Source organism: Lactuca serriola, chromosome 4, assembly GCF_051521515.1.
Source record: "Lactuca serriola cultivar US96UC23 chromosome 4, Lser_US96UC23_V15, whole genome shotgun sequence".
NCBI lineage: Eukaryota > Viridiplantae > Streptophyta > Magnoliopsida > Asterales > Asteraceae > Lactuca > Lactuca serriola.
In genome coordinates, this window is record NC_136411.1 from 178,493,581 (window position 1) to 178,565,669 (window position 72,089).

The following is a 72,089-nucleotide window of genomic DNA, read 5'->3' on the forward strand; positions in this document are numbered from 1 at the left end:
TGCTCCGACCAGCGTCACGAAGTCCACCACTGAATCACCGAAACCAATAATTACCAATAACAACCAAAATACTCCTGGAAGTCAACAGGTCAACTCTTGGTCAAAGTCAAAGTCCTCAGTCAAAGTCAACCCTCCTGGTTGACCCTACTCGCCGAGTCAACCTGTCGACTCGTCGAGTCCCCATGCTCAGAACCTCCCCATACTGCTATTGAACAACCTTAGAAACTAAACGGCCTTTTAAAATACAATACGAATTGCAACATAAAATATCATAAACTGCTTGATTTACAATACAGAAACAAAACAACAAAAAATCATAATATATGTAAAGGCACAAACCATACAAGAGATTCAAATTATCTTAATAAAAAATCACATTCTTTTCTAACCTTTTCATCCTTGTATCTATTTACAAATTGATATAATAACTTCATGTATGTAAGTTGTTTAGGAAGTTAACTACAGAAGCATATTCAAGTTTTTTTTTTGATATAGACGTTCAGTTTCGTTATCACCATCTTCATATGGCCCCTCTTCGGTATCTTGCAGACTTTTGGAGATGATGCCCACCTTTGACTCTGTTACCTCACTTGGGTAGGAATTCAGAAGCTAATTAAATTACAAAGTAATTTTATCAAAAGACATACAATCCATTTAATTAAAAGGTAAATTACACAGGTTAGAAATATTATCAATACAAAGGAAAAAACTTGCCTTGATTCAATTTTTGTAGATAAAAGACATGAGATTGTTTCTTTTTTTAGGTTTTTTCTACCTTTATATCTTCCCCTGCATAGATATGTGCTCTCCTTTGAACGTCACAAGCTTCTTTGCCCAACCCCTTCTTTTTTCCACAACCTAACTTAAGAAATCAGAGTATCAGACATGTAGATTAAGTAATTTTATGAATCAAAATTATAAATCAGAAACATACATGTCATTCTTGACGTTGGGTTAATCGCGATGGACAAAGATGATTATAGTGGAGGTCAACTCCTCAAAGATTATTCAGATTCATCACGTTGTTGACCTGAAGTCGTGAATCAACAACGATAGGAGTGGGGTCGACTGAAATCAGAGATGATGGAGGCTGTGGCAGCCCGAATCAACGATGATGCAGACATGGGTGAGAGGACCCAAGGATGTTGGTGAGGGCGGCAATAGTCGATGATATTAGGGTTTGTGTGGCCAAATGAAATTAGATTAAGGAAATATAAAGGGGAAGAGAAAGGCATCGTGCGGGGAATGAAATTTTGGATGGAGCTTCAACCCGGGAACAAAAATAAAGAGGGAATTCAATCCAAAACCGCATCAAAAAATGCATTTGCTATTACTGTAGTTTTGGAAAATGGCATCAAAAAATACATTTATTAGTGCGATTTTTAAAAGTAGCATCAAAAAATGCATTTATTAGTGCTTTTTAAGAAAATAGCATCAAAAAATACATTTATTATTAGTGCGGTTTTAGAAAACAGCATCAAAAAATATATTTATTAGTGCGATTTTGAAAAACAACATCAAAAAATGCATTTATTAGTGCTTTTAAAGAAAATAGCATCAAAAAATGCATTTGTTAGTGCGGTTCCTTGATTTATTAATGCTAAAGTGTTTTAATGGTGCGGTCGTAGGGTAAAACCGCACAAGGTGCAAAACCTCATCGCACTAAAAAATACGTTTTGTACTAGGCCAAATTTGATATTAGTAAGATCGTTATGGAAATCCATACGTATGATTTTTTAAACTAATTTCTAATCCTTTGTACATAATCTCTCCCTACTCCTCTATCAGACCCTTGATCTCTCACTTTTTCCTTCTCTGTCATTCTCTCTATCTCTTTTATTGAATCTGATTGTGTATATACCAGGTGGATTAACAATGATACGTTAGAATTGGTAGAAGATGATGGATTTTTGACGGGAACATAAAAATTTATTCTTACCTTCCGGTCAAAAGTCAAGACTAAAATGGTATAATAGTATGTAATTATTTATTAAATAACATGATATCTATTTGATTATTATTTTTTTGTTTAAAGCTTTTGATTTTTTTAATATATGCCATTTTAATATTAATTTTTTATTTACTTTGAGCTTGTGTGATTTTATCATAAAAAAAGTATTTAACATTAGTAGTTATATTATGATATGTTTGACTATTTGAATATTAAAAAATTGTTAGTTGAAATCAATTGTATGCTTCTAGAGTTCTTGAGCTCATTTGTTCAAATTGTTTAGATAAATTGATGGTGATGCTATATGTATGCTTAATAAACATGATTCCAAAAGTTTAAACTTGAAACAATGGTTAATTATCGAATTGATGAAGAAGAGCATGAACCCTAAATTTTGAAAAACGTTATACGAGTGAAACTGAATTCATAATTATATGAATTAATGCTTATATGTTATTGAAATGCATGATGTGATTTGATCCACATATTCTTAGTTAATTTTGCTGCTAAAAGTGTTGCTAGAAAAAGATCTATGGTCGGATTTGATGATTTTTTTTGTATGCTATTTGTTTTCGTTTGCTTTGTGCTCATGAGATCATTATAACCAAACACTTTCACACTCACCGCACCCACCCCATCACCATTACCACACCATTTCCACACACATTCATGCCCACACCAACCAGTCCATGGCAACACCAATGTCCACCTCCAATTATACAATGGAACATACACACACCAACAAGCCTACACATGACTTCGACACCGGCTAAGACCTACATCCATACACATACCTACATACCCCTCTCGTACCCGCATCCGCACCCACCCCACACCTACATGCACACTCGTACGCCAAGGTGAACAACCCTACACCAATGTCGATGACCACCCCAACATGTATACGCCCACGCCCACAGTAACAAACCCATAGGCTTCAAGTTTCAAGTAGGTAAGAGTTTAATAAATGAAAATTTTATCATTTTAAAAAATAATAATAAGTTATAAAGAATCAATAAAAGTGTATTTTGGTTATATTATAAAAGTTTTTACTTTTTGATTAATTTGTCAAATCTACAAATCAATCAGAAATAAGATTCCATTATATATTAACTAAACACAATAATATTTAAATTACTTCAAAATCCAATTCACTCATGTTCTAAATATTTTAGAAGATCAATCAATTATTTAATTTCAACCGATGGAAACCTCGAGAAAAAATATTACTTTTGTTTGAATGGAAAATTTAATATATTCTTAAACTACTCTTTTATTTCACTTATTTCATGACCAGACTTAAACAATCAACCTTAAGAATAGAAGATAACACCAGATACTAGGCATGCAAATGAGTCAAGCTACTCATCAGTTACTCGAGATCGTCTCGTTAAAAATCTCGATTCGAAACCGATTTCAATCGAGCTCAAGCCGAGCTTGAGCTTAATTTTAAGCTCATTTATATGACGAGCTCGAGCCTAATTTTAAGCTTGTTGTGGAAAACATGCAATGTACGAGGGTGCGTACATGAGCATTTAGCAAACCACAACACGTTTTTTGGTGCATGATTAACGCGCCTAATCAAGGAAAAAAAGTCATATGTGTTGGTTTAAAATGGGTTTGATTGCTTCTAGGAGATAAGTTTCTTGCAAGCTGATTGTACTTTGTTTTTGCTTTTCCTTTTCAAAGCCAGTCGTCCTCATTTGCTTTCTGGTTTCATGAGTAAAGTCGTGTGCCGTATTTGGATTATTCAATAAGGGTGCATGAAGACATACAATGATACAATATGCTTTTGGGGATATATCGTCGTCAAATTAACTGTTGAAGACGTAGAAAACAAATATAAAGAACGTACTTTTACAATGCTTTTAGTCGCAAACTGCAATATTAAACTTCTTTTTTTTTAACAGTAAACAATGAAATTGAAAGCCTCGCTAACAAGATGCTAGCGGACTAAAAAAAACAGTGTTACCCACACTACTACAAAAAGGCACACTGTATAGAACCTGGTATTTGAAAAAGCGGATTATATTATACAAAGGCCGGGTTTTATAAAGGTAAATGTTATAATAGGCTTGGTTAAAAGTAAGAAACTAGGGTATATGTTCAAATCAAATAATCCGGTTTTATTTAAAAAACCGGGTCTTTTTGCTGAAAAATTATATAACTCAGTTTTCTAATTGTAACCATGTTTCATGACTCAAGGACATAACTTGTTTTTCTAATTGTAACCATGTTTCATGACTCAAGGACATAACTTGTTTTTCAACAAGATTTTTTGACACATGAATTATAGTAAGAGTATTAAGATTTGAGGGTTGAGGCATTGAGTTATAATTGACGAATTTATCCTTACTTATAACTACAATATGCATACCGAAATTAATACACATGCCAAATCTACAAAATAAAGTAAAAAAATTGCAAATCAATCATTTTTCAATTTTTCTTATTTGCCCTTTTTCAATGTTAACACCAAACATGTATTTGACCAGAATAACATTATATTTTTTTAACGCCAACTCTTATTTACCCTGCACCATATTTTCATTGATTCATCTACTAGTCTAATAAAACAGTACATTTTTGCCACGTGGCAATAATTGAGCATGCCCCCTTTGATTATTCCCGCTCAAATCACTATGTCAAATCCCAAAATTGCTCCTCACGCCTTAGCTCCATTAAACAACAGGTGTGAATATTCCAAACGGTTATCTCTACATTTGAAAACCATTACATGTTTGAAAACCAAAATATCAGGGTCACTAAATCAAGATTGTGTTTTCCTTTGACTACCTTTTCAAATTCCTGAAAATTAGGAATTTAAAAAAGACACCTTATAATATCTAATCTATTCTATATTTCAATTGAAGTAATATATGACAAAAAATCAGGTTTAGTATCTTATCTTAATATGTATTCATAACGTCGACCCAATTTGAATGTTTTATATACGACCATATTATATATGACCATTATTCCTTTGGTTAATCATTGTTCAAGGATTGGTATAGTAGCAGAAACTGAAGTTCTCTCGTTGATTCCATTTTCTTCTGCAAAATTTGTATTGATTTCATCCATCAGGCAAGATCTAAATATCGTATTTCAAAACTTGCATCAGAATCAAAAACCTACTCTGTGTTTATGCCTTTCTTTTTCTCTCAGACTTCAATTTTACAATCAGTTTTACAGTCACCATCTGTTGTGAATCATAAACTTTGTGGTTAACCCACAAAGTTCATTATGGTGGTGAAAAATGTTGCTTTTTGAGATTTTCTGTTCAATCTCTTCATATTTTTTTTTTTCTATCAGTAACGAATCAACAACCTACTATCTCTTTCTCGCTTTCTCTTTCTCTCAGATTGCAATTTTACAGTCACTGCTTTTTGTTTGAAAACTTTTTAAAACGAAAATAAACATCTGAAAAATATAAATCAATTCCGGAGTAAATCAGGTACTCATGTCTTCAAATTACATATTTTTCGACAGTACAGGGGCAAAATGGTCATATTTTTGTAATTTTCTTATTTAAGCATAACTTTTGATAGAAAATTTTCTGTTTTACTATAAAAACGACGAGGAGAAAGTCGTAATCACCATCTTCTCTCCTTCTAACAACCACCAGCACCAGACCAAAATTACCGCCTCTTGTCCTCTTACATTTTGTTCAGTAGACCTGGACCTATTTGGTGTAACTTTGTCGCTGTTACTTTTAATCTTCATGATTTAACTTTGTGTCTTTTGTGCAGATCATCTTCGTGTTTTTTTTTTTTTTTTTTTTTTTTTTTTTTTTTTTTTTTGTATTTTGTTATTAACTTCTATAAGTTTGTGATTGTATGGGTTATTGACTGGTTCAAATTTACAATTGTTTTTAGTTAGTTTAATCATTATTAACACTATTAAAAGTCTTGAGGTGTTTACTTTAGGGTTCGTTCACCAATCAATTCCACACCCACGACTTGGCATGCTCACTATTGAAGTTAGTCAAGTAATCTACCATGCTTTTGTATTTTATAAAATACGTTTCCATTTTAAAAACTACAAAACCTATACCAATAAAAAAAATAGAGAATCAGAGAGCCGTACTTATAGGGAATAACAACTTTTAAATAGACATTGAAGTTTGTTTCGGTTTGTAGCTGTAAAGTGATCACACAATGTCGACTAATTAGTTAAAAGTTATTTATTTAAAAAATTTGCTTCCAAATATTTATACTAAAACCATCAGTTCAGGTCTGTTTTAGCTTCAATTTTGGTCTAAGTTGGATATTGTTCAAGTGTTACTTCAGTGTTAGAAATTAACTATACATCTCTTACAAGTGAAAACTTATTAAAAAACATGTGTGGCCTTTTAGTTACTTTTTTGTTTTCTACAGTGCATAGGAGTCCCTAATCTTATGGAAATAAGGTTTTGAAAAACAACATATATGCTTCTCAAGGAAAGAAATATAAATATAATAAGTTGATTGACTAGTTGCTTTGTTTTACTCATGAGTGAATATATGCTTATGATTTCATACTTTTATTTTCCATCTTAACAAACTCGTGACATTTTTTGTAGCATATGGCAAAATAATGTTGTACTGTAGCGTCTCACTTATTGTGGTTTGTGTAGGACAATATACTTAATAAATAGGATTTAACTGTTTTTTGTTACTAGCAATCATTTGATAAGATTGTCCCTGCATTCTTCATTCTTTTGGGAAAGAACCTGATTAATATACTGGTATGTCTTTTGTTAGGCTTCCATTTTTAATGGTGTCCAGTGTAGGTTCACTTCTATTTATTTCGCTTTCTTTTTTTAATATATTTGGTGTAACTTTTTTTCAATTTATATATTGGTTTAGTTATCCAATATACCATCCTATTTCTATTTTCTGTCGATTAGAGTAAATAGTAGTGTGTCACACCCCCAAACCATAACGACGGAAACGTCGGGGGGCGGATGGAGTGACTTCATGTAAAGTATCATAACAATTGAATAGTAATGAAACATAGCAACACAAACATTCATACATTTATATTTCAAGTATTACACTGTTTACAAACACAGTTGTTCTAAAAGTTGAATACAAATAACTAAAAAGTAAGAAAACATGAGACGACGACACCGGCCCACAAGAATGGTTGAGTACCTATCTACTGGTTTCCTAAGAATACAAGTGATTTTGAAAACTGTCAACAATTAAGTTGGTGAGTTCATAAGCATTTAGCATGAAAAAGTTTTGTGACCGTTTCGTGAAAGATGGTTTCCTTTTTTTTTTTTTTTTCCTGAAAATTGGATATTTCCTTTGACATGAACTAAAATTGTAAGTAATTCCTTTGTATCTTTTCCTTGTAAAGTAATAATGTATATTTCTAGAAAATCCAGTATTTTCTTAAAGGTGAACCATAGTCTTAAACCCTAAGACCATGATGGAAGTGAATATCGTACAGAAAATAATATATAGTTTCATTTCTTTTTATAAAAGTAACGAAGTATAAGCTTCCCATAAACCAAATAGTTTGGTTAATCCCTATGTGAGTTCTTATAATCATATTAATATGACTGATATGCCTGAAACGACGTTCTTCAGGGGTCGGTGTTGGCAAGACAATTGTCACCCTAGACTTGTCGGTCTAACTGTAGCGAACAACTGATATGTGGGGTTGTCAATGTCGTATAGATCTATACGCAAAGATCTCGCTCTCTCTCCAGAAGACTCTGGTTATAATGCAGGACTTAAGGTGTATGCTAGGTACGTACGGTGTAGGAAAGTCTCACAAGAGCATTAACCGATTTACGTGAACTATGACTCCTTTTACTTGCAAAATTAAGATAATTATACCTTTAAATAATTATATGTATCTTTGAAAGGTGTGGTTTGTGACTTCCAAACTATACCAATTAAAGTTTATCTTGTTGGTTGAAACTACTTATATAATCTTTTATATAAATTTAGATGTGTAGTCTAGCATGAAAATATGAAATCAAAACATAATATTTTGGGGTTAAAACACACTAGATTAATAAATGACTATAATGTAACCATTATTGTTAGTAAAGTTATCTTTTAGTAAAAGTTCCCAAAAGCCATGTAATTTTACAAATAATAACTTTTCTTATGATTTTATAACATAGATTATGTTTGTTTTAACAATATGTATATCACAAATGTTTATACCAAAATCAGTATAAACCATAACTTATGTAATTAATAATTTATCTCTATCATAAAAATGAAAAACATGAAATTATTTGTGGGATAAAAAAAGTTTTACTTGTATTCCCCCACCCCCCCCCCCCCCCTAAAACATGGGAAAGAACTTGAAAATATGGGGGGAACTCACCTTGGTTTGGTTTGGTGGATGATTTGAAGGGAGAAGGTGGTGATTTTCGAGCCTAGCTTCTTGGTAAGTTCTTGAAGAACTCCCTGGGAGTGTTGGTGTTTTAGGAAAACTGTTGGGTCATGTTTTGTTATGTATTGCGTCGATTGGGCTCGCTAGTTAGTCCAGTTTTGTAACTCCAGTTTGGGCCTGTCCAGCCGTGAGCTTGATAGGGTTTATTATAAATATAGGTGCTTGCATGCATCTTAAAAAAACGACTGAAACGATAGTAACAAAAGAATAGATCGATCAGAGTAGTTTCATTATCGTTCTTGTAACCCTAAATCCTCTACAGCGGAAGTTCTTAGTCGAGCTCTGCTGAGGATTGTTTGAATCAATCATTCGACATATTGTGATTCAACTTTGTTTTGTTTATTGTTTATGTTCTTCATACTACCTGTTACAAAGATCTAATCGATCTTCAAGTTTATTTAATTACTTATCAAAAACTAACACAAGAAAATGTGTGTGAATATGGTGAAATTAACAACATAATGTGTAATAACACTAGAGGTTGTTGAAATTACTTACCTAAACTTCTAGGAAAATGCTTAAAGAATTAAGCCTTTTTAAAGCTTGAAGCTTCATGGAAATTTCATAGTGAGTGGAACGAGATTTGTGGTAAGTGAGCGAGTGTTTTGTGTTTAATAAAAGCATGGTAATGATAAGACATTTACTTGGAAGTATGGAGGGTAAAACATTGTTATTTGATGGATATTCACGTGGGTTACTGTGATTTCATTGGAAATGGAGGTGAAATCACATCCTAAAGTCACATTTTCCTTGTCTTATTCACACTCTAGACCGCAAACCCCATTAAAATAGCCTAGTATGAAGTTGTTTTCGGCAAAGTGTGGTCCACTAAGGGTGTTTACGGTTCTAAGTCTTTTCTCTTAGGGTTTTCGGCCAAAACATGATTCATTAAGGTAGTTTTCGGCCATGATGCTTCGTTTTGGTTTGATTTCGGTCTTGAGGTCCCCCATGGAAAGGGTTTTCGGTCCTAGCTTGTCCCCACAAGGTTGTTTTCGGCCATAGTGGAGTTCTAGGCCATAATTCATAAAGGAAATGCTTATTTTGTGCTATCTTGTTGACTTTTCAAAAATACTTGAAACAATGGTTAATTATCGAATTGATGATGATGAACCCTAAATTTTGAAAAACGTTATACGAGTGAAATTGAATTCTTAACTATATGAATTAATGCTTATATGTGATTGAAATGCATGATATGATTTGATCCACATATTCCTACTTAATTTTGCTGCTAAAAGTGTTGCTAGAAAAAGACCTATGGTGGGATATGATGATTTTTTTTGTATGCTATTTGTTTTTGTTTGCATTTGTGCTCATGAGATCATTATAACCAAACACTTACACACTCACCGCACCCGCTCCATTCCCATTACCACACCATTTCCACATACATTCATGCCTACACCAACAAGTCCATGGCAACACCAATGTCCACCTCCAATTATACATTGGAACATACACACACCAACAAGCCAACACACGACTTCGACACCGGCTAACACCTACATCTATACACATACCTACATACCCCTCTCATACCCACATCCACACCCACCCCACACCTACATGCACACCCGCACGCCAATGCGAACAATCCTACACCAACATCGATGACGACCCCAACATGTATACGCCCACGCCCACAATAACAAACCTACATAGGTTTCAAGTTTCAAGTAGGTAAGAGTTTAATAAATGAAAATTTTATCATTTTTATAAAAAATAATAAGTTATAAAGAGTCAATAAAAGGGTATTTAGGTTATATTATAAAAGTTTTTACTTTCTGATTAATTTGTCAAATCTACAAATCACACAGAAATAAGATTCCATTATATATTAACTAAACACAATAATATTTCAATTACTTCAAAATCCAATTCACTCATATTCTAAATATTTTAGAAGATCAATCAATTATTTAATTTCAACTGATGGAAACCTCAAGAAAAAATTACTTTTGTTTGAACGGAAAATTTAATATATTCTTAAACTACTCTTTTATTTCACTTATTTTCATGACGAGATTTGAACCTCAACCTTAAGAATAGAAGACAACACCGGATACTAGGCGTGCAAACGAGTCAAGCTATTCAAGATCGGCTCGTTAAAATCTCGACTCGAAACCAATTTTAATCGAGCCCAAGCCGAGCTTGAGCTTAATTTTAAGCTCGTTTTTATGACGAGTTCGAGCTTAATTTTATGCTGTTGTGGAAAACATGCAATGTACAAGGGTGCGTACATCAGCATTTAGCAAACCACAACACGTTTTTTTGGTGCATGATTAACGCGCTTAATCAGGGAAAATAAGTCGTGTGTGTTGGTTCGACCAAAATGGGTTTGATTGCTTTTGGGATATACGTTTCTTGCAAACTGATTGTACTTTGTTTTTGCTTTGCCGTTTCAAAGCCGCTCGTCGTCGTTTGCTTTCTGGTTTCGTGAGTAAAGTCGTGTGCCGTCTTTGGATTATTGATTAAGGATGCATGAAAACATACAATGATACAATATGCTTTTGGGGATATATCGTAGTCAAATTAACTGTTGAAGACATAGAAAACAAATATAAAGAATATACTTTTACAATGTTTTTAGTAACAAACTGCAATATTAAACTTCCTTTTTTTTTTAACAGGAAACAATGAAATTGAAAGACCCACTAACGAGATGCTAGTGGACTAAAAAAAAGAGTAAATTACACAAATGATCTTTATGGTTTAAGGTAATTTATATGTTTGGTCCAGTCTCATACTCCTCACCCTACCTTACATACTCCATAATTTTTTTCTATTTAAATAATAGTATTTTTTGGTAAGACATGGACCAAGAGTGTAACAAAAACACACAGTAGGGATCAAGCGCGAAACAAAAACAAATAGTAGGGACCTTCCGAGTTAAAAAAATAAGTTAGGTACCAAACGCGCAAATTACCCTAAAACCGTAGGGACCATTCTTGTAATTTACTAAAAATAAAAAAAACAAAGTCTTACCCACACTACTACAAAAAGGCACACTATATAGAACTCAGTTTTGAAAAACGGGTTATATTATGCAAAGGCCGGGTTTTATAACGGTAAATGTTATAAGGCTCGGTTAAAAGTAAGAAACTAGGGTATACGTTCAAATCAAATAATCCGGTTTTATTTAAAAAAAACCCGGCCTTTTTGCTGGAAAATTATATAACTTAGTTTTCTAATTGTAACTATGTTTCATGACTCAAGAACATAACTTGTTTTTCAACAACAAGATTTTTTGACACACAAATTACAGTCAGAGCATTGAGATTTGACGGTTAAGGCATTCAGTTATAATTTACAAATTTATCCTTACTTATAACTACAATATGCATGCCTAAATTAATACACATGCCAAATGTACTACTAACATAATGTAAAAAAACTGCAAATCAATCATTTTTCAAATTTTCTTATTTGCCCTTTAGTTCAATGCTAACACCAAACATGTATTTGCCCATAATAACATTATATTTTTTAACACAAACTCTTATTTACCCTGCACCATATTTTCATTAATTCATCTACTAGTCTAATAAAACAGTACATTTTTACCACGTGACATTCATTGAGCATCCCCCCTTCGATTATTCCCGCTCAAATCACTATGTCAGATCCCGAAATTGCCCCTCACGCCTCAGCTCCATTAAACTGCAGGTCAGAAAATTCCAAACTGTTATCTCTACATTTGAAAACCGTAACATGTTTGAAAACCCAAAAATCAGGGTCACTAAATCAAGATTGTGTTTTCTTTTGACTACCTTTTCAAATTCCTGAAAATTAGGAATTTAAAAAAGACACCTTATAGTATCCAATCTATTCTATATTTGAATTGCAGTAATATATGGCACAAAATCAGGTTTAGTATGTTATCTTAATACGTATTCATAATGTCGACCCAATTTTAATGTTTTATATACGACCATATTATATATGACCACTATTCCTTTGGTTAATCATTGTTCAAGGATTGGTATGGTAACAGAAGCTGAAATTTTCTCATTGATTCCATTTTCTTTTGCGAAATTTGTCCTGATTTCATCCATCAGGTAAGTTCTAAACATCGTATTTCAGAACTTGCATCAGAATCAAAAACCTACTCTGTGTTTATGCCTTTCTCTTTCTCTCATCTGTTGTGAATCATAAACTTTGTGGTTAACCCACAAAGTTCATTGTTGGTGGTGAGTAATGTTGGTTTCTGAGATCTTCTGTTCAATCTCTTCATATTTTTTTTTTCCATTAGTAACGAATCAATAACCTACTATCTCTTTCTCGCTTGCTCTTTCTATCAGATTGCAATTTTACTGTCACTGCTTTCTGCTTTCTGTTTGAAAACTTTTGAAAACGAAAATAAACATCTGAAAAATATAAATCAATTTCGGAGTAAATCAGGTACTCATGTCTTCAAATTACATATTTTTTGACAGTACAGGGGCAAAATGGTCATATTTTTTTAATTTTCTTATTTAAGCCGTACTTTTGAGAGAAAATTTTATGTTTTACTAAAAAAACAACGAGGAGAAAGTCGTAGTCACCATCTTCTCTCCTTTTGACAACCACCACCAGAGCAAAATTACCGCCGCTTGTCCTCTTACATTTGTTCAGTAGACCTAGACCTATCTGGTGTAACTTTGTCGCTTTTACTTTTAACCTTCATGATTTGACTTTATGTCTTTTATGCAGATCATCTTCGTTGTAGTTTGTTTCGGTTTGTTGCTGTAAAGTGATCACACAATGTCGGCTAATTAGTTAAAATTTATTTATTTAAAAAATTTGCTTCCAAATATTTATACTAAAACCATCAGGTCAGATCTGTTTTAGCTTCAATTTTGGTCTAAGTTGGATATTGTTTAAGTGTTACTTCAGTGTTAGGAATAACTATACATCTCTAACAAGTGAAAACTTATTAAGAAAACATGTGTGGCCTTTTAGTTAGTTTTTTGTTTTCTACAATGCATAGGAGTCCCAAATCTTATGCAAATAAGGTTGTGAAAAAACATCATTTATGCTTCTCAAGGAAAGAAATATAAATATTGTAAGTTTATTGATTAATTGCTTTGTTTTACTCATGAATTAATATTTACTTATGATTTCATACTTTTGTTTTCCGTCTTAACAAACTCGTGACATTTTTTTGCAGCATATGGTAAAATAATGTTGTCGTAGTGTAGCGTCTAACTTATTGTGGTTTATCTAGGACAATATACTTAATAAATAGGATTTAACTGTTTTTTGTTACTAGCAATCATTTGATAAGATTGTCCCTGCATTCTTCATTCTTCTGGGAAAGAACCAGATTAATATATTGGTATGTCTTTTGTTAGGCTTCCATTTTTAATGGTGTCCAGTGTAGCTTCCAACTTCTGTTTATTTCGCTTTATTTTTTTTTCAATATATTTGTTGTAACTTTTTTTCAATTTATATATTGGTTTAGTCATTCAATATACCATCCTATTTCTATTTTTTGTCGATTAGAGTAAATAGTAGTGTGTCACACCCCCAAACCAGAACGGCGGAAACGTTCGGGGGCGGATGGAGTGACTTCATGTAAAGTATCATAACAATTGAATTGTAATGAAACATAGCAACACAAACATTCATACATTTAGGTATCAAGTATTACATTGTTTACAAACACAGTTGATCCAAAAGTTGAATACAAATAACTTAAAAATAGGAAAACATGAGACGACGACACCAGCCCACAAGAAGGGTTGAGTACCTGTCTACTAGTTTCCTGATAATACAAGTGATTTTCAAAAGTGTCAAAAATTAAGTTGGTGAGTTCATAAGCATTTTGCATGAAAAATGTTTGTAACCGTTTTGCGAAAGATGGTTTCGTTTTTTTCCTGAAAATCCGATATTTCCTTTGACATGAACTAAAATTGTAAGTAATTCCTCTGTATCTTTTCCTTGTAAAGTACTAATGTATATTTCTAGAAAATCCAGTATTTTTTAAAGGTGAACCGTAGTCTTAAATCCTAAGACCAAGATGGAAGTGAATATCATACAGAAAATAGTATATAGTTTCATTTCTTTTTATAAAACTAACAAAGTATAAGCTTTCCGTAAACCAAATAGTTTCACTAATCCCTATGTAAGTTCTTATAACCATGCTAATATGACTGATATGCCTGAAACGACGTTCTTCAGGGTCGGAGTCGGTAAGACATTTGTCACCATAGACTTGCTGGTCTAACTGTAGCGAACAATTAAGGTGTGGGGTTGTCAATCATGTATAGATCTATACACAACGATCCCGCTCTCCCTCCAGAAGACTCTGATAATAATGCAAGACTTAAGGTGTACGCTCGGTACGGTGAAGGAAAGTCTCACAATAGCATTAACAGATTTACGTGAACTATGACTACTTTTAATTGGAATATAAGATAATTATACCTTTAAATAATTATATGTATCTTTGAAAGGTGTGGTTTGTGACTTCCAAACTATACCAATTATAGTTTATCTTGTTGGTTCAAACTAATTATATAATCTTTTATATAAATTTAGATGTGTAGTCTAGCATGAAAATATTAAATCAAAACATAATATTTTGGGGTTAAAACCCACTAGATTAATAAATGACTATAATGTAACCATTTTTGTTAATAAAGTTATCTTTTAGTAAAAGTTCCCAAAAACCATGTAATTTTACAAATCATAACTTTTCTTATGATTTTATAACCTAGATTATGTTTGTTTTAACAATATGTCTATCACAAATGTTTATACCGAAATCAATATAAACCATAGCTTATGTAGTTAATATTTTATCTCTATCATAAAAATGAAAAGCATGAAACTATTTATGGGATAAAAAAGTTTTACTTGTATTCCCCCACCTCCCCCCCCCCCCCCCCCCCCCGTGTAAAACTTGGGAAAAAGCTTGAAAATATGGGGGTGTGAACTCACCTTGGTTTGGTTTGGTGGATGATTTGAAGGGAGAAGGTGGTAATTTTCGAGCCTAGTTTCTTGCTAAGAGCTTGATGAACTCCTTGGGAGGGTTGGTGTTCTAGGAAAACTAACACACGAAAATATGTGTGAATATGGTGAAATTAACAACATAATGTGTAAATAACACTAGAGGTTATCGAAATTACATACAAAATGTCTAGGAAAATGCTTGAAGAATTAAGACTTTTTAAAGCTTGAAGCTTGGAGTCTTGAGAGAAAATGGAAATTTCACAGTGAGTGGAACTAGATTTGTGGTAAGTGAGTGGGTGTTTTTTATGGGTTTGAGCCATAAGAACTTTCCTATGTGCACATGCAAACCCTAATTGCTTGGATCTAGGTTTCTCTAATTGAACATGAATGTATCCAAGACTTTCATTCATAGATCTAGTGTAAACTAACAATTCATGACATATGAAAAACAGATCTAGAAGAATACCTTGAGTTGCTTGTTTGATACTTCTTCTTCTTGGAGCTTAGAGTAACAATTGTCACTCCCCTAATGGCTTACAAACACCAACTAGCAAGAAGATGATTTGAGAGAGAGGAAGGAGGGTGAGAAATCGGCCCTAGGGTTTCTTGTCTTGCATGAGTGCCGATTTCCCTCACTCTAGGGGTCTATTTATACTATGGGATACTAGGGTTTCACCTTTAACCCTAATTGAATAACTTAGGCCCTAAGCAATCCAAGATCCTCCTAGATATTAGGCTTGGACGATTTTAAGGTTCCCAAACCCTAAATTTCGTCCACCCCATTATCTATAAGGATACATAGCCCAAAACACAACTATCACACATTTGACAGTTTATGCCCCTTTATTCAATTAACCTCTTTAAGTCATCAAATTAATTCTTAATTAATATATGAATTATATTAATCAAATAATATTATTAATCTTTTAATATATTATTCTCATAATATATTAACAATAATATTTCTTCTCTCTTAACAAATCATCCTGCCAAGTTGCTATGGTGAAGGCAACCCAAAAGGACCATGCTCAACCGGGTCAAGTACTTACCAAATATAGTTACAACCTTAGACACTAATCCAACAGTAGAATAATATATTAACAATAATATTTCTTCTCTCTTAACAAATCATCCTGCCAAGTTGCTATGGTGAAGGCAACCCAAAAGGACCATGCTCAACCGGGTCAAGTACTTACCAAATATAGTTACAACCTTAGACACTAATCCAACAGTCTCCCACTTGGATAAGTCTAGTAACTATATATGCAAACACAAACCAATTAGCAATCGTAGCTCTCAAAGACGCTGTCAACTCTGATCTTATCAATGTACTGTCCTTTAGATAAGGGATCGTACAGTCCTCTGTTTAGATATTATGCTGAAAATTTTATGGAACTTATTGTCCAACATTTGGTTTCTCAATTTCAGATTCATTTGACATAGAACTTAATTAAACACATCAATTCAGTCCTAACCGGGCCCGACACATAAGTCAAATCAAATCATCGAGCGGCCGTGATATCGCTTTTATCCTCTCACAATGAAAGTAACAGATAAACTTCGACTTATATGCATTCACTATTTACTAATCAACTATACACAACAATGCGTTTTATGACATCAATTTACTGATGCGGTTTCGCATTGTCAATGCACAACCAATTAATAAACAATAAACCATATATCTTGGTTTTAAGACCATATGATATTATCATCTTGCGATCACTTGTGTCACATTCCAAAAAGTGATTCCGGCAAGCACGTGTTTTTTCCAATGCTCAAAACTTGTTCATAAGCACTCATGAATGTTGTAGCAAACCTTTGCTATGTCTAATACTTTTTTAGACAATCTACACACCAATTCATGAAAATCTTCATTCATACCTACTTCCAACATATGAACGATTGTGGACCATTCGAATAATTCGATTATTCTTAATAACTTAACTATTCAGGAAGTCAAAACATGCAAAGTGAAACAATAGTTAAACAATTAACATAAGACAGTAACTTTACTTACAAATAATATTGTTTTATTTAATCATCAAATGTCAATTACATGTTTCAAAACTATCTAATCTAAACTAATATCATCTTTCAGCCCAATGCTCCTAGCGTGCTGCAAATGGTTAACCCTACTCAGTCCCTTCGTAAGCGGATCTATTGGGTTATCCTCTGACGATACCCTCTTCACTACGAGGTGTCCTTCTTCTACTCTATGTCTAATAAAGTGATATTTTCTATCGATATGTCGAGATCTACCATGATCCCTCGGTTCCTTGGTCAAGGCAACCGCTCCTTCATTATCATAGAAAATTTCCATAGGCTCTTTTATAGCAGGCACAACTCCAAGGTCACCAATGAAGTTCTTCAACCACATCGCCTCCTTTGACGCTTCGCTCGCTGCAATGTACTCTGATTCGCATGTTGAATCAGCTACGGTCTCTTGTTTGGAACTTTTCCAAGTCACTGTTCCTCCATTAAGGGGAAAGACCCAGCCCGACTGCGAACGGTAGTTGTCCCTGTCGGTCTGGAAGCTGGCGTCATTATACCCTCACACCTTTTAGTCATCACTCCCTCCGAGGACTAAGAACCATTCCTTCGTCCTCCGAAGGTACTTAAGTATATTCTTGAATGCAATCCAATGAGCTCTGCCAGGGTTCCCTTGATATCTACTGACCATGCTCGAAGCAAGGCCACATCAGGGAGAGTACAAGTCATAGCATACATGATTGAGCCAACTGCGGAAGCGTAGGGTACTCGGATCATCTCAGCTATCTTGGCTTTAGTACTCGGACTTTGAGTCTTACTCAACTTGACATTACTTTGTATCAGTAGTTCTCCCTTCTTCGAATTTTCCATACTAAAAGGTTTTATTACTTTATCTAAGTAAGTATTCTGACTAAGTCCTATTAGTCTCTTACTTCTTTCTCTCACTATCCTTATTCCCAAAATATAAGAAGCCTCTCCGAGGTCCTTCATAGCGAAGCACTTCCCGAGCCAGGATTTAACCTCCTGCAAGGTCGGGACGTCGTTTCCTATGAGCAGTATGTCATCCACATACAAAACGAGGAAGCTAACTATACTCCCACTGGCCTTGACATATACACATGATTCATCTTCACTTCGTACAAATCCAAACTCTTTGACTTTCTCATCGAAGCAAAGATTCCATCTGTCACACCTCCAAACCAGCACGGCGGAATCGTTCGGGGGCGGAGGACGTCATATTCAGTATCATAACAGTTCATAGAAAGGAAAGTACACACCACCATAATATAAGTATATTTGAAAAGTTTACATGATTGTAGATGTTACATGTTTGCAAAAGAAATCAAATACAAAATGGTGATCCAAAATATGTTACTAACGCCAGCGCGTTAGTCTTCAGAAGTAGCTGCTACCTGGCTAGCGGTTTCCTGAGAATACAAGTTATTTCAAAGAAAAAGTGTCAACATTTAAGTTGGTGAGTTCATAAGTGGTGTTTTGAGAAGATGTATGCCATTCGAAAGTGTTTGTATGTTTTCCAGAAAAACCCTTATTTTCTTATAAAAGTATGAAATGCATATGAATGTTCGTGATGTAAATTGCAACTAATTGTACCGAGAAAATCCCTTATTTTCCTATTAGTTGTTTGGTTTGTATACGGGAAAACCCTTATTTTCCTGACATAACTGGCAGTCTCTAAGACCGAAAATCGCAAGCAAGCGACGTGCTTGTAAGTTGTGTCATAGTTTTACATAGTAAAGCTATACGAAGATCGCACTTATTAGATGAAGAATAGTTTTAATGACTACTCGTTCATAAAAGCATAATACCATAATAATTGTATATCCGATGAGTTTTATAACCATACTAAACATAATATGCCTGTAGCGACGTTCTTCAGGCGTCGTAGCGTTATGACAACTGTCACCCCAAAAGACGGACTGTAGCTAACAGTCAGGGCGCGGGATCATGACTTCCCGTATAGATCTATACACATTTGACGCGTTCTCCGAACGGGAGACTCTGGTTATAGACAGGACTTGCAGCATTATTTTCTAATAAAGAAAAGTAACGTTTGAAGATATACACGTCTCATGGATTCTCAACTAAGTCTGTATTAAAGTAGTAGTTTGTATGCAAAGTTTAACCTCTTTCACAATGTTTGACAAAGCATAAATCATAAGTTCTTTGAATGCATAAAATGACTTAGTAAAGAATGTTACCCTTAATATGATGTATTTGTATGTAAACGTATAAATAAAACATATTTCTATTTATAAACATATTATATCCCAAGAGGGTAAAGCTGTGTTGTGAGGGGTTTTGTATCATAATAACTTCATAAGATAGTTAAAACAACAGTATGAAAAGTATATCAAAAGGTTGATGTTTCACACGATTTTAGTCGTGTGTTTACTTGTATTCCTCCCCAAAAAGAGTATAAAAGCATTTAAAATGTATTTAAAGAGTGTTCGAAGGGGATATGAACTCACTTGATAGTTTGAAGATAGCGAGATGGAAAACCGGGCAGAGTTTCGTCTCGGGAAACTGATTTTTCTCGGGATTCTCGGGAATCTCGGGAGTAAAATCGACCCTCGGGATTTGAGCAAAAAGACCAGAGCTTCGGGTTTGAACGGGCACGGAAAACGAGGCAAGGTTGTGAGAGAGAGAGAAGAAATGAGCCCTTTTCTTGGAAACCCTCGTATTCTATTTATAGGAAGGCTAGTCTGCCTCGGTACGCGGGGCGTACGCTCGTACGCAGCGCATACGCGTACGTCATGCATGACCGAAGCCTCGACTGCCTCGGCTTCGGATGGGACGGGTTGCTGGGTACGCGGGTCGGATGGGACGGCGGGTCGGACGGGTCGGACGGGTCAGATTCCTCGGATAGTGCGACGTGGACGATCAGAGGCCAATCCTCTCGGTTACGCAGGGCGTACAGGGGTACGCAGCGCGTACCTCGGATGAGGACGCTGACTCCCCTTCGGATAATGTCCGAATTTTGATTTAAATAAATAATTAATTTATTTAATAAACTTCAAAAATTCATATCTTCTTCATACGAACTCCGTTTTCGATGGTCTTTATATCCATGCGTAGGTGAGACTACGCTCTACAACTTTCGTTTAGACTCCGTTGGCAAATTCCAAAATTATTTTTATTATTTATTTTATAACTAATCGTGTTTAAGGAATTTCTTTGAAAATTCATAACTTCTTTATCTGATGTCGGTTTTTGCCAGACTTTTTACTGCTGAAATACCATTGTCGAGACATTCGATTCTCGTTTAGGTCATTCCGGCCAAAAGTCGCTCGATCTTCGATTCGAGTTTTTAGCTGTCTACTGCTATATTCGGATCTTGGAAAAATCATAACTTCCTCATACAAAGTCAGATTTGGACGTTCTTTTTGTGTACGCTCACGGTTTAATGTTATCTATGACTTTCATTTAGATACCTAAGGCTAAATGCTATCGTATTGAAACTTTGCGTTTTCCGTTTAATCGGTGTTGTCGGTTTTGTCGGAAATCTTAGAATGGTCATAGCTTCTTCTCCATAACTCGGATTTTAGTGTTCTTTATATATTTGGAAACCTTTAAGACGATATCTACTACATAGTGTACTCCAAATCAGAGCTTTTGAATAATTCATTTATCGATGATATTCCTATTACATTCCAAAGGGGTTACAAGACTCGGTTTATAATGCCCGGAAATAACGGGTTGTTACACCATCTGCGAGACGCTTGCTTAAGTCCATAAATGGACTTCTGAAGCTTGCACACTCTATTGGGATGCTTCGGATCGGCAAAACCCTCTGGATGAGCCATGTAAACATCCTCGGCTAGCTTCCCATTCAGGAAAGCGGTCTTGACATCCATCTGCCATATCTCGTAATCATGAAATGCAGCAATGGCTAGCATCACCCTAATAGATTTTATCTTAGCGACTGGTGAGAAGGTCTCATCATAGTCAACTCCGGGAGTTTGAGTACAACCCTTCGCCACTAGTCGTGCCTTATACGTGTGCACATTCCCATCCACTTCTTCTTGAAGATCCATTTGCACCCAACCGTCTTACGTCCGGGCACATTGTCAACCAAATTCCAAACTTGGTTGTCATACATGGACTGAATCTCGCTGTCCATCGCCTCTTTCCATTTTACAGACTCTGGGCCTGCCATGGCTTCCTAATAGCTGTTAGGTTCATCTAGATTTATTATTGTACCATCACTAATATACGTATCCCCTTCGGTAGTAATATGAAAGCCATACAACTGGGGTTGAACTCTAACTCTTTCGGAACGTCTAAGAGGTAAGGACTGGTCAATTGGTTCAACTCGAGTTTCCTCCTCGGGTTGAGCGCCAGTGTTAGAGGTTCCTTCATCGCTTGACTCTCGAATCTCTTCAAGATTGATTTGCCTCCCACTATCTCCTTGGCTTATGAGTTCTCGCTCTCGGAAAACCCCTCTCCTCGCAACGAAGACAACATTGTCACTCGGTGTATAGAAGAGATATTCAAAGGATTTCTATGGGTAGCCGATGAAAATACATCGCTCACTTCGAGTTTCGAGCTTGTCGTGAGTCTCTCATCTTACGAAAACTTAACAAACCCAAACCTTGATGTGTGCTAACAAGGGAGCTTTCCCTGTCCACATCTCGTGAGGTGTTTTGGCAACCTTCTTTGTAGGGACTCGGTTAAGGATATGGGCGGCAGTTTCTAAGGCATACCCCTAGAATGAGATAGGTAGTGAAGCACGACTCATGATAGAATGAACCATGCTTAACAGGGTTCGATTATGCCTTTCTGCCACACCATTCAACTGCGGTGTCCTAGGTGGCGTCAATTGCGAAACTATTCCACATTCCTTGAGATAGTCGTTGAATTCAAGACTTAGGTACTCTCCTCCTCGATCGGATCGAAGCATCTTGATTTTCCTGCCCAATTGATTCTCCACTTCATGTTTGAATTCTTTGAACTTTTCAAATGTTTTTGACTTGTGCTTGATTAAGTAGATATACCCATATCTACTATAATCATCGGTAAAAGTCACATAGAATCGGTTCCCATCCTTTGTGGTAGATCTAAAGGGACCACACACATCGGTATCTATGAGATCCAATAAACCCTCACCCCTCTCACAAGTGCCAGTGAAGGGTGACTTGGTCATCTTTCCAAGTAAACAAGATTCGCACATGTCATCTTCCCTAAGGTCGAATGACTCCAACACTCCATCCTTTTGGAGTTGGGCTATGCGCTTCTTGTTGACATGTCCAAGACGACAATGCCACAAGGATGCTCATCCATACTATTGGAAGAATCCATACACAACACATCATTTCCTAGGTTATCTACAACCATAACAGTTTCATAAATTCCATTACAAGGCATTGCTTAAAAATATAAAACACCATTTAGATAAGAATAAATCGAACCATTCTCATTATTAAACGAATATCTAAATCCTTGTTTAAAGAAACCATGAAAAGAAATGATGTTTCTTTCCATATCTGGCGAGTAGCAACAATTATTTAAATCTAAATTCAATCCATTACTACGCACTAAAGAATACACTCCAATCTTGGTAACAGGCGACGATCTTATGTTCCCCATGATTAGATTCATTCTTCCAAGCTCCACATCCCTACTTCTTCCTAGTCCCTGCAAATCTGTTCAAATGTGGTAACCACACCCTGTATCAAGAACCCAAGAAATAGCATGGGATGATCATTAGATTTAATTGTGTATATACCTGCAAAAGATGGCTTGATCTTTCCATCCTTGATGGCTTTCAGATATTCCGGGCAACTTCTCTTCCAATGCCCTATTTTGTGGCAATGATGGCACTCTGCCTCTTTTGGGTTAGGGTTGGGCTTAGCAGGATCAACCTTGGTCCCACTAGAAGAGGAACCATCTTGGGACTTTCCCTTGCGGTGGTTCTTCGAAGAAGTCTTCCTCTTCTTGCCTCTTCCCTGCCCAATAGCCAAAACAAGAGCAACAGACGGATTGGGAGATGGTGCAATAGACTTGTCCTTAAGGATGCTCTTAGCAGTCCTTAGGAGCCCTTGGAGTTTGCTTAGGGTGACCTCTTCCTTGTTCATGTGGTAGGTCATCCTAAATTGGTTGTAGCATGAAGGCAAGGAGTGGAGAACAATGTCAATAGCCAAATCTTCCCCAAAGTTGACATTCAACTTGCGAAGACGATCGACATACCTTTGCATCTTTTGCAAGTGCATGGTAAGAGATTCTCCACTTCCCATTTTAGCAGTGATCATATTCGTTATGATCTCATAGCGCTCTTGCCTCGCGCTTTGGTGGTATCGCTCCATCAAGTCTAGATGCATCTCATAAGGATACATGTCCTCATAGGACTTTTGGAATTCGGAGTTCATGGTGGCTATCATGATGCAATGGTCTTTCGTTGCATCACGCTCATGTGTTTCAAACACAACCATTTCTTCGGGAGTGGCAGTTTCTGGATTGATCTTCTCGAGCTTCTCATCGAGAACATACTCCTTGTCCTCGTAACGTGCGATTGTGCGAATGTATCTTATCCATTCGCTAAAGTTCGATCCATCGAAAGTCACTTTTTGACAAAGGCTCATTAGCGTGAATGAGCTAGCAGCAACGTTGTTTGCGTTAGACATCTACAAATAGAAAGAAAGAATGTTGATTAGAGTTAATTCCCTAATTAACACCCAAAATGGAAATTTAGGGCTAGGACCCAACAACATTATTTTCACATTAGAAAAGGGATACCGTAATCCAATATGCAAATAATTTGGAGGTAAGTGAATGACGATTCACCAATTCTTCACCATGAAAACATAAGCTTTAAGTTATAAATGTATTGAGAATTCCTAGATTTTGAGATTCATTGAACTTTTCAATGGCATGTTTAAATCTCGATATGCCCCTCTAGTTTGTGACTAGGATACCGAGGATCACAAAGCGGATGTGAATAACCATGCATATCTACATAATGCCTTCATTGTTATAATCACCTATTCGATGTGCTGGTAAACCACACACGCTCCACCGAACTATGATAAACAATGAATCACCCTTTGCCACCATTGCTTAGAACCAATTAGTGTGCTGGTTAACCACACGCACTCCACTAACATCTAAACAAGGGTGCAAAATGTAATTTCATGGGATTGCATCAATTCACTTTTCCTAAAGTAACTAAGATTGGGAATTTTATAAAATAGTTTACTTACTTTAAATGGATTCATTATACTTATTAATGAGAAGAGGTTTGCCCTATCCTACCCGTTCGGCTAACGACTCTCCACCAGTCAAGCAAGCGGTGGGTGTGAGTATACACCCATTAAGCGCCATTTTATAGGCAGCAACCTTATACCCACCTTATAGACCGACTTCGTGAATGAGGCCTACTAACGGTAAGACTAGCATATTTTAACTCATACATATGTATATATTAAGCTTGTAATCATATAATAGTATAGGGTTGAATTTTAAACTTGTAAAATTCTAGGGTTTGAAATTTAAATTATTCAAATTAAACTTTTAATCACAAAACTTAAATTTCAAAACTTGAGGACAAGTTTTAAACTTTTGAAAACATAAGGATCAAATAGCAAATAATGTAAATCAACAATTAGATTATCTCAATTTGATCTAATTCATTATTACTTGCAAAACAATTCACCAATTCAATTCAAATAATCAATTATTATCACATAAGGAAATTATTATTCAACTAATTGGTAATTATCTTTTGTTTGGTCAAAATATACTCATATATATAGTTGAAATCGGATTTTAATGACCCAAAACAGTTAAGGCAAGTTTCCTCAAGAAAAACAACAAGAAATCCCGAAACTCCCTCTTTCTAACGCTCGAACTCGCCGAGTTCCCATTATGGACTCGCCGAGTTGGAGCTACTCGCCGAGTCCACAGTGGAACTCGCCGAGTTCATCAGGTAGAAGACCAAAAATCGAATTTTTCAAGCAACAAGCAATTAACCAATGCATCAATTCAATAGAAATCAATCAAAGCTCTGATACCAATGATGGGTTTGAGCCATAAGAACTTTCCTATGTGCACATGCAAACCCTAATTGCTTGGATCTAGGTTTCTCTAAATGAACATGCATGTATCAAAGACTTTCATTCATAGATCTAGTGTAAACTAACAATTCATGACATATGAAAAACAGATCTAGAAGAATACCTTGAGTTGCTTGTTTGATACTTCTTCTTCTTGGAGCTTAAAGTCACAATTGTCACTCCTCTAATGGATTACAAACACCAACTAGCAAGAAGATGATTTGAGAGAGAGGAAGGAGGGTGAGAAATCGGCCCTAGGGTTTCTTGTCTTGCATGAGTGTCGATTTCCCTCACCCTAGGGGTCTATTTATACTATGGGATACTAGGGTTTCACCTTTAACCCTAATTGAATAACTTAGGCCCTAAGCAATCCAAGATCCTCCTAGATATTAGGATTGGACGATTTTAAGGTTCACAAACCCTAAAATTCGTCCACCCCATTATCTATAAGGATACATAGCCCAAAACACAACTATCACACATTTGATAGTTTATGCCCCTTTATTCAATTAACCTCTTTAAGTGATCAAATTAATTCTTAATTAATATATGACTTATATTAATCAAATAATATTATTAATCTTTTAATATATTATTCTCATAATATATTAACAATAATATTTCTTCTCTTTTAACAAATCATCCTGTCAAGTTGCTATGGTGAAGGCAACCAAAAAGGACCATGCTCAACCAGGTCAAGTACTTACCAAATATAGTTACAGCCTTAGACACTAATCCAACAGTTTTCTTATTAATAAAAGCAAGGTAATGATAAGACATTTACTTGGAAGTATGGAGGGTAAAACATTGTTATTTGATGGATATTCACGTGGGTTACTGTGATTGCATTGGAAATGGAGTTGAATTCACATCCTAAAGTCACCTTTTCCTTGTCTTATTCACACTCTAGACCGTAAACCCCATTAAAATAGCCTAGTATGAAGTTGTTTCCGGCGAAAGTGTGGTCCACTAACAGTGTTTACGATTCTAAGTCTTTTCTCCTAGGGTTTTCGGCCAAAACATGATTCATTAAGGTAGTTTTCGGCCATGATGCTTTGTTTTGGTTTGATTACGGTCTTGAGGTCCCCCATGGAAAGGGTTTAAATCCTAGCTTGTCCCCACAAGGGTGTTTTCACCAATAGTGGAGTTCTAGGCCATAATTCATAAAGGACATGCTTATTGTGTGCTGTCTTGTTGACTTGTCAAAAATACTTTTAAACATGGTTCCACAAAGCTTATTTTAACATATTTACATCCATATATGTTGGCTTATAAATCAATGTACTTATGGATTTTAAATGTATTATTGTAAGAAGATTACATTGTGAATTCAGTTGCACATGGTTACATCTAGACCTTGTGTGACCTAAATCTTTCAGGTTGTCACATAGTGTCCAGTGTGGGTTTTGTTTTTCAATATATTTGGCCTATTTTATTCATTTTTATTCATGTGCCATCCTACTTTTCTTTCCAGCCCAATAACTGGTTGTAGAATTAGGATCTTATGAACCTCATGGTCACCATTTTATTGTAGTAAAGGTCGCATGGGAAGTTGGTAGATAGAAATTTAAAAAGGACCCAAAAAGGCATAAAAAAATTGAGGATGCTAGCAGTTGATTCTGACTGCTGATAAGTTGTAAGAATCTGATATGTCCTTGTGTTTTTGTGATTACCAAAGTTATGTTTGAATCTGATAAACATTTGGGGAGTGATGTACCTGCACGTAGGATGATCATGTTTAAGCGCTAAGGGTTGTAATATATATATATATATATATATATATATATATATATATATATATATATATATATATATTTACTTGTGTTTTTGTGTAAAAAGTCATTTTTCATTTGTAGTTATTTACTTAAAGGTTTAAGGACTAAGGGTTGCAACAAACCTGCTTACAAAAATGGGGTTTTTTTTAGCATTTTGTAGTAGTGGTGAATGAGAAATGGTTTGTTGCAAAAATGGGGTCTTTTAGCATGTTGTAGCAGTGGTGAATGAGAATTATGAGTGTGTTCATGCTTAGCATGAAAGGACCCGGTTTTGTTAATAGGAATCGGTAAAATGACTATTTTTAAACGGTAATAACAACCATATTGGTCTAATACGCACAAAAAAAAACCTTAGTGACCTAATACGGACAAACTGAAAACCTTATTACCCTCCTAATTCATAATATGTTCCAACAAAAAAAAAAGGATTAGTTATATTGTTCCAATTTTCGAGCACATATTGGCATGAAGTTAATCATAATTCTTCAACATCGGCAAAAACTTTATTCTTTTAAGCGAGTGTAATAAATGCAACAAGTTTGAAATGTACAGCTGCCTCGCATACACACCTCACAATCACTTGCAAGTTAATGACTCGATCTTTCAATCTCTATCTAAAATATACATGTAAACAGTGTAAGGTATCTGTTAATTCACGATGAGCCAAACGATGAGGCCTTTGCTTTCTGCAGCCTCAAGTCATTATAGAAGCGGCTAATGAACTCCTCCGCCGCCTCATCCACTTTGTTGTCTTGGTCGACACTACTCAACGGAAACGGAGAGTCGGTTACCCTCAGCTGCCTAACCATCGGAGTACTCCCAAAGCCTGGAAGCGCCGGTGAGGAATTGTCGCTGTGAATCATCTCCATGGCTTTAAGCACAGCGTTAACTGCCATCATATCAAGATGATCCTTCGATGGTTTGCTGTTGGAGTGATGTTTCTTGTGGAATGAAAATAGAGAGAAAGGGTGGTTACTAGTGGGCGCAGGGCTGTTACTGCAGCTGAACTCATATTCACCAGGCGGAGGTGAAAGGAAAGAGAGGTGGTGGGAGCGGTGTTTGGCGGTGAAAGACTCCCGGTTGATGTGGTAGTGGTGGAACATCAGGTTCTGTAAGGCTTTTCCGGCGATCTTGCCACGCCTTATCATCATGTTGAGGTCCAGCAACAACTTTCTCTTGGATATGCCTTTTCGCAGCATGAAGTAAACCACACGAACTAAGTTCCAAACTTTCTTCGCTAAAACCGGTAGATTTTGTTCCATTTTTGTAACTAAGAAAGTTATTGGCTGTTGTTTAATAGTATACGAAGAAGATTGCAGAGAAATTGTTGTGAAATGGAGGGACGACGAATGAGAGTACTTATAGGAAACAAACACCGTTTTGTCACTTTGTCCTTTGATGTTAAGTTCTTTTTTTTTTTTTTTTTCACAACATTAATCATACCCATTGGTTTGTCTTTTGATTTTAAAGTTAACCAGACAGTGTGTGGGACCTTCGTAATTTAATAAGTTCACTTAGCTTTTTATATTTCGCTTTACTTTATGTACGCACTACTTGGGTTTTTGTCTTCTACTCTCGATCTTTTCTTTTCCATAAATTATTAGGAAGGGTTTGTGGCAGATTTTGGATTGGATAAGATTATGGCCATGTGTTATTTGCTTAATGTTTAACCTGATCATATACATACATGGTTTCATTAATCTTGTATATGTATAATTGCAAATGTTATGTTTTATTGAGTCAAAATTAACTACTCTTAATCGTGTTAATCATATTTGTGTGTGATTATATTTACATAAAAAGACTACAAAGTTTTTAGTTTAGACTTTATATGCAATATTCCAACTGTTAAATTTCGAAAATCTTTGCGCATGATATAATTAACTATTGATGTAAATATTGGAAGTGCTAGGAACAATATTATTGATTTACTTAGGTTATCAGGAGTGTTTAACACATCAAATATAACCACATCACCAACAACACTATTCCAACAACATTTGGAGATGGTATTCACACGAGGAAGAAAAAGAGAGGAAGAGATAAGTCACTTGAGCCTAATTACACACACCTTCCAATGGTACCCTGCATAGCCTTATCTATAAAACATATATCACTACAAGAAATAAGAGTATTACCGGCGACAATCGTCGCCGCTAAAGGGTCGCCGCAAATGCTTCTTTCGTCGCTGCTAAAGTTGCGTCGCCGTTAATTCTCTTCGTCGCCACTAAAGGTGTCGCTGCTATTAGTATGTATTTCTATTCATACAAATACACATATACATACATAATACACATACAAAATTCATATATACATACGAAAATAGATACACATACATAAGAGCATCCACAATGGTGAGTTCAATGGGAGAGTTGAATGAGGTGGCAAGTCCATGTGTCATTCAATGGATGAAACTCAACCATTGTGAGATGTCACATTGGCATTCAATGGATTTGGAGTTCAATGGTCAATGAACTCTTCAATGGGAAAAATGAAAGTTTTAATTCTTAAATATTTACTATAAATTACATTTTGTAACATTTTATTGAACTTTGTAGAGTTCAATGCATTGTAGAGAAAAATATAATAGAGTTATATGGATTGTAAAATGATGGTGTGGCAATCCATTGAACTCAATGATGTTCAATGCATTGTGGATGCCCTACTACACATATACATACGAAAATACATACACATACATATACATAAAAATACATATATACATAGGATTGCACATAACCTCCCGTAAAGAACACATAATTAAAACAGCCTGCCTAGTAAGGCTGTACAAGGGGAAGGGCTTTGATAAGAAAGAGTTTGGGGGTGTCCCGCTTAGTTAACAAACATCGAGTTTAAATTAAATTCGAGGTAGCATGGATACGAGACTCTTTAAGTGAAGTTTGGAAAAATTATGGTTTTCTATCTTCATATTTCAAAATGGGAGAATCACCAAGGCCTTTCTGGGATTCGGTGCCCCCCCCCCCCCCCCAAGCTAGCCGCTTAACCTACCTGGCCTAGATAGAATGAGTTTTCCTAGCCCTAGTCTTACTAAGAGGTTGAATTTCTCTATAGGATAGTAGGTGAATGAATCGCATTAGTGCGATTTGGCTCGCTGAATCGCCCAACAAACAAATAACCTCCTTGCTTTCTTAAAAAAAAAATAGTAGACCCGCACAAATCGCGTCTTCGATCTTGCATATAAATAAATGAAAAAAAAACTTTATTTATTTATCAACCAAGTCAACTGACGGCAGCATCAGCACTACGAAAACTCAATTTCCTTAGTCCTTTTTCTGTGAAACAAAGCCAAGCCTTTTCCGCCTTCCATCATGCATGCGTTTCCCTGCTTGAGACTCTTTTTCTTAGCCCAGTCATGAACCACCTGGTTCGAGCCATTTTCAACCCAACAGTGCGTCATATCCTCCTTGGTCTTTGTCTAAGATTGGATTAAAGGTACCAAAGAAGGCTGACTTTTTTCTTGTTTTTCTTTTGTCTAAGAAGCCAATAGGTTGTACGCCAGCCATACGTAGCTGGAACTGTGATGGCTACAATGCTTAGCTATTGTCGATCCCCAAGATGCCTTTGGTTGAATGTCCACACCTGATCCACCGTCTGCACTTCCTACGTTCACTCCCGGAAATTGAAACAGGAAAACAAGAATTGCAACCTCCCGGTCTTCTGTAGTCAGCCTCATGGTGTGCCTGACTGGCGAGTCTGCCGTCTCCACTATCGATAGATAGCAGGTTTCTTCCAAGCTCAAACCATTTGAAACGGATCGATGTCCTTCCTGACATGACTTTCTCACATTAAAACTTCATTAGTACAGATCTGTAGCAAGTTCTAGGTTTTTAACCGAAACTGGGACTAGGCATGGAAAAACTCGATCGATGTCCTTCTTTTTGTATTACTTTGCCCTCTTATATATATATATATATATATATATATATATATATATATATATATATATATATATATATATATATATATATATATATTGAAACATAAGTGACCCTCTTGAACTAAGATACCACAACGATCTATCTACCGCAACGGTTCACCATCAGCGATCATCTCAGCACCCGGAGTCAGTTCTTCTTCAGCATCCGTAGTCCATTGTTATGTTTTTCTTATCTTTATGTAATGTACTCTATTATCCAACATGCCTTGACGACTGCTTATAGAGTAGTTGCTTATTTCTGAGACACTATAAATAGAGACTCTTTCTGATGTATTCATATAACTTCTTACTACACAAGATTTCTTCTTCAACCATCTCTCTTATTACTTGATGACTTATGAATTATTCTGAATATATTTCTCCAAGTTATCTTCTTCATTTCTCTATCTTATTACTCTTCACACTTTAAATTGCTACTGAAACATATCAAACTATAACCTCTCTTCGGAGCAAGTCTTTTAGACTTAATCACTAAACTTGATCTTCCTTATTAACTCGGAATGAATGCATTCCTTGTTATGAATCAGTTTAAGTGTATTCTTGATATAACAATTGCTGTCATTTATATTTCTTTACTTTCCGCAACTAACTATCTAACTATCTAACTATATTATTGTTGAGCTTTTAGATCATTTGAGATTAACTATTCCGCAATATACTTGCTCTAACGTTTGTTCAAGTGTGTCTCCAAGTTTTTCTCTCAACAATATATATATATATATATATATATATATATATATATATATATATATATATATATATATATATATCTTTACTATCTTATAAAACAAATCTCATTATTTCTAAAAATAGATTGAATATAATAATATTATTTTTTTAAGACGTTCAAATCATTAAGCTAATAGTACAAGTAGTCATCAATAAAATAATATTAAATTTTAACTTGTGTTTTGAATCCTTATATTTCTCAACAAATTCTATCTCCTTCCCTGAATTTCGGATAATTCAAAATTTGAAATCATCAGAAAATACATGTTGATTCAAATATCCCTCCTGCAGATTGCTTTTTCTTAACTGGTTTTTATTTTAATCCTTACTTGTAATTGATTTCATCATTTTTAACTTTTTGTATTTTTATATTATAAATATATTGGGTGACGGCTTTATTATATCAGGTTTGTTCCTAAAAATGTTTTTTACTATGTTTCTTTAATGTGTTGGCTTTGCAAGTTCAAAGAACTCAACCAAGAGTCCCAGTTAGAGTATTGTATTATCATTAGTTTGTATATTTTGGCATCTTACTTTTGCAATAAAGAACGGTTAAACACAGATTTGACATGATTAAGGTAGTTTGTATATTTTTCATCTTGTTTAGTCTAAAAATGAAATCTTTTTCATCATTGGTCCTTATAATATCAAGTTTCATCACATGGACTTCCTGATTACGGTGATTATTGTCCTTATTATAAGGTTCTATATAGATTTTGTTCAATATTTTAAGGTTTCGAGAACCTAAATCAATATGAATCCTTGAATTACATACCATCGTTGAAAATGTTTTAATTTGTGACCAAACTTGGTTTAAAATCACAATGAACAAGTTGACACCTGAGTATTTTGGCCTTCTCAAAGGTCTATTTATCGACTTTTGAATCACAACACCTGATATTATAAAAGTTTATTTTTATAAACTATTATTTATATATTTTAGCATTTTACTTAGTAGGACATTAAATTAATAAATGAATTAAGGAAAACGAAAAAAAAGAGGACGATAAACAGTACAAGTGGTTTGAGTATGAATAAATGGAAGTAATAACCATTTAGGGGGTGTTTGGCAAAAAAAACTTATTGCTTATTAGTTTATTAGCTTATAAGTTAATAAATAAGTGTAGGGTAACTTATGAAAAAATGGTGTATTAGAGGTTCCCCACCGGAATAAGTTATTTTAATCCAAACACTTTTTTAACTTATAATGATGTGGAACCTAATAAGTTGTTTTAAAAAAGCTTAGCCAAACACCCATTTAATATGGTATGGTAATGCTCTTGAAAAATAGATGTCATTTAATATTCATTTCTCGAAGTGAACGCAAAATGGTTTTAACTCTAAAGAGATCAAATTATTCGCCGCCCGCCGCTTTGCGCGGGTAGACGGCTAGTGTGTGTGTGTGTGTGTATATATATATATATATATATATATATATATATATATATATATATATATGTATATATTGATATTGCTAGTTTCCTACTTTATATATAGAATAGATTTTTGATTCGATTTAGAAATAATGAATTACCTCTTTGGTTGCAACCCATCTTAAAAACTATAAAAAAAAGCCTACGAGCATGAAAAGTAAGGATGAAAGTGAGTTGGTATGCTAACTCCTCATCCGTAGAACAATTAGGCAATATTCAAGTCCCTAAAAGGGCCAGTTATATCTGAGTCATTATGTTGGACTTAAGTCGTATAGCTTCGCATTTGTTATGGCTTGGCCCTTTTATGGAAGATATTGGGGCACAAAATCATTTCTTATATATTTTTCAAGAAAGAGAATTGATATATGACCTATTCGAAGCTGTCACCAGTATGCGAATGATGCACACTTTTTTCGTATTGGTGGAATCGCTGTTGATTTACCTCATGGGTGGATAGATCAATGTTTGGATTTTTGCGTTTATCTTTTAACAGGAATTGCTGAATATCAGAACCTTATTACACGGAATCCCATTTTTTAGAACGAGTTGATAGAGTAGGCATTATTGGTGGAGAGGAAGCAATAAGTTGGGGTTTGTCGGGACCCATGCTACGAGCTTCCGGAATACAATGGGATCTTCGTAAAGTTGATCATTATGAGTGTTACGACGAGTTTGATTGGGAAGTCCAATGGGAAAAAGAAGGGGATTCATTAGCTCGTTATTTAGTACGAATCAGTGAAATGACAAAATCCATAAAAATAATTCAACAGGCCCTAGAAGGAATTTCGGGAGGGCCCTATGAAAATTTAGAAATCCGCCGCTTTGATCAAGTAAAAGATGTTGTATGGAATGAGTTTGACTATCGATGCATTAGTAAAACAACCTCCTCCGACTTTTGAATTGTCGAAGCAAGAACTTATGCGAGAGTCGAAGCACCAAAGGGAGAATTGGGAATTTTCTGATAGGAGATAAGGGTGTTTTTCCTTGGCGCTACAACTCCTAGGAAAGCCATTCTTCACTGTTTTTCCCTTACCTTATCTGTTTTCCCCTTACCTTTGCCTGTCTTGAAAGCTTCTGGTCGGGGAGATGCGGAACATTCTTTGCCTCATCTTTCATGCCTACCTACCATGCTAATCAAGATGGAAGATCTCATTTCGAATTTGAGTTTGGAAACTTCCCTAGTTGAAATGGGTAACGTGTTCCGCTGCTTGGACTGACTCTTGCTATTGGAAACATATGCTCCTTAACGGTTTGGGCCCATATACATACATAAAATACATTCAGAATACACATATACATACAATGCACATAAAAATACATATGCATATCTACAAAACACAAAATACACTTATAAATACACATCAAGCTAGAAATTTAGTAAGGAGAAGTGAAAAGGAAAAAGAAAAGGAAAAAATTGAGCAGATATGGGTGAAATTGTGAAGTTTTTTGTGAAATTCCGATAAGGTCGACAGCAATGGTCATAGAAAACTGGAGCAGAGAGGGGTTTTATTGTCGACGGCCTTTAGCGGCGACACGTACTCATTGACGGCGACACATGGGAGGGAAAAAAACGCGGGGTTTTCTACGTCGTTGGATCATCCTTTAAATCGACGGATGAGATTTAAATGACACGGATCGCCAAAATAAGCCTTTAGCGGTGATGCACACTCTTTAGCAGCGACACACCGGAGGGAAAACAACGTGAGATTTCTTATGTCATCCTAGCTAGTCGTAGGATCATCTCTTAAATCGACGGATGGGATTGAATGATGCGGATCGCCAAAATAAGCCTTTAGTGGTAATGCCTTTAGCGGCAACGAGGTGAGAATCTGAAATGGACCGTACCGACTCTTGGACCGGACCGACTTTATAGAAATTGATGGACTTTTGACCGGACCTATTGAGGCTTATCAGGTCGTCCAGGTCCAGGTCCAGATCCAAGTCCAGGTCTCGTTCCCAAATCTTGGATGTAAAAGTAAGCATTTGGACTAGACCGGCACTCGAACCGGTCATGTTTTGCAAAAGTTAGTGGATCTTCAATCGGACCTATTGATGGTTAGCAACTCCAGATCTAGATCCGGTTTCGATCCGATCCGAAGGACCAATTATTTACCCAAGGTTGCAACTAACAATTTATTACAGTAATTGAGTTTCAAAAGACATTTTACTTTTTTAATTTATGACTTTAATGAATAAGTAACCTTTTACACATGTAAGAAGGATACACAACCTTCGAATTCCATGCTGTCGCTATAACCAAAAGTAGTCCCCCATTAGGTGGTTTAAACTTGTAGTGGTAGAGGGGAAAGAGAAAAGTAATTACTTAGCGTTAGAGGTTTGGAGTCCACTGCCCCTTCACCACGTTGCAACTGCCACCTCATTATAAACGCAGTTTTCCAAGAAACCTCCGACCATAGCTCCAATTATAGGTGTCTGTATTTTATAGGGGTTGGCTAAAAATACACCTTAATTTTCTATTTAGACACCCTAATTTTCCATTTTATATACTACCCTTGATAATTTTGCTTCATTTAATTTAACATTAGTGATTATATGTATATATGACAGGTAAGTGACGACATACTATGTGTATTCTATGATACATTTGCATTATTAAGGGTGATTCAATGTAATTAAGTAATTCCGTGGATTTTTTAAGAGAAATTTATTCCTTCAACTATTAACTGTAAAGTTTGTGGTTCACTTTATCTTTTCTCACCTCATAAACACAGGTAAATTTTAAGTAGCCGTGGACCAAAATGTAAAAAAGCAAAACAACGAAAATCTTTAGTTGTGGAAAACATGCAATGTATGAGGGTGCGGAAATCAGCATTTAGCAAACCACAACACGTTTTTTTGGTGCATGATTAACGCGCCTAATTAGGGAAAAAAAAGTTGTGTTTGTTGGTTCCACCAAAATGGGTTTGATTGCTTTTGGGAGATACGTTTCTTGCAAACTAATTGTACTTGTTTTTTGCTTTTCCTTTTCAAAGCCGGTCGTCCTGGTTTGCTTTCTGGTTTTGAGAGTAAAGTCGTGTGCCGTATTTGGATTATTGATTAAGGGTGCATGAACACATACAATGATACAATATGCCTTTGGGGATATAGGTATGTATCGTAGTCAAATTAACTGTTGAAGACATAGAAAACAAATATAGATAACGTACTTTTACAATAATATTAGTCACAAACTGCAATATTAAACTTCCTTTTATTTTAACAGCAAACAATGAAATTGAAAGACCCACTAACGAGATGCTAGTGGACTAAAAATAAAACAAAGTCTTACCTACACTACTACAAAAAGGCACACTATATAGAACCCGGTTTTCGAAAAAAGCGGGTTATAGTATGCAAAAGCCGGGTTTTTATAAAGGTAAATGTTATAAGGCTCGGTTAAAAGTAAGAAACCAGGGTATATGTTCAAATCAAATAATCCGGTTTTATTTAAGAAACCGTCCGGGTCTTATTGCTGGAAAATTATATAACCCAGTTTTCTAATTCTAACCATGTTTTATGACTCAAGGATATAACTTGTTTTTCAACAAGATTTTTTGACAAATGAATTACGGTAAGAGTATTGAGATTTGAGGGTTGAGGCATTGAGTTATAATTGACTAATTTTATCCTTACTTATAACTACAATATGCATGCCTAAATTAATACACATGCCAAATCCACTACCAAAATCATGTAAAAAAAGTTGCAAATCGATCATTTTTCAAATTTTCCTATTTTCCCTTTAGTTCAATGCTAATACCAAACATGTATTTGACGAGAATAACATTGTATATTTTTTTAACACCAACTCTTATTTACCCTGCACCATATTTTCATTGATTCATCTACTAGTCTAATAAAACAGTATATTTTTGCCACGTGACATTCATTGAACATCCCCCCTTCGATTATTACCGCTCAAATCACTATGTCAAATTCCAAAATTGCCCCTCACGCCTCAGCTCCATTAAACTGCAGGTCAGAAAATTCCAAACTGTTATCTCTACATTTGAAAACCATTACATGTTTAGAAACCAAAAAATCAGGGTCCCTAAATCAAGATTGTGTTTTCCTTTGACTACCTTTTCAAATTCCTGAAAATTAGGAATTTAAAAAAGACACCTTATAATATCCAATCTTTTCTATATTTGAATTGCAGAAATATATGGCAAAAAATCAGGTTTACTATCTTATCTTAATATGTATTCATAACGTCGACCCAATTTGAATGTTTTATATACGACCATATTATATATGACCACTATTCCTTTGGCTAATCATTGTTCAAGGATTGGTATACAGAAACTGAAGTTCTCTCGTTGATTCCATTTTCTTCTGCGAAATTTGTCTTGATTTCATCCATCAGGTAATTTCTAAACATCGTATTTCAGAACTTGCATCAGAATCAAAAACCTACTCTGTGTTTATCCCTTTCTCTTTCTCTCAGACTTCAATTTTTACAGTCACCATCTGTTGTGAATCATAAACTTTGTAGTTAACCCACAAAGCTCATTGTTGGTGGTGAATCATGTTGCTTTTTGAGATCTCTTGTTCAATCTCTTCATATTTTTTTTCTATCAGTAACGAATCAACAACCTGCTATCTCTTTCTCTTAGATTGCAATTTTACAGTCACTGCTTTCTCTCGACTGTTTTCTATTTGAAAACTTTTGAAAACAAAAATAGACATCTGAAAAATATAAATAAATTCCGGAGTAAATCAGACACTCATGTCTTCAAATTACATATTTTTCGATAGTACAGGGGCAAAATGGTCATATTTTTGTAATTTTCTTATTTAAGCCATACTTTTGATAGAAAATTTAAGCAATAATTTTCGATGAGGAGAAAGTCGTAGTTACCATCTTCTCTCCTTTTGACAACCACCACCAGAGCAAAATTACCGCCGCTTGTCCTCTTACATTTGTTCAGTAGACCTAGACCTATCTGGTGTAACTTTGTCGTTTTTACTTTTAATCTTCATGATTTGACTTTATGTCTTTTATCCAGATCATCTTCGTGTTGTTTTTGGTATTTTGTTATTAACTTCTATAAGTTTGTGATCGTATGGGTTATTGACTGCTTCAAATTTACAATTGTTTTTAGTTAGTTTAATCTTTATCAACACTATTAAAATTCTTGAGGTATTTACTTTAGGGTTCTTTCACCAATCAATTCCACACCCACGGGTAGGCATGCTCACTATTGAAGTTAGTCAAGTAATCTACCATGCTTTTTGCATTTTATAAAATATGTTTCCATTTTAAAAATTACAAAACCTACGCCAATACAAAAAAATAAAGAATCAGAGAGCGATACTTATAGGGAATAACAACTTTTAAATAGACATTGTAGTTTGTTTCTGTTTGTTGCTGTAAAATGATCACATAATGTCGGCTAATTAGTTAAAAGTTATTTATTTAAAATATTTGCTTCCAAATATTTATACTAAAACCATCAAGGCAGGTCTGTTTTAGCTTTTATTTTGGTCTAAGTTGGATATTGTTAAAGTGTTACTTTAGTGTTAGGAATGAACTGTAGATATCTAACATGTGAAAACTTATAAAAAAAACATGTGTGGCCATTTAGTTAGTTTTTTGTTTTCTACAATGCATAGGAGTCTCAAATCTTATGGAAATAAGGTTGTGAAAAACATCATGTATGCTTCTCAAGGAAAGAAATATAAATATTGTAAGTTGATTGATTAATTGCTTTATTTTACTCATGAATTAATATTTGCTTATGATTTCATACTTTTATTTTCCGTCTTAACAAACTCGTGACATTTTTTTGCAGCATATGGCAAAATAATGTTGTCGCAGTAGTGTCTCACTTACTATGGTTTGTGTAGGACAATATACTTAATAAATATGATTTAACTGTTTTTGTTACTAGCAATCCTTTAGTAAGATTGTCCCTGCATTCTTCATTCTTCTGGGAAAGAACCGGATTAATATAATGGTATGTCTTTTGTTAGGCTTCCAATTTTAATGGTGTCCAGTGTAGCTACTCACTTCTATTTATTTTGCTTTTTTTTTTTCAATATATTTGTTGTAACTGTTTTTCAATTTCTATATTGGTTTAGTTATTCAATATACCATCCTATTTCTATTTTCTGTCGATTAGAGTAAATATTAGTGTGTCACACCCCCAAACCAGAACAGCAGAAACGTTTGGGGGCGGATGCAGTGACTTCATATAAAGTATCATAACATCTGAATAGTAATGAAACATAACAACACAAACATTCATACATTTAGATTATAAGTATTACATTGTTTACAAACACAGTTGTTCCAAAAGTTGAATACAAATAACTAAAAAGTAGGAAAACATGAGACGATGACCCCGACCCACAAGAAGGTTGAGTACTTGTCAACTTGTTTCCTGAGAATACAAGTGATTTTGAAAAATGTCAACATTTAAGTTGGTGAGTTCATAAACATTTTGCGTGAAAAAGGTTTGTAACCGTTTCGTGAAAGATGGTTTCGTTTTTTTCCTAAAAATCCGATATTTCCTTTGACATGAACTAAAATTGTAAGTAATTCCTTTGTATCTTTTCCTTGTAAAGTAATAATGTATATTTCCCGAAAATCTAGTATTTTCTTAAAGGTGAATCGTAGTCTTAAACCCAAAGACCAAGATGGAAGTGAATATCGTACAAAAAATAATATATAGTTTCTTTTCTTTTTATAAAACTAACGAAGTATAAGCTTCCCGTAAACCATGTAGTTGCGCTAATTCCTATGTGAGTTCTTATAACCATGCTAATATGACTGATATGCCGGAGACGACATTCTTCAGGGGTCGGAGTCGGTAAGACATTTGTCATCCTATACTTTCCGGTCTAACTGTAGAGAACAACTGAGACTCTGGTTATAATGTAGGACTTAAGGTGTATCCTACGTAGGTACGATGAAGGAAAGTCTCCCAAGAGCATTAGCAGATTTACGTGAACTATGACTCATTTTACTTGCAAAATAAGATAATTATATGTTTAAATAATTATATGTATCTTTGAAATGTGTGGTTTGTGACTTCCAAACTATACCAATGTAACCATTTTTGGGGTTAAAACCCACTAGATTAATAAATGAGTATAATGTAACCATTTTTATTAGTAAAGTTATCTTTTAGTAAAAGTTCCCAAAAGCCATGCAATTTGAAAAAATCATAACTTTTCTTATGATTTTATAACATAGATTATGTTTATTTTAACAATATGTATATCACAAATGTTTATAACAAAATCAATATAAACCAAAACTTATGTAATTAATATTTTATCTCTATCATAAAAGTGAAATACATGAAATTATTTGTGGATAAAAAAAAATTTACTTGTGTTCCCACTCTAGACCGCAAACCCCACTAAAATAGCCTAGTATGAAGTTGTTTTCGGCCAAAGTGTGGTCCACTAAGGGTGTTTACGGTTCTAAGTCTTTTCTCTTAGGGTTTTCGGATAAAACATGATTCATTAAGGTAGTTTTCGACCATGATGCTTCGTTTTGGTTTGATTTCGGTCTTGAGGTCCCCCATGGAAAGGATTTCCAGTCATAGCTTGTACCCACAAGGGTGTTTTCGGCCGTAGTGGAGTTCTACGCCATAATTTATAAAGGAAAAGCTTATTGTGTGCTATCTCGTTGACTTGTCAAAAATACTTTTAAACATGATTCCACAAAGCTTATTTTCACATATTTATATCCATATATGTTATCTTATAAATCAATGTACTTATGGATTTTAATTGTTTTATTGTAACAAGGTTACATTGTGACTTTAATTGCACATGGTTACAACCTCGACCTTGCGTGACCCAAATCTTTCATGTTGTCACATAATGTCCAATGTTTGTTTCGTTTTTCAATATATTTGGCCTATTTTATTCATTTTTATTTATGTACCATCCTACTTTTCTTTTCATCCCAATAAGTGGTTGCAGAAATAGAATCTTATGAACAGCATGGTCTCCATTTTATTGCAGTAAAGGTCGCATGGGAAGTTGGTAGATGGAAATTTAAAAAGAACCCAAAAAGGATTAAAAATATTGAGGACGCTAGTATTTGAGTATGAGTTGCTGATAAGTTGTAAGAATCTGATATGTCCTTGTGTTTTTGTGATTACCAAAACTATGTTTGAATTTGATAAACATTTGGGGAGTGATGTACCTGCACGTAGGATGATCATGTTTAAGTGCTAAGGGTTGTAATGTATATATTTTTTTATACTCGTGTTTTTGTGTAAAAAAGTCATTTTTCATTTGTAGTTATTTACTTAAAGGTTTAAGGACTAAGGGTTGCGACGAACCTGGTTGCAAAAATGAGGTCTTTTAGCATTTTGTAGTAGTGGTGAATGAGAATTGGTTTGTTGCAAAAATGGGGTCTTTTAGCATTTCTTAGTAGTGGTGAATGAGAATTATGAGAGCGATAATAACATAAAAGTGATTATGTTTGTAGTAGTAAATCATAGCCATAATGTACTAGGATTACGAATTTAATAAAAAACACTAAAAAATTTAAAATCAGAGAATAGAATTGGTTGTATGCTAGAGAAATGGGCTACATGATCACACAAAAGTGATCTTGTTTAGCATGAAAGGAACCGGTTTTGTTGATAGGAATCGGGATATATCACGCTAATAAGACCCGATTATAAAACAATGTTTTTTTTTTCTTCTTTCACATATGAATCGCCCATAACAAACCCGGGTGAAAGCCGGTTTCTTTTAAGGTTTTAATTGTGTTCTTTTAACCATTTGTAGAGGTGCCTTATGGTTTAGGGTTTACGCACTTCTCCCAAACTAGATCCTTACAATATTTAGATCTACAATTAAACAAGATTAACCTTCCCTAATGTGATATTTATGTTAGTGTCATCTTAAAGGTACTACTTGATTGAACGAAATAATTTTCGAAAAGAAGCCATTCCAATATTTAGAACTACAATTAAACAAGATTAACCTTCCCTAATGTGATATTTATGTTTGTGTCATCTTAAAGGTAGTACTAGATTGAATGAAATAATTTTCGAAAAGAAGCATTGTATTATGTGTGTTTGTGTGTGTTTCTATATATATATATATATATATATATATATATATATATATACACACACACACTACATTATTATGTAAATCTTAGACTTCTCAAATATATTGAATATAATAATATTATTTTTTAAGTCGTCCAACCATTGAGCTAATAATGTATGTAACAACCAATAAAATAATAATATTTTTCAAGTCATACAAAAAAGTGAAGAATGAAGTACGATTAATATATATATATATATATATATATATATATATATATATATATATATATATATATATACCTATTTCTGTCGTAGGACTTTTGACCCGACCATCCCTTATATTTTCCATGCTGATCGGCCAATTACTTATATTCTTTAATTTTGAATTCCAGCTTCAATAATCTCGCTCCTATCTCTATAATTTCACATCCCTTCTCTTTACCAACCTTACACTCCCCCGTTCTCCACAAACCCTACTCCACCACCACCACCGTTCAATCATGTAATTATCATGCATGTCGACGCTTCGTAACCTGCATTGCCTTTGTTGTTCGGTTCACTTCCAAACTACAATTTCAAGTAAGCATCATGTCTATATCTTCTTTTTGACATTTTGATAAAAAGTTCAGATTTTTTGGATAGTATAAGATGCCACGATCTTAGTTCATGGAGATTATAGAGGTGGTGGTACGCGATGGGTTATCTATGATGGTGGTGGTAAGTGGTTCGATGGTAGTGCGTTTTCTAGTAGGGATGAAGGGTGTTTGACAACATTCATATTTCTGAGTATCGGTTGTAGAAACCTTCCCTATGATTTAGTTTTTATTTCGATTTTCTTTTTTCCCTAATTCTTGATTTCGATTTACCTATGATTTTTTATTTTGACGAAGGTTTAATTTTGGAGATAATTTTCTTATGTGGTTACTAATGAAAAGTCTTAATGATCATCTCAGTGCAAATCCCTTCTGCAATTGTTACAATGCGTGATTAATATCATCTAAGTGGCACTTATGTTGCATTCTTATTTATTGCAGCAAATCCACTCTCTTATCATATCTCTTAACTATACAAGAATTGAAATCAAGATAGTGCATCCCTTTGAATATTAGGACACTGGTGTCCTTGTATTAGTTTCAGGTTCAGTGCATTAAAAGTATTTTATTCAAAGGGGGAATTTTATGCATACAGTTTTCCTTGAAACATAGGAGAAATACTACTTTGAACACAACAATATCTTTCACTTCATTGAAGATAAGCCAATTCATCATTATCACCATGTTGCCTATTTGACTCAAACCATCCTCTTTCTAAATTAAATGCATCAAATGCTCTTCAAGGACAAGGTATTGTAGATTTTTTTCATTACCCATGAATCATTTACATGGCATTTTTTCATTACCCTTGGCTTATTTACATAGAATTCCCTTCCATGGAATGAAAATTGTACAACTTACAAATGAAAATTTCATGTTTTGAATACTAAATGGGCAATAACTTCGTGGCTCGTATTGAATACAATCTATCAAGTGAGAATCTTCATGTTGGATCCTCACCCTCATTGTCATCTCCTAGGGGTGGATGTGGTGATCACCAGGGAAACTTTAACCGCCGAGGTGGTGGCCGGAATAACCACAATCACTGGCAACAGCAAACGCCGATAGCTACAGATCACCAACATCGTAACACCTAATATGAATGGGTGTTCATTCCTCCACCGCCTTCTATTAACGCTTCGTGGATACAAAGTTAGACCCCATCTTTTGGCTTAATTCTCACGTGTATCCTCAGCAGGCCCAACGTCAGCAACACCCAAATTGGATTAAGACTACATCGAATAACCCATGAATCCTTGGAAACGGTTCATCAACTTCCACTGGACCTCCTCAAGCCCCCATGTAGCCTTCAGATCTAATACAACCCCCATGGGCTAGGCTTGGAAGTGATCAACCTGCCTCCTTACCAGCTTTGTTTAACACAATGACATTAAATGACCCCAGGAATGGTGGTTGGGTCATGGTTAGTGGAGCAACCGATCATGTTCACAACGAGGCAGGTATACTTAAATATGTCTTTAATAAACATTATCCTCATTCTATCTATATCGGTAACGGTTCTACAATACCTGTTATGACATCGGGACATTCCACTTTTCCGACTCCAAATATTTATCGCACCCTTAATTTACGAAATGTCCTCATTACTCCAAACATTATGAAAAATCTTATATTTGTTCACAAGTTTACAGATCATAACAATTGCTCTATTGATTTTGATCCTTATGGTTTTACTTTTCTTGATTATCAGACTCGTCGTCCTCTCATCCATTGTGATAGCTTCAGGCCTCTCTACCCAGTTACCAGCTCATCAATCCATGCCTTCATCTCCACCTTTTCCGATGTTTGGCACCAAAGACTTGGTCATCCCAGTGATCAAGTCTTGAAGCATTTATTGTCTAGTAGTTCTATTTCTTGTCGTTTATCTGAAACAAATGCTACTTGTCAAGCTTGTCAACTTGGCAAACACACTAGAATTTTGTTTTATTTATTTGATTCTATTCTTTATGCACCATTTGAAACGATTCATTATGATGTATGGACATCTGCTATTTCTAATAACGGTAGTTTACAATAATATGTTTCGTTTCTTGATCACTACACTCACTTTCTTTGGGTGTACCCTATTAAACACAAATCCGAGGTCTTTCAAAAATTCTTACACCTCTCTAATATCATAAATAATCAATTTAAGGGTTCCATTAGAAAACTTCAATGTGAAAATGGAAGGGAGTACAACAATAATTTCTTCCATGACCATTTTGCCTCTAGTGGTATTTCCTTTTCTTTTTCTTGTACTCATACATCCGAACAAAACGGAAGATCCGAGGGCATGATTCGCACTGTTAATAATATGATGCAAACTCTTTTTATAACATCCGGGATTTCGATTATGATAGTTCGTGTTTCAATTTTGTGGATATAGGAGGGAATCAACGAGCCGAAAGTCTGACTCAGCGAGTCACGTCGAGCTACTCACATGGATTTAATGAGCGGACTCGACGAGTCCAAGTATGGACTCGCCGAGTAGGTACTGGGCAAAGAAAACTCTAAGTTCCGGGGTTGGAGCGTATTTAAAGGAACGTATGACCTTAGATGCGCCCCATATCTTCTGTGAGAAACACTAAATCGCCATTGGAGCCATAGGAGAGCTCTTATGATGTAATCAAGTAATTTGGTGGGTTTTATAGAAGGGAAAGAGCATGATTCAAGCAAGGAATGACATGGGGTCTGTGGATCTAACATTTCTTCGCTTGGGACTGCTGTAAGAGGTATGATCTTGCAACCTTTTCACCTATTTCTAGTTAGACCTCAAGACCTTGGGAGTTTTAGGGTTTAACTCCCCATATTTTGTGTTTATGAGCTAAGTGAGACATGATCTGAGGTGGGAAACCTCAGATCTGAACCTTGAGAGGTCCAGGGAGTCCCACTCTTTCAACTTTATTCTGTTCCATTGGAGTTGTGAACCTAGGTTGCAGTTTTAGAAGCTATTTCACCAAATAAGACCCTATGAGTGGTGCATGAGCTTAAAGATTGGACCTTTACATGATTATTGAGCATTAGAAGGTTAGATCTACAAGTTAGAGAAACAAATCTGACCTCAAAATATCGTTTGAGTGTTGCCATGGAGGAAACTTGCCAAGTCCATAAAAGGACTCGATTAGTCGAGTCGCGTTGCCCCGCAATTTATGTCCAGTGGTGACGCGTCGAGTGAAAGGCTAACTCGACGAGTCGAGTGAGGCTTTAGGAGGATTCTGAGAACATGCATGGACTCGCCGAGTCACCCGAGTGCACTCGACGAGTCTGGTCAAAGTTCGACCGTTGATTAGAGTTGACTTTAGTTGACCTTGGGGTTTTGGTCAAGCTGATTCATGAGAGGTCAGGGAAGGGTAGAATGGTCTTCTACCCATTCTTTAGAGATAAGGACAAGAGAAAGTATTGATTTGAGATGTTATCATTTTGATAGGAGGAGGCTAGGTCGGGATATCGAGCATGAGAGGGTATCCGACATCATGCGAGATTAGTCTTCTCACTATACTTTACCTTGAGTGGTAGTTATGTGTGACCGGAAGGTCTTATGTGATTACATTGAGCATTATGTTATCCTGTTATATGTGACATGCTATGCATTATGTCTTTGTTATTTATGCTATGCGGAGTTTATAGACCGGACCGGAGGGTCCAACGATTTATGAGGCCGGAAGGCTCAAGCAGACCGGACCGGAGGCTCCAACGACCTTAGGACCGGAAGGTCCACAGAGTTAGGGCCAGAGGGTCCACAGAGTTAGGACCAGAGGGTCCACAGAGTTAGAGCCTCGAGTGGCTAAGATTTGTTGTATGTGGTATTTTAGGGAACTCACTAAGCTTTGTGCTTACCGTGTATGTGTTACAGGTTTCTCAGGATCGCGGGACGACACCGAGTTGATTTTACACACCAGAGAAAGAGTTATGAGGATCCTGGATTATTAATGGAGTTGTGTTTTGTAAATTGAATAAATGATATTTTTATACAATATGTTATGAAAAGTATGCGATTTTGAAATGAAAAATTTGTTTGAAAATTTACGGAGTTACAAGTTGGTATCTGAGCCTTAGTTTGAGGGATTCGGATGGACCTCCGGGTAAATTTGGACTCAAACTGAGGATTTGAGAAAAAATTTCATAGAAATGATATTTCTAGAGTGAACAAGAGTTTTTAAGACGAAACAAGGAAGAGTAGTGTGTACAATCAGCCAAATCCCGAACGGTGATTTCCCAATATACCCTTACTTTTGTATTATGAGATATGTTATGAGATATTATGCATGCTAGAGATAGGCTAGGTATTTCATATTTTAGGGCTAGAGTGGCCTGATTTGTGATGCCTTAGCCTAGGAGTTGCTGTTATCTGTGATATGCCTTTGAGTATGTGGTGAGTAGGAGTATCCAGTAGGAATCCTTTTAGAGAGGGATTTGAGTAGAGGACTAACCTAGGAGAGATACCTAAATGAGCATTTGTGGAGCCTATTGAGAGAGTAGTTAGCTATCTGCGAGGGGTAGAGTTGCTGAGTTCGGTGATATCTTTTGAGTATGAGTATAGCAAGTGGAGTTATCACCTAGAGTGGGTTGTGCGTATTTATTTGATGCCCGAATGCTGCTTGCTTCGTGCTTTGTGGAACTCCCGATGGTGAGAGTCAGCTTCCAAGTGAATGTGACGATATTCTGGAGGTAGATGACTGACACCATAAGGAGTTTCTCAGCAGCTGATGGCGGAGAAGTGTGAGAACCTAGGAATAGCCTAGGAAGTGACATTAGTCATATGTGTACGCTGACGATGTAGAGCATTTCGCTGGGAAGCAAGCACGCGTGTCGAGATTGGTGATTGAGAAGGTTGAGCAGCTACTCAGGGACTCTGGAATGGTCCGTGTAGAGAGTACGGGTAGATGTGGCAGGTAGTATGGGCCCGTACCACTGAACGCAGAGGACCCATACTCGATGCAGGGAGTATTCCGAAGGATTTAAACAGCAGATTGAGAGGTGATGTCATGGTTCGAGTATCATGATAAGTAGTAGATCGAGAGGTGATGTCATGGTTCGAGTACCATGATAAGTAGCAGATCGAGAGGTGAAGTCATGGTTTGAGTACCATGATTTGTAGCAGATCGAGAGGTGATGCCATGGTTCGAGTTGTAGGGTTTTGAGCATTCTAACACTCCTAAGTGTACATGCAACCCTAAATACCTTGGATCTATGTTTTCTCTATTATACATGCAAATAAGAACTTCCAAGGTATTATCCTAATCTAGCATACAAAACAATGGATATAACAAGATAGAATACATACCTTTTTCATGTAGAAAGTCTTCATGAAGCTTGAGTGCCTAGTGCCCCAAGTGTGACACCTCAAATGGTTCACACAACACCAAATACACTTGGAATAACTTGAGAGAAATCTACACTTCATGAAATCAGCTAGCCCTTCCTAGAATGATCCTAGTCGCCGATTTTGTCAAGAATAAGATCATTATATAGTGTTACAATTAGGGTAAACCCTAATTGTCATGACTTTCCATTTCCTTGGATCCATGGGTTCAAATACACCATGGAGCATCCATGGACCATCCTATGGGTTTTAGCCCAACTTGATTATCCATGGAGCATTAGCCCACTATACAAGTATGGATGATTTACACAATCAACCCATATATTTAATTAGTCTTCTTTTGATCACTTAATTAATCCTAGATTAATTCTTGATCAATACTAATTAAATAATCTTATTATCCTTATTATTAATATACTAGAACTTATAATATATTAATAACCATAAGTGTCTTATTTCTCTCATTATAGTTTATCCAAGTGCATGATGCCATGCAACCCAAATGGACCATGTCGGGTCGGGTCAAGTCTTACCAATTATAGTTATGGACTTAGATATTAATCCAACAGTCTCCCACTTGGATAAGTCTAAAACTAATATTGCGTATGACTTCAGGAACCAACTGGCAATCGTAGCTCTCAAAAACTTCTGTCGAACTCTGACCTTGTAGATGAACTCTGACCTTTGTCAGTGACTTGTCCATTAGATAAGGGATCATATATTCCTTCATTCTAGATATCATATGGACTGAGACATGGATTATAATCATTTTATATATCCATTTGTTGTTTCCCGATTTCTGATTTATGACGACTGACTAATTGAACAAATCAAATCAGTCCTGGCCCGGCCGAGCACTTCCATTTGTCATCATCAAACCATCGGGGGGCCCACAGATATCACTTTTATCCCGAAGGTAAAAGGAATGGATAAACTTCGACTCATATGGCTTGTTCTACTACTTGTTGAATCATACACAAAGACAAGTTTTATAGCACCGAGTTACCAAATGCGTTTTTGTGCAATCAATGTACTATCAACTCATAGTAACAACTCATATCTCTAGGTTTGAAGAATATAAGATATTATCGTCTCATGATCACTCGTGATAAAATCCATGAAGTGATTCCAATGAGCGCGGGTTGAATCCAATACTCAAAACTTATGAGCACTCATGAGTGTTGTAGCCCTTTGTCCAACACCTTAGACCTCTACAAGCCAACCCATGACAGTCTTAATTCATATATACTTCCAACATATGACCGACTGTGGATGGTTTGAATAACTTAGTCATTCCGGAAGAATAACCTAGTTTATTCGGGAAGTCAAAACATGCAAAGTGAAACACAATAATAATTGAATCCAATATGGTATCAAAACCTATGAACATAAATAAAACACCTTTTATTTATCACCATATGATTACACATTATTCATTGTATACTATTTCAGCTATCAACTTTATTCTCTAATTTAAAACAATAGTTGTCCCATGCTCCAAGCATGTACACTATGTTTTCTAAACACTAGTCATGCCATACACCAAGTATGCATACTATGTTTGTCTATGATCTTCACTTTGTGAACTAGATCAATTAAACATAACTCCAATGATCCTCTTTTCACAGTCCCAAATCCTTACTGCAAATACAAGAATTCCAAATTCATGTCATTTACTGAAATCTGTTAGATTCTAAACTTATATGCATTGATCCTCTTGTAATGATTATGCACAAATTCACAAAGACTTGGCAACAATCATTACAGAGTATTCCAAAGGAGATCAACTCCTTGGAAACACCCTTCTTGCATTAAGTTCCCTTTAATCTTACACATATTGGAATTTCTAACTTTGAAACATTTCCAGATTCATTTTGACTATCACTTCTGAACAAGAGTTGCCTCCTTATAGATTATGTCAATATGGTCCTTCCAGAATTATCACTATACTTCCAACTATCCTTGAGCAACCAATCTTTGGTAAACCTTAGATTGTCCTCGACAATTGTTTAATCCTTTTAGTCATATCCAGTTCTAAACCTTTTCACTTCTTAATGCCCCAGGCATTTGGAAAATTTTAGAAAGGATGAATATAGCACATGTAATCGATCCTATATCCGAAGCATATGGAACACGATTCATGATGTCTCACATAAAGACTAAACCAGTCTTTTGCTATAACACACTACTAGAAAAACAGGCTTTTACGACGCGCAATCAATGACACGCGCTGATAGAGGACATGCATTTGAGCGTGCTCTAAAAATTGATGTCAGTTTTCCAAAATATGAAGCATAGAGGGCACACATTTTTGCGCGCCCTAAAATTAGTGTCTAATAAAAAATAAAAAAAACACGGGGGGCACCTTAAATAAAATGTGTGTCGTCTAACCATGTCGCTTTCTAAATTTTAATGAAACGCGCGTTTCATTTTGAGGGGGAAATGACACCCAAAAATAAAAAAGCCCGCTTTGTTTCCACCGGTTGAAAACCCTAGCTCATCCCCGCCGAAAACCCCCTTTCTTTCTTTCTTATCTCTCAATTCTCAAACTTCCATTCACCTTCCGCTATATGCTACTTCTTCGAACCTTCTGATTGTCTCTCACCGTCGTCGACTTCCAATGAAAGACGACCAGTCTTCCCCATCACCATCTATCTTCCAAATTACTAGACTAACCTCACTGCCTTCTTTCATTCACCGCCTCATCCAACTGGCATGGATTAATCCTTACACCTTCTGCCGATCGATGTCAAACCTCTTCTGATAATCCACCGCCCATTCATAATTATCTCCATCTCCTTGTGGAAAACCCTCATCCAGTCTAACCTCCACATCTTCTAATCGATTGGGGCCACTTTCTTCCACTGATCAACACCAGGTGACAACCGGAGAAGATGGAGATGGAGTCGGCCACAATAGACGTTGGTTGGTCCGCCTCTCTGTCGTTTACCAGCACGATCCCCTCTTCTTTCACTCTCAAAACCTAATCCCCATTTTTAATATATGTTTAATGTTTATATCTGTTCTCACATGAATTTCTATTTTTATTGAACCCACCGTTACCAGAAAGTGAGAGGGAAGGAGAAAGACGAACAGGAAGATTTAGGGTGACACACGTATGATGAAGGTTTCAAAGAGTAGAGACGAGCTTTTCTTTGTCCCAAACAAATGGTAAGAATTATTTGATTCATTGAATATTTCTTCAGCCAATTATGTTTCCTAAAGTTTCTCCTGTTTTTCTCTTCCGTTGCCATGACTCTTTCATCACACTTCTTTTGTTGTTTGAAGACCTCCTCTGTACCCCGCTCGGAGCGCACAAAGCTTGAGATTAGAGCTTATTCATGGGCCGATGGCAGTGGTTATTCAGATGTTTTCCCACCAGGTATTTATTTTTTTTCCAAGGGTTTATGTGTCGATTATGTTTTTGGTTTGTTTTTACATTACTTTGTCTTGCCCATTTTATATTGAGATTTGAAAGGGTGTTTTACTATGCAGTCCAACTGTTCGATGAAATGCTTGAACCAAGGATTCGTTAGAGTTAATAACTTATAAGGAACTGCATTGGTGAGCCAATATCTTTCTGAGGTTAGAGAAGTCAAGGATTAGGGGAGAAAATAGAGAAGCCATAAGGAAGCTCAGGTCTTGCTTGCAGCTGTAACTGTTGCTGCTGAAATGTTATTTGATAATAGAGGTTCAATACGCCTGAATTTTAAAATTGTAATCATTTTTTGTGGTTTTTATTATAGTATATGTAATAAGTGTTTTTTGGTATTATCATTACTAATGTTGCTGATTTTTGGAACATATCAGGCAACTCATTTCATTGTCCCTGATCCATATGCAGAACAGAGAAATTCTTTGCTGCTGCTGCATCTGGAAGGTAAACAACAAACATGAAATATCTCTTGAGTCTCGAGTCTTTACCTTGCTTTGTGATCGGTTTATCCATTTACACAACATGTTTGGACATATTCTAGTAATCTCTTAAGTCTTAATACCCATTATTCGTTATGCTTGGAGAGATCTTGGGAGCCAAGTGATAAAGCTGATCTTCACAAGTCAAGGATCAATAGTTAGCAACAATGGCATACTACCACTTTGTCTACAAATATGTTGAAGGGGCATCAACTCAATAGGATGATATTCAAAGAAGACTTGGGAACTTACCTCCCAAGTGAAAGTTGCAAAGTTTGGGTCAGGTATTCCCATTTCAAGATCCGGTTTTGTGCGTGAGGTATCACAATCTCCATCTAATGTGTGGGTGGTTGTTATTCTATACAAAGATGGGTAATCACTAATTCATGAATACATATCTAAGTGTCCGGATGAGTTAGTGTTTAGAAACGAGTTCTTTTTGTTGTAGTCAATGGTTTGGATATCATGGAGAAGCCAACTATTACACATATATATGACGCAGAGTGGTAACAATATTCATTATCATTTTAAAAATAATTAATAGTAATACATTTATATTATTATTATTATTATTATAGATGATGATTATGTAGGTTCAAAAGGTTGACTGGTAGAAGTGATGTGGCAGTTTCACCTCGTTACTATAAGTTTTATGCTCCAAGACATAAGTATAGGCGTTCTTCATCCAATTCTGTTTCAAGCATTTCTGGTTTTTCTGTAACTTTTCTATGCTGATTTTATTTATTTATATTAATATTGAAGATAATGAATAATGATGACATATTATTGTTTTTAGTTTAGACTTTTCCTGGTGCTGATAATTCTTCTCCAATGTCTGTTGCTCAAGGATACCGCTCTTTTACTGAAGTAAAATCTTTTACTTTTCACCATTTTATTGATTATATAATTTTGAATAATTATGATAATAAGATTTGGTGAATAATTATTTTCAGCCACATCCACAAGATGATGAACATCAACAGGCATCATCAAAACAACATATGCAAAGTCTTCCACACCAGGGTCAGTTTCATATTTAATCGCTGACTCATGGTCAACATGGTCAATATTCTCATTATTTGTTATTTATTTATTACAACATTGTGCTTTGAAAGTCATTTAAATCCAAATACAAATCAATACTTGGGTAATTAAATAAGAAAAATAAAGTTCAGGTTAGAATAGTATCAAAACACAGAACAGGTGAATTGATGCTTGTTATGCTTCATCTGCTGGAGAACGAGGCATCCAAGTTATTATTGTTGGTGCAGGGGGTGCAGCCTATTTGCTAGGTTTTATTCTCAACTTTACTTTTATTTCTTCCAAATACAACAATTTCATTTTTTTTATTTTTCATTTTTTTCCAAAATTTGTGATTAGGTATGGTAGCTGCAGAGGCATCCAAGTTATTATTGCTAGTGCAGGGGGTGCAACCTATTTTCCATGTTTTATTTTCTACTTTACTTTTATTTCTTCCAAATACAACAATTTCAATTTTTTTTTCATTTTTTTCCAAAATTTGTGATTAGGTATGCTAGCTGCATTGACACCCTTACCTGTCATTGGAGTTCCTGCGCGTGCTTCAGCATTAGATGGTCTTGACTCCCTTCTCTCAATTGTTCAGGTATATTATATTTTATATACAACAATCTACTATCATCTATTTCTTTATTATATACTTTCACTTCACTTTTTTCCTATTATAGTATTCTACTTTGAAAATTCTACAAAACCTTAATAGAAAGAAATAAAAGTAAGATGTTAAATTAATTACTGAAATAAATGCTATTTCTTGGAGATGTCAATGAAGAAAAGGTTTAGGCTGCTTAGTGATGAAGTGATGGAGCCTTTAACAAAATTTTATCCTCAGACATCCAATTAAACTAGAGCCCATAAGGACAATGATCATAAGACAGAACATACATTTTTTTTTGTCTTTGATTGTTTAAAGTTGTGGCTATTTTCAATAGTATTGGGGCATGTTCATCATGCAGGGTTCTAAAGGAGAAACCAAACTTGAGAAAGAGAAAGTGGGAGATGTATGTTAGTTGTGGTAGAGCTAACAAATGGTTCTTCAGGTATGCAATACTCTAGGCATAATTATAATATAAAACTATAAAAAATTTTATTTTTTGATATATATTTTTTGTTTTGTTTCGCAGAGGATACTAAAGAGAAAATCTTGCAAAGGACATTTTTTGTTTTATTTTGCAGAGGATACCCCTCATATTTTCCCAAATTACCCCTTCCTCTACAATGTTTTTTTGTTTCTGTGTGTTTTGTGCATTAGGTAAAGTTGATGGAAGAAAGGAATATGAAGCCACTTGATTCAAATCTTGCAGCATTATCAACAAAATGCAGTAAAGACTTGGAGTTGAATTTGGCTAAGTCATTCTTGAGTGAGATGGGTCAATGTACAACTGCTTATCCATATAATCAGCTGCTTGGAGCATTAGTCTTAAAGAATTATGAAAGGCAAGATGCAACTTTACTTAGTAGGAATTTGATGTAGAGTAGATTAGATGCAAGTTTAGATATTGTAAAAAATAGAATTGTATGACATTAAATTTTATGCAATGGATTGTATTTTTTGTATATGATATTTTATTTCTATTATGAGACATTAAATGCAAATTTAATTTAAAAATTAATAAATATATAAATATTTTTTTTTTGAACATTTAAAAGTATGATACGCAAAAATGTGTGTCATCTTCATTTATGACATGGCCTTTCTTGACAGGGGCTTCCTTGATACGCATTGCGTGTTATAAACACGCGTGTCGTAAGGTTACGACACGCAAATGCGTGTCGTCTTCCTTTATGACATGGCCTTCCTTGATACGCATTGCGTATCATAACCGCGCATCGTAAATGCGCGTCGTCTCTCTTTATGACAGGGCCTTCCTTGACGCGTATTTGCGCGTCGTCTGAGCCATTTACGACGCGCAATGAGCGTCGTAAAAGGCTGTTTTTCTAGTAGTGACATTTCTATTTCAATTTGCCAAGTTCTCATAATTCAGATTATGAAAAGGGACGCCGTAATCATAATAGAATTTTAGAACGCAAATAATGGACCCATATACAGAATTTCCTTATGTTGATCCATTCCAACATGAAATTCATATATATATATCCTTGACTAAATGATTAAAACCTCACAATCTAAGCTTATAGATTTGAGATGAAGTATAATTTCCTCTCCCTTAATTATAGCAAAACAACTTTTCCCAATTGAAACCTTTTGTTTTCTATAATTAACATTGCTAACTTGCAATACTTATCATAATTATCATGCTCCCACTAACATGATGATTATTAGCATAACACTTACACTCCCACTAGCTTTGACATGTACTCAGAAATCAGCTGGACTTCTAGAAATCTATACTTCATTGACTTTCTTACCAAAGTTCAGATTTCTGATACTAGATTGTTTTGATAAGACTTTATCAAAATCATACACCTTCCCTTAGATAGCACACTTGTGTGTCTAAACAATTATGAAGAGGGATGCCGTAATCATAATGGTTAGACCTTTTTGCCACTTCTCACAAGTCCAGGTTAGTGTGCCGGTAAACCACACACGCCCACTAACGACTTTGAGAATGCAAATATCACAATTGCTATCTAGCTAAAATCTACTTAGTGAAAGTGTTTCCTCACCATCATTTTCATGAATCGGAGAGAAACCTTATGACAATTAGATTTAATAGTGTATGTGTTCTTATCCATGTGAGTTGTCAAAACCATAGTCACAAGACAAGGATAATGACAAATCCAAACTCATATGGATTGAACTCAATCTTAACTTCTTGCCACCTTGTGACAACCCGATATTTCAACTCTTTGTAACGACCAAAATGGGTCAAGTATTGTAACCACTTCTGAATAATAAAAAGTTACCTTCATAATAACATGTATAAATAAGTTCTACTTAATTTCCTTCTATGATTAAATGTCTTTGAAACATAATCGTACGTGAAAAGAACGCCCAAATCCGACTTCATATAGCGAAGATGTGATTTTTCCAAGTTCGGCTTAGCAACCGACCGCTAAAAACTCGAATCGGAGATCGAGCGACTTTTGGCCGGAATGACCTAAACGAGAATCGAAGGTCTCGACAATGGTATTCCAGCGGTAAAAAGTCTGGCAAAAACCGACATCAGATAAAGAAGTTATGAATTTTCTAAGAAATTCCTTAAACACGATGGATTTTTAATAAATAATAAAAATATAATTTTGGAATTTGCCGACGGAGTCTAAACGAAAGTTGTAGAGCGTAGTCTCACCTACGCGAGGATATAAAGACCATCGAAAACGGAGTTCGTATGAAGAAGATATGGATTTTTGAAGTTTATTAAATAAATTAATTATTTATTTAATTCAAAATTCGGATATTATCCGAAGGGGAGTCAGCATCCTCCTCCGAAGTACGCGCTGCGTACTCCTGTACGCCCCGCGTAACCGAGAGGATTGGCCTCGGATCGTCCACGTCGCCATATCCGAGGAATCCGATCCATCCGACCCGCCCGACCCGTCCGACCCGACGTCCCATCCGACCCGGCGTCCCATCCGACCCACCTCCCCAGCAACCCGTCCCATCCGACCCGAGAACCCAACAACCCGTCCCATCCGAACCGAGGCAGTCGAGGCTTCGGTCATGCATGACGTGCGCGTACGCAGCGCGTACGAGCGTACGCCCCGCGTACCGAGGCAGACCAGCCTTCCTATAAATAGAATGCGAGGGTTTCCAAAGAAAGGGTTCATTTCTCTTCTCTCTCTCTCAACCTTGCCTCGTTTTCCGTGTCCGTTCAAACCCGAAGCTCTGGTCTTTTTGGCTCAAGTCCCGAAGGTCGATTTTACTCCCGAGATTCCCGAGAATCCCGAGGAAAATCCGTTTCCCGAGACGAAACTCTGCCCGGTTTTCCATCTCGCTATCTTCAAACTTTCAAGTGAGTTTCATACCCCTAAATCAACCTTTTTAATTAGTCTAAATACTTTTATATGCTTTCAAAGGGGGGGATTACAAGTAAAACACACGAGTATTATCGTGCGTTACATAAAGAAATTCTTTTATATACTGTTATATATTCAAATCACATGCGATTTATAAACATTTAAAGGAACTTATGTATATATGTATATATGTATATATATAACATATGTCACAATAGCATTTTCCCTTTTAAAAATATAATGTTGTTGTAATGCATGTATAAACTAATCTGTTCTGAGATTTTTCTTGTCTATCCTAGACTCTACACCCAAAAATCTATACTTTCATAAACAAGCGATTCCTTTTCTCAATGTTTCTAAACAAACAAGACACGCTTTTTGGAAACTATAATAGGTATGGTTTTACGAAACAAATTTCTAACTCTTATGTAGTAGAATCACATATTTCAAGAAGTTCACTTTCGTGTACAAGAACAAACGTAACATTTTAACAAGTAGATCTGTTTTTATACCACGGATTTGTGAGACACTAACTTCATGTACGTTCGAGTACACATTTCAAGTCCTGTATTATATACCAGAATCCCTTGGAGGGGGAGCATGGTGTTTGTGTATAGATCTATACGGGCTTGACAAACCCGCGCCCTGACTGTTAGCTGCAGTCCACCGTTTGGGGTGACAAACGTCATAACATTCCAACGCCTGAAGAACGTTGTGTATAGGCATTCAGAGTCAATAGTATGGTTATAAAACTCACAAGGGGTATTAAAATGCATTGATTTACAAGGTTTTCAAATTCATTGGTTCTTTTACATTTACATACATTTTAGAAACAAACATTGGTCTTGAGTGAAGGCTACTTTTATACTAGTAGAAAATATTGGATTTTCTAACCACAAACAAACGAAGACAAAACATTTCAGTTCTTTCAAACATTGTCACTTAAATACTTATGAAATTCACCAGCTTAAATGCTGATCTACTCTTTCAAAATTACTTGTATGTCCCAGGGAATCAGTAATTTCAGGTATTCATTTCGCTTTTGATGAAGGGATGCTGCGGCGCCAGTTTAATCTCGTATTTTGACATCATATTGTAATTGAGTTTTGAACATGTAACTTTTGACAAATGTAAACTTTCAATTATATATATGATGGTTGTATTGCTTTCTTTACTATGTATTCATTTGTTACGTTACCACATGAAGTCATCCGCCCCCGAACGTTTCCGCCGTTCAGGTTTGGGGGTGTGACAGATTGGTATCAGAGCAATGTTTATAGTGAACTAAGTATATCGAACCACATAAGATATACAAACTATAAATGCTTAGGGGACTAATACTCTCTGACAAAACAAATTTTCTTTAAGCAGCATTTCGTTCAACTTAAATTGGTAGTTCATTTAAGTACAAATACATGCCTACCACGAACTATTTTCATGTTATACAACTATACAAGTATTTAGACAAGTTGACACTACGATTGGGACTCGATATATGTAATCAGATTTTGGACAAATATAGCGTGATCAACTATATTTGCCCAAGATTGGACCAACGTATATCGAGGAATGATCGTAGTAAGCAACAAGTTAAAACTTACCAAACCATTACAAGAATCAAACACAAGCACTTAAATACTATAGGAGTATTTGCTATCTAAGCTAGTTTAACTTACATGTTTTACATGTTCCGGCTTTACTCAATTCTTATAACCCCTTTTTCTCGTACAGTCAAATGGCTGGATTTCACCACCCTGGCGACCCCTACTTTCCCAACCAAGGCAACGGAGGATGGATCGAAGATGATCCCGAAGAGGACGAGGAACCCATAGAAGTGGGTGATGACTCCGGTACCGACTCAGAGCCGGAAGTTATCGATCCACCACCCATTCAACCTCCCGTCTTCGTAAGGAACTTTCAAGGACCGACTCCCGTCTGGGGAAGTCACCTCCACCATTGGAGCCAACAGCAAAACCTACGCCCTCCCTACGGCATGTGCCGGGAATTCTATGATGTCCGCGGCGGAGGTTCGGCTGATCGAGCACTCCCGGTAATGGTGGGTAAGTTAGCCAATCAGTCCTATCAGTCTGGAGTACAAGCTAGTCGACTCCGGGATATCAACGTGGAAGTGCAGGTTCACACTTCTGACATCCGTAGGCTGGACAAGATGCAAGACAACGCCCATTTCCAAGCTGAATCGTTTCAAGCGCAAATGATTGCAGCCCTCGCCGAACTAAGGGAACAACAAGCCGCTTTCGATAGGCGTCTAATGGTGTCAAAGCAATCAGATGAGGAGTCAAGCTCCAAGCGCAACCTTCGACGCAAGTAGTACTTGTCAAGGACTCAAATTTTGTTATAGCTTAGGACTCTCGGAATGGTTGGTACCGACATCGCTACTTATACCAACAGATTCTGCGAGCTGGCAATCCTTTGTCCAGATATGATTGCTCCCGAGAGCAAGAAGATAGAAAGGTACATCTGGGGACTGACGCCCCAAATGCGATCAAGCGTGTTAGCTTCTAAACCTGACACCTTTGAAAGTGCTAAGGAACTGGCACAATCTCTGATCGACTACGGAGGTCATCAGAACTCAACCACTTCCGCACCAGCCCCACAGAAAGCAAACAACAACTACAACAACTACAACAACAACAATGGCAGGAAGAGGGCATGGATTAAAGGGAAGGGTGGATCTTCCCAAGAATCCGCAAAGAAACAGCTGGTGTCAGTAAATGCTGCCACTGTACCTGCTACAGCCCCTACAAATACCTACCCAACAAAGCCTTATATAGGCAACCGCCCAAAATGCACCAAATGCAATTACCACCACCATGGACTTTGTCGAGCTATGCAGTGCGCCAACTGCAGCCAGAAAGGGCACACAGCCCGTTTCTGCAAGGAACCCGCAAAGCCGATCACTCAAATTCCCGGTGCGGGTGTAGGGCAGGCTTGCTACGGTTGTGGCGAGGTGGGCCACTACCAGAGAAACTGTCCTAAGGCAGCAGGCACCGGAGGTGTGAGACGAGTTTTGGCAATAGGCCACAACGAAGCTGTAGCTGACCCAACTATTGTTGCTGGTACGTTCCTTCTCGATAATTCATACGCATGCATATTATTCGATAGTGGAGCGGAGAGAAGTTTCGTGAGTCAAAACTTTATTCATTTACTTAAACCTAAACCTAGCAAGTTAGAAAAATCATTCACTATAGAGATGGCCAATGGAAAAACCGAAAACACAAATTGCATATACATGGGCTGTACGTTAACATTAGACGACCATTCTTTCCCAATCAATCTCATGCCGGTTCAAATTAAAAGTTTCGACGTCATAGTCGGCATGGATTGGTTGAGCCTTCTTCGCGCCGACATCATGTGCTTTGAGAAAGCAGTCCGTCTTAACCTCCCAAACAACGAAACATTAGTTATCTACGGCGACAAATCTAGTGCAAACCTTCGCATCATTTCGTGCATCCAAGCTCGAAAGTGCTTGCGGAAGGATTGTCGAGCATTCCTAGCGCACATCGTCGATACAAGTCAAGAACTGAAGGACATCAAGAGCATCTCGGTAGTACGCGACTTTCCCGATATCTTTCCAGAAGAACTGCCAGGATTACCACCGCAACGCCAAGTCGAGTTTAGAATCGACTTAATTCCAGGAGCTACCCCAGTAGCGAAGTCGCCTTATCGTCTTGCACCAGCAGAGATGCAGGAACTTTCCAGTCAACTTAATGAACTCCTTCACAAAGGATTCATAAGACCAAGTTTCTCACCTTGGGGAGCACCGGTCTTGTTTGTAAAGAAGAAAGACGGATCGTTCCGTATGTGCATCGACTACAGAGAGCTGAACAAACTTACTGTCAAGAACCGCTATCCTCTACCCCGTATCGACGACCTATTCGATCAACTTCAAGGGGCGAACTACTTCTCCAAAATAGACCTGCGATCCGGATATCACCAATTACGAGTTCTAGAGGGGGACATTCCAAAGACAGCCTTCCGAACTCGTTATGGACACTACGAATTCGTGGTGATGCCGTTCGGATTAACCAATGCACCAGCAGTATTTATGGACCTAATGAATAGGGTATGCCGCCCTTACTTGGATCAGTTCGTCATCGTCTTTATCGATGATATACTTATCTACTCTCGAAGTGAGGAAGAGCATAGTCAACACCTACGAAAAGTCCTAGAAACACTGCGAACGGAGAAACTCTATGCGAAGTTCTCTAAATGCGAATTTTGGATTCGAAGAGTCGAATTTTTAGGTCATGTTGTTAGCGAGAAAGGTATACACGTAGACCCTTCCAAAATTAAGGCTATTGAGAACTGGTCGGCACCAAAGACACCTACAGAAATTCGTCAATTTCTAGGTCTAGCTGGCTACTATCGCAGATTCATAAAGAACTTTTCGAGCATTGCGAAACCTATTACTTCATTAACCCAGAAAGGAGTGGCCTTTGACTGGGAAGCGAAACAAGAGAAGGCATTCCAGACACTAAAACAGGCCTTGTGCACCGCACCGATACTATCCCTCCCCGAAGGGATAGAAGACTTCGTAGTGTATTGCGATGCTTCAAATCAAGGACTTGGTTGTGTTCTTATGCAAAGAGGGAAGGTTATCGCTTATGCCTCCCGACAGCTTAAGACACACGAAGTGAACTATACGACACACGACCTCGAGTTAGGAGCAGTGGTATTTGCTCTGAAGATCTGGAGGCACTACTTATACGAAACAAAGAGTACTATATTCACCGATCACAAGAGCCTTCAACACATTTTCGATCAGAAGGAACTCAACATGCGACAACGACGATGGGTTGAGTTACTGAATGACTACGAATGTGAAATTCGTTATCATCCTGGCAAGGCCAACGTAGTAGCCGACGCCCTCAGTCGAAAGGAATACACTGGTCGGAGGGTCAAATCTCTGACCATGACTATCCATTCCCACCTATCCACACAAATTAAAGAAGCACAAATGGAAGCTTTGCAACCTGAAAATGTGGCGGGTGAATCCCTGCGAGGAATGGAGAAGAATTTAGAAGTCAAGGGTGGCGGAGCCTACTATCTCATGGACCGAATCTGGACCCCAAATCATGGTGGTTTCAGAAACGTAGTCATGACCGAGGCTCACAATTCAAGATATTCCGTTCACCCGGGTTCAGATAAAATGTATCTGGATCTTAAGAAACTATACTGGTGGCCTAACATGAAAGCAGAAATTGCTACCTTCGTAAGTAAATGTCTTACTTGCGCTAAGGTTAAGGTCGAGTATCAGAAACCGTCAGGACTACTACAACAACCAGAGATACCGGAATGGAAATGGGAGCGGATTACTATGGACTTCATAACCAAGTTACCCAAGACGACAAGTGGACTCGATACCATATGGGTCATTGTCGACAGATTGACCAAATCCGCACATTTCCTACCCATCAAGGAGACTGACAAAATGGAGAAGCTTACAAGAACTTACTTAAGGGAAGTAGTGCGACTGCATGGTGTTCCGATATCCATTATCTCCGATCGAGATAGTAGATTCACTTCAAGGTTCTGGCAATCACTACAAAGTTCCCTGGGAACTAGGCTAGACATGAGTACAGCCTACCACCCACAGACAGACGGACAAAGTGAGAGAACAATACAAACTTTAGAAGACATGCTGAGAGCCTGCGTGATTGACTTTGGAAAGGCATGGGATATTCATTTACCCCTTGTCGAATTTTCATACAACAATAGTTATCATACAAGCATAAAGGCTGCTCCGTTTGAAGCCCTCTATGGTCGAAAGTGCAGATCCCCTCTGTGCTGGACTGAAGTTGGCGATACCCAGTTAGCTAGAGGAAGAGTTCCTGAAAGCACTCTCACAGGTCCGGAGATCATACGTGAAACAACAGAGAAGGTCGTTCAGATTCGTGAACGATTGAAGGCCTCAAGAGACCGACAGAAAAGCTACGCTGACCAAAGGAGGAAACCTTTAGAATTCCAGGTAGGAGACCACGTCTTATTAAAGGTCTCACCGTGGAAGGGTTTAATACGATTTGGAAAGTGTGGGAAACTAAATCCAAGATACATAGGGCCTTTCGAGATTCTTGCCAGAATCGGCCCTGTGGCTTACAAGCTTAACCTACCGCGCGAACTTAGTAACATCCATCCAACCTTCCACGTCTCAAACTTGAAAAAGTGTCTGTCCGACGAGACTCTTGTTATTCCACTCGACGAGATCGAGATCAACGAGAGCCTCAACTTTGTGGAAGAACCAGTAGAAATCATGGACCGAGAGGTCAAACAAACAAAACAAAGTCGCATACCCATCGTGAAGGTTCGCTGGAACGCCAAGCGGGGACCTGAATTCACATGGGAACGCGAAGATCAGATGAAACAAAAGTACCCTCATCTCTTTCATGTTCACTAGTATCTTTACTACTTTAAATTTCGGGACGAAATTCTCTCTAACGGGGGGATGATGTGACAACCCGATATTTCAACTCTTTGTAACGACCAAAATGGGTCAAGTATTGTAACCACTTCTGAATAATAAAAAGTTACCTTCATAATAACATGTATAAATAAGTTCTACTTAATTTCCTTCTATGATTAAATGTCTTTGAAACATAATCGTACGTGAAAAGAACGCCCAAATCCGACTTCATATAGCGAAGATGTGATTTTTCCAAGTTCGGCTTAGCAACCGACCGCTAAAAACTCGAATCGGAGATCGAGCGACTTTTGGCCGGAATGACCTAAACGAGAATCGAAGGTCTCGACAATGGTATTCCAGCGGTAAAAAGTCTGGCAAAAACCGACATCAGATAAAGAAGTTATGAATTTTCTAAGAAATTCCTTAAACACGATGGATTTTTAATAAATAATAAAAATATAATTTTGGAATTTGCCGACGGAGTCTAAACGAAAGTTGTAGAGCGTAGTCTCACCTACGCGAGGATATAAAGACCATCGAAAACGGAGTTCGTATGAAGAAGATATGGATTTTTGAAGTTTATTAAATAAATTAATTATTTATTTAATTCAAAATTCGGATATTATCCGAAGGGGAGTCAGCATCCTCCTCCGAAGTACGCGCTGCGTACTCCTGTACGCCCCGCGTAACCGAGAGGATTGGCCTCGGATCGTCCACGTCGCCATATCCGAGGAATCCGATCCATCCGACCCGCCCGACCCGTCCGACCCGACGTCCCATCCGACCCACCTCCCCAGCAACCCGTCCCATCCGACCCGAGAACCCAACAACCCGTCCCATCCGAACCGAGGCAGTCGAGGCTTCGGTCATGCATGACGTGCGCGTACGCAGCGCGTACGAGCGTACGCCCCGCGTACCGAGGCAGACCAGCCTTCCTATAAATAGAATGCGAGGGTTTCCAAAGAAAGGGTTCATTTCTCTTCTCTCTCTCTCAACCTTGCCTCGTTTTCCGTGTCCGTTCAAACCCGAAGCTCTGGTCTTTTTGGCTCAAGTCCCGAAGGTCGATTTTACTCCCGAGATTCCCGAGAATCCCGAGGAAAATCCGTTTCCCGAGACGAAACTCTGCCCGGTTTTCCATCTCGCTATCTTCAAACTTTCAAGTGAGTTTCATACCCCTAAATCAACCTTTTTAATTAGTCTAAATACTTTTATATGCTTTCAAAGGGGGGGATTACAAGTAAAACACACGAGTATTATCGTGCGTTACATAAAGAAATTCTTTTATATACTGTTATATATTCAAATCACATGCGATTTATAAACATTTAAAGGAACTTATGTATATATGTATATATGTATATATATAACATATGTCACAATAGCATTTTCCCTTTTAAAAATATAATGTTGTTGTAATGCATGTATAAACTAATCTGTTCTGAGATTTTTCTTGTCTATCCTAGACTCTACACCCAAAAATCTATACTTTCATAAACAAGCGATTCCTTTTCTCAATGTTTCTAAACAAACAAGACACGCTTTTTGGAAACTATAATAGGTATGGTTTTACGAAACAAATTTCTAACTCTTATGTAGTAGAATCACATATTTCAAGAAGTTCACTTTCGTGTACAAGAACAAACGTAACATTTTAACAAGTAGATCTGTTTTTATACCACGGATTTGTGAGACACTAACTTCATGTACGTTCGAGTACACATTTCAAGTCCTGTATTATATACCAGAATCCCTTGGAGGGGGAGCATGGTGTTTGTGTATAGATCTATACGGGCTTGACAAACCCGCGCCCTGACTGTTAGCTGCAGTCCACCGTTTGGGGTGACAAACGTCATAACATTCCAACGCCTGAAGAACGTTGTGTATAGGCATTCAGAGTCAATAGTATGGTTATAAAACTCACAAGGGGTATTAAAATGCATTGATTTACAAGGTTTTCAAATTCATTGGTTCTTTTACATTTACATACATTTTAGAAACAAACATTGGTCTTGAGTGAAGGCTACTTTTATACTAGTAGAAAATATTGGATTTTCTAACCACAAACAAACGAAGACAAAACATTTCAGTTCTTTCAAACATTGTCACTTAAATACTTATGAAATTCACCAGCTTAAATGCTGATCTACTCTTTCAAAATTACTTGTATGTCCCAGGGAATCAGTAATTTCAGGTATTCATTTCGCTTTTGATGAAGGGATGCTGCGGCGCCAGTTTAATCTCGTATTTTGACATCATATTGTAATTGAGTTTTGAACATGTAACTTTTGACAAATGTAAACTTTCAATTATATATATGATGGTTGTATTGCTTTCTTTACTATGTATTCATTTGTTACGTTACCACATGAAGTCATCCGCCCCCGAACGTTTCCGCCGTTCAGGTTTGGGGGTGTGACACACCTGGCAGCTCAAGGGCCTGCCATTGCTTCCAAGTTGTTGTGCAACTCATTGAGAACTCTAAGAACTCATATGCAAAGCCAACTTTAACTGTAATGGGCACAAAATATGTCAACACGATAGGTTATAAACCTCAAGTCGTGTGCTAGTGAAGAACTTCAGGTTCTATTCTTGATTAGTTCTTGAGACTTTCAAGACCTTTAAGACTCCCACTGTCCTCTTGACCTATAAGACTCCCTTGTCAAACATCCAAGAGATAGTGTGGATTCTAACCAAGACAAACACTTCACACAATTGGCCTAAGTTGGTCTTTGTTTTATCCAAAACATCACAACTTACCAATTTCAAATGTACAAGAGTAGAAAACTTTTACTCTTACATTTGACAAGTGTTTTAAACCTTCTTTGAGACATGTCACTCAAGTTACAATCTTGGAGTATGACTCTAAGACTTGTATTGAAACGAAGTATGACTCATCTTCTTGATTTAACCACTTCAACAACTGACGGCTCCTCTTCTTAGCTATCAAAATGCACTTAGAGGATGAATTGTGATTAGGTCACTAAATCATTAAGATGATCACAAAACTGATAATAAAGTACTCTCCCATCTTTTCAGATTTGAGAAACTTCTATCCTTCTGCCTAATTTGATTCTTCTTATTCGCTCTGCCTTACATTGGAACCTTTTTCCAATGTCTCACAATTACACTTAAGCTTGTAATTATAACCATATTTACTGAGCTTTAGTAAACTTTGACGAATAGTCTTATCAATCTTTTGTGGTGGACTTAATCAGTGCACAAGAATGTGTACTCGATCCCTTAGTCCTTTACTTGACTCACACATCCATGTGAACGAGTAATTAGTCTTAATTTTTCCAATACTTGAAAGTTCTCATTCATCATGCTATACAACTTGCATGATTCCAAGTTCCTATCCAACTGAAACTTGGGTGATGAGAATCTTTCCTTATTTGGTAAATTTAGACATTACCACAAATGAAAGAATCAATTTTATATTTCCACTCTTGCTATTAATGGAATTATATAAGCAACAATTTTTCCTCAAATGCCATTGTAAGGTTATTTTAAAATAAATAAAATAAAAATTTTCTTTTATTTTAAAACTTTGCGGAAAAACTTATCCTTACAATCCATATGAAAACTTGTTTTTATCTATTCCTAAGCAATATCTCGTAACTGCTAAGAAGTAGCTCAAGAATTCGATCTTCAACCTATGCGATAGAAATCCATCTACGCGATCAGATTCAGCATATTCTTTCTTTAAGTTCCTTTACTTTTCTTTGATTCTTAAAACATCACCATGTGACCCAGTCACATCATGTATCAAGAATCTCAGAATAGAAACTTAGCAGAGTTAGATAGTGGACTTTACCTGAAGTAGAGTCAAACTTATTGACTTTAACATCCTTAGGTAAATTTGGCAGCTTCGCAACCAATGTCCCTTTCTTTGGCGATATAAACATATGGACCCTTTGATAATGGTACATGGGACTATCACAAACTTAGCTTTTCTCTTTACCATTTGGTCAACCGAGTTGACTATGGCCGATCCCTTTCCATTGGGAAGAGAATGTTTTTCTGGATTTCCTGTGTCACTATTGTCAATGTCCATCAAGTTTTAAGGAAGTTGATCTTAACAAATAGATACGATCATTAAGGGTCTTGTCATAGTCTGTTTCATAGGTGTCCCAAAGGAACTCACTATGTGACTTAGAAAGTGATTGAACCACCAACTTTCTCAAGACTTTGACACCCAACTCTCCCGGCTTGTCAATATGTGACTACATCTCCAAGATGTGACCACACCTAGACCTTGCCTTGCCAATAGGGCTTGAGTGACCTTAAACTTTTCAAGAACTTGTGGGTTGGGGAGAATAATTGGAGGAGGTGAATGAAGTATGATTTCCAAGGGACATCATCTTCATTTATGAAAGCTTGTTTCAAGAGATTTGGGAAGATCATAAATGTCTAAACCAGACATCTTTTGGGAGATATTCAAGATAGTTGATCTTAAGTCCTTAATATGACACCCAATATGAAAATATTAAGGCTAAGACCCAACAAACTATTTTATAACTTTGAAGAGGTATGTCGTAATCCAAGCTATAAAATATTTGAAGGTAGGTGAATGACGATTCACCAATTTCCACCAAGATAAACGAAATGTATAATAAGGTTTTAATTGGTTTTGAAACTCCTAGATCTTTGAGATTCGTTGAACTGCTCAATGGCATGTTTCAATCTCGAGTGTGCCCTTCAGGTTTTGTGATTGGGATGCCGAGGATCACAAAACAAGGTGTGAAGTAGCCATGCAAATTACTTGGTACCCTTAAGTGTTTACCCCTCAATCCATGTGCCGGTTAACCACACACGCTCCATCGATACTATGATAAACATTAAGTTACCCTTTGCCTACCTTGATAAATACGAGTTAGTGTGCCGGTTAACCACACACGCTCCACTAACCGACTTAAACAAAGTGCAAAGTGTAATTTCATGGATTAGCACCTTATTCACATTTTCCTAAGTAACTAAGATTGGGTATTATTAAGAGTTTAGTTACTTAGTATTTATCATTAATACTTTTAATGAAGGGAGAATTATAGTCCTATTAAACCTGTTCGGCTAACGAACCTCCACCAGTCCAGCAAGAGGTGGGTGAAAGTGGACACCCATTAAGTTGCCATTTTATAGGTAACAACCTTATACCCACCTTATAGACCGACTTCGTGAATGAGGCGTACTAGCGGTAAGACTGACTTTACTCTTATACATATATATTATTAACTTATAATATTATAAAGTATAAGGGTTGAATGTTAACTCTTTAAAATTCTAAGGGCTAACTTGGAATTAAAGTATTCATAAGAGAAAACTTTACAAATTCCAAAACTTGAGGGAAAGTTTTGAAACTATTCAAAACTAATTAATTCCATAACTTATGTGTTTAAAGTAGTTTTAATCCAAAAACTCTTCAAGTTCCATAACTTGAGGACAAGTTATGGAAGACTTTAAACTAATAAAAGAATTAACTTTTTCCTTTATTTTATAACTTATGGAATTAATTAAGGTTACACTTTTTTTTATTTATTTATTATTTAATGAAGAGACTCTTGGTCCTCCATAACTTGAGGACAAGTTATGAAGTCATAAACCCACTTAATTAGAACTAGACTCTTCATTTTTGTAACCTTTGCCAACTATTATGAGTTTTATGAAACTTAAATGTGACTTTTCATACAACTTGAGGACAAATTACAAAAACACATTTTAGAATCAATTCTTAGATTAATTTGGATTGAAAACAACTATTTCACTCAACTTTTCTATTAATCTAAGCAACTCATAAGAACAAGATAATTCAAATCAAACTTTTTCATGTAATTAGTCTAAACCTTAAACTAATACAAAACATGAATCTATTGACAATTATCTTTGAAATTGGATTAGCATGAACATTACCACATCAAAAACAAGTTTATAAGTTCAAAAACATCTTAGGGTAATGTTCCTAGTCCAATTCCAGCCAAAAAAGTCGAATTTATGCTGTCTGGGGGTCCAACTCGTCGAGTGCACGAACCAACTCGGCGAGTTGGATGCTTTTTGCCTTGGACTCGGTGAGTCTGCTGGGCAGACAGCATCAAAACTCGATTTTTCAGCTCCATTTGCAAGTGTAACAAGAAAACAAGCCTAGGATCTGATACCACTGTAGGGTTTTGAGCATTCTAACACTCCTAAGTGTACATGCAACCCTAAATACCTTGGATCTATGTTTTCTCTATTATACATGCAAATAAGAACTTCCAAGGTATTATCCTAATTTAGCATACAAAACAATGGATATAACAAGATAGAATACATACCTTTTTCATGTAGAAAGTTTTCATGAAGCTTGAGTGCCTAGTGCCCTAAGTGTGACACCTCAAATGGTTCACACAACACCAAATACACTTAGAATAACTTGAGAGAAATCTACACTTCATGAAATCGGCTAGCCCTTTCTAGAATGATCCTAGTCGTCAATTTTGTCAAGAATAAGATCATTATATAGTGTTACAATTAGGGTAAACCCTAATTGTCATGACTTTCCATTTCCTTGGATCCATGGGTTCAAATACACCATGGAGCATCCATGGACCATCCTATGGGTTTTAGCCCAACTTGATTATCCATGGAGCATTAGCCCACTATACAAGTATGGATGATTTACACAATCAACCCATATATTTAATTAGTCTTCTTTTGATCACTTAATTAATCCTAGATTAATTCTTGATCAATACTAATTAAATAATCTTATTATCCTTATTATTAATATACTAGAACTTATAATATATTAATAACCATAAGTGTCTTATTTCACTCATTATAGTCTATCCAGGTGCATGATGCCATGCAACCCAAATGGACCATGTCGGGTCGGGTCAAGTCCTACCAATTATAGTTATGGACTTAGACATTAATCCAACACGAGTATCATGATAAGTAGCAGATCGAGAGGTGATGTCATGGTTCGAGTACCATGATAAGTAGCAGATCGAGAGGTGATGTCATGGTTCGAGTACCATGATTTGTAGCAGATCGAGAGGTGATGCCATGGTTCGAGTATCATGATAAGTAGCAGATCGAGAGGTGATGTCATGGTTCGAGTACCACGATAAGTAGCAGATCGAGAGGTGATGTCATGGTTCGAGTACCATGATTTGTAGCAGATCGAGAGGTGATGTCATTGTTCGAGTATCATAATTTGAGGCAGATTGAGAGGAGGGAACATGGTTCGAGCACCATGATTCGTAGCAAAATAAGAGGAGATAACATGTTCGGGTACCATGATTCATAGCAGATCGAGAGGTGGTCACCTGGTTGAGTACCAGGACACGTGGTGATTAGTGCTTCTAGTTTTACCGGTTATTCTGTGGTAATTGTCCAGACTGAGATCAGATGTGAAAGAGGATGGGGCCAGAGGACCATGATGAACGGGTTTTAGTGGAGTATCCCTTGAAAGGGAAATCGAGCTAGCTCTTAGGAATTGTTGATGAGTTTCCAGTTGGAGTCGCAAGAGTCAGGGATAAGTAGGGATGGTGCATTATGGGAGAATATGGTCTGGGATGAGCGACCAGCCGATAGTGGAGATGTCACTATTTGTGACCAGAGTGGTACTATTTCAGTGTTCTGCGGGAAGCATGAGAGATATGGAGCTTCTGGTTTAGAGTTGGAGGTAAACCCCGTGGGGTAGCAAGCGTGGCGACCTTATCACCAAAATATTTAGGCAGTATGTTGGTTGCGAGGTATTCTTATGCCAAAAGAGAGATTCGTTAGTGGTACTAAGATAGATGAGAGCAAAGGAGTGCCTTGTTGAGGTAAAGGTACTTGTATTAGTAATTTCCGGTGGTTAAAAAGGAGTATACCGGGGCAGTGGCCCTCGTGGTCTACATGGTGTATCAACAACGAGAATGAGGTGTGTTTTTTTATGATCATTCCGGTTTTGGGAGGGGGTCGTTGAGCTTGAGTCGAAGTGCGTGGCAGGGCACTATTTCCGGATTTGAGATAAATTGGATTTAGAAAAGTGGGGTTTCCGATGGCATATCAGTTTGAGTCTTCAAGATGGCTAGATGCAGTCATGTGTGGAGGATTCTAAGATTTTGTCAGGAACGGGATATTGGAGATTGTTTGGTTTCCTTTGGGAAGGCCCTGGCATGATTGTGAAATACGTTTAAGAGTCAAGTGTGACATGAATAGTGAGACAATCTACTGAGTAGACTGTGGACGTGCCAATTGATGATTGATTTGAACCTTGAGTGGGGGATAATTGGTTCTCTAGTTAGGGGATCAGCGATCCATTCATGTGCAGTCAAAGGAATGGTCATGGGAATCTGAGGTGCCAGAAGGGAAGATGTGAGAGTTGGCTTTAAGAAAGGATGAATGGATCCACGACAGGTGGTCATGGATTGGGAAAAAATTCATTGTGACCTGTGATTTTCAATATTAGCATATGTTGAGTTCTAGTGCGATCAAATCGTTGGATTGCAGATGTCATAGCTCTGATTTGCAAGTGAAGGTATAGACTGTTATCAATACCCCTGGAAGGGTAGTAGTTGAATTGTCGATCAATTTCAAGGTCGATATGAGTAGTTCCGCATGGGTAGTGACCACTAGAGGGGG

At 36.5% G+C, this 72,089-nt stretch overlaps 1 protein-coding gene and 1 long non-coding RNA gene across 2 annotated transcripts; one reads left to right on the forward strand and one right to left on the reverse strand.

The window, feature by feature from the left end:
* Positions 1 to 27,613: 27,613 nt before the first annotated feature.
* On the reverse strand, positions 27,614 to 28,468 carry LOC145102973 (uncharacterized). Its single transcript, XM_079040502.1, has one exon. The coding sequence runs from the start codon at positions 28,382 to 28,384 to the stop codon at positions 27,776 to 27,778; it is 609 nt and encodes a 202-aa protein (XP_078896628.1). The 5' UTR covers positions 28,385 to 28,468; the 3' UTR covers positions 27,614 to 27,775.
* An 8,992-nt stretch (positions 28,469 to 37,460) lies between these two features.
* Positions 37,461 to 39,132, forward strand: LOC145100457 (uncharacterized). Its single transcript, XR_013705058.1, has 2 exons — positions 37,461 to 37,608; positions 39,038 to 39,132. It is a non-coding gene; the product is annotated as an uncharacterized LOC145100457 (long non-coding RNA).
* Positions 39,133 to 72,089: the final 32,957 nt, after the last annotated feature.

Bases quoted from the DNA above. Each gene is read 5' to 3' on its own strand.
- LOC145102973 (XM_079040502.1), bottom strand. From the start codon at position 28,384: ATGGAACAAAATCTACCGGTTTTAGCGAAGAAAGTTTGGAACTTAGTT.